The 72089-nt window shown below is 46.8% G+C and overlaps 1 pseudogene; it reads right to left on the bottom strand.

Moving 5' to 3' along the window:
- Positions 1–13365: 13365 nt before the first annotated feature.
- LOC132086134 (chondroadherin-like protein) lies at positions 13366–32247 on the bottom strand (annotated as a pseudogene).
- Positions 32248–72089: the final 39842 nt, after the last annotated feature.

Genomic DNA, 72089 nt, shown 5'->3' with positions numbered 1-72089 from the left:
CATCTTCTGATCACTCAGGATAGCAGCAATCATCCCTCTGGCCACGTCTATTCATAAGTTAACTGATTATTGTTCTCCTGCCACCTTCAGGAATATTGGAATTCCAAGTAGACATCTGCCTTTGGGTTGCTTGTGGTCAGATGTGGGGAACCCAGAACATCTCTCTGGCTGTCCAGAATGGCCAAGACCCCTGCCAGGGGGCTCAGAAGCCCTGGCACAGAGCCCAAAACACCTGTGTTTTTGATTATGACCCGTGAAGCAAATTACCAACCTTATATGAAGACCAGCAGGCCACAACAGTTTAGGTAGAATAATAGTGAAGTTATTATGGGGTGAAAAAGTAGATTTTGGGGTTTCTAAAATTGAGGTTCAGGAGGAAGCCTGGAGGGATCTGGGCGTATCCAGCCTTTCTCCTTCTTCTTCTTGGCCTCCATATTCTGCTGTGATGTTGGCACTTTACAGATTGGTTTAGAGTAGAAGCTCACTGTCTAACGTAGGTGATAGGTATTGGAAAGTAATCGTAAACATTGTAAACGTAGTTTTTAGTATAAAGACATAAAACTGCCCTGGGGGCAGGCAGTGTGCCTGGAACTGTCCTGCTGGAGAGACCTCAGCAGGGCAGGAGAAAGAATTTTTTATACATAAGATGCAATAAACAACCCTGAGACCAAGAACTGAAGAGCTCCAACTCATTCTTCAAGCGCTCAGGCTAGGAAAAGAGACTTTTAACATCTCTCAGGGTTGCAGCCACCCAAAAGATCCCGAGAATCAGAGACTTGTTTGGATTTCACAATCTTATAAAATATATTCTCTCTATAAGCATGAATTCTTTCACAACATATGTTGCACAACTCTCACAGAATCTAATGAAGATTCACTTTCTCAGCTGCCCCTGGAGCCTGCTGCCTCCCCCACACTGCTGCCTTCCTCGGTAGCACTTTCCCACAGAGAGGCATTTCTCCACAGTGGCTTCTCCACATTCCAGACTCTGCAGGGTCCTAGAGCTCCTTTTCTGCCTGCTCCCCCAGCCTCCGTCCCTCCTGACACCACCTCTGTGCTGCCTGCCCTTCCCATGGTACCTCCTTCACCACCCTCTCCCTTGGCACAAGCTCCTCCCTTGCCTGCGGCACTTTCTCCAGCCCATACTTGCAGTTTCTGGCCCCTTGGATTCGCATGCCCCTATGGCCACTGAAATTCAGTCTTCGGCAGCAGCCCCCACGGCCACTTTTAGCCCTCTGGGCATTAAGACCCCCCAGCTAGCCTTCCGCCTTTGGAAGGCTCCTGGAATGCTGCAGCTACCCCACCCCATCTCGGGCCTCCAGGTGGAATTGCCCCAGCCCAGCGCATCACAGGAGCTGCCGGACAGCTCCGGACAGCTCCGTCGTCGATATGACAACCCTCAGGAAGAAGTTACTTTGCATACCTATTCAGACACGGCACCCTTTGATGCCCAGTCAGTACAGCTATACCCCATAAAGGATAAGACCTGGCTGCCCTCATATCTAACTGCCTATCTGGTGATTTATGAGCAAGGTAGACCCTCAACCTATAAAGATGTAGAGTACTCTGTTGTGAGAGAGATGCTCAAGTTAGCACAGGAAACTGGTGCATCTTCTGAAAAACTTACTGTTACCGGGCTAGCAAGGGTCTTTCAGGGGTGAAGAGAGAGGTGAGAATCTTGACTCCATGATCATAAGGCTTGATTTATTATTTTATGATATATATAATACATTAAGACTATACTAAAAGGAATAGAGAGAAAGTTCAGAAGCTTGCTATGCTAAGAATAGTAAAGGAATGAATCAACAAAGGAGCTCTCCCTGATTCTATCAGAGAGAGCTTGGTCTTTGATTGGCCCTTAATTGTGAACATGCAACATGGGCCAATCACACATGCACCTGTTGCGTTCCACAGCAGCAGATAACCATTGTTTACATTCTTTCTCTGGGGCCTCAGCTTCCCAGAAGAGGGAAAAATCCTAAAGAAAGGATTTTTCACAAAAGATGTCTGTGACAACTTACTGCTTACATACAGACAATAAGTTCTGCCTATGTCCTCCCCCCCCATGTTTTTTGCACCCCCTGGGGCTGAGGGGTACCCACACTGAACCCTCCTGGTTCTGAGGTATTGCCCCCCCCTGGAAGTAGTCTCTGTATCACAAGGAAACAGTCCATGGCTATACAAAAAAAGAGTCCAGCAAAAAATGCCACTCCATCTTCTCCATTCTTCCAACATCTCTCTCTCTGCCCAGACCTTCATCACTCTTCTAGGAAGGGCTAATGTTCTCTAAAGTTTTCATTTTCCACAAAGGGGTTAAAAGCTCCCACAAGCGGCTGGACACATCGCTGCCTCCTTCCCCGCCTCTTCCTCCTTCTCAGCCATGCTGCCTGCTGCCGCACATGTTTATCAAGTTTCAAGGTAACTCCCAGGCATGGCTCTCTCTCTCTCTCTCTCTGTCTCTGTCTCCCGGCAGGGGGAGGGGAATACCTCTCAGTAGTTCTTTGATGCTTCCACCCTTGGGCCCCTCAGGGTCAGGCCCACCTCTCCCAGGCCGCATGGCTTTCCTCTCCCCCCGCCCAGCCTGCAGCTGGGCCGGGGGAGGAATCAAACTCTCTCCCGCCAGAAATCCAAAGAGAACCTTCCAGGGGGGAGCCCTGCTTTTAACCCTGTGTTCTCAGAGGCGGATCCAAATGTCCCAATGACCACATCAGGTGCCAATATTAAAATCTGAGCACCCATTGGTTTGACTACAACCTCCCAGAAAACCTGTTTCCTGTTAAACCACTACAATGGGCAATATTTTACTTGCAGCTAAAGATCATTCTGTTTTGTGTTCTATACAGGTAGCTATTGTTCAAGCAGTTTGAATAGCTGGCTTAGTTGTTGCACCTGAGAAAGTGCAGCAGGAGGCCCCGTGGCATTACCTAGCATGGAAAATTACTCAGCAGACTGCCCTCAGCCTGTAAAGCTTTGAGTTAAGGATAACCTGACCTTAAATTATTTGCAGAAATTGTTAGGTTCTTTAAACTGGTTATGTCCCATTCTAGGTTTATCCACATAGCTTTTTCACCCCCTGTTTGTTTTACTCAGAGGTGAGCCTTACCTCAACTCTTCCTGACAGCTAACTCCAGAGGCTAGGAAGGCCCTAGATCATTGTGCTCAGGCACTAGAAAATCATCAGGGCTGGAGATAGGACCCAGATGAACCTGTTTCTCTTGCTATAGTGGCTAGCAGGTTTCAACCTTTTGCTGTCTTGTTTCAGTGGTTTCCAAATGACAGTGATCCCTTGCATGTTCTGGAGTGGCTATTTTTACCTCATACGGCAATAAAGACTGTATAGACTATTAATGACATGTTTGCGCAGCTCATCATGAAAGGTCGCGAGCAGCTGCAGATGCTCAGTGGCCAGGATCCACATATAATCTGTGCACCTGCGAACAAAGAAAACTTGTCATGGTTGTTGTCAGAGGATACTAACTTTCAGGTTAAACTTGAAGAGTTTTCGGGACAGTTGTCTATCCACTACCCTTCACATCGCCTGTATATGGAAGTGGGTAGCCTCCCCTTGTGACAGTGTTCACAGGGGTTTTCGAATGAGGGAAGAGACAAGAATGTTGACTCCATATTTCAGAAGGCTTGATTGATTATTTTATGATATATGTTACATTAAAACTATACTAAAAGAATGGAAAAAAAAGTTCCATCAGAAGGCTAGGCTAAGAACAGAAAAGAATGAATAACAAAGGTTTGTGGCTCGGACAGAGAGCCGAGCTAGCTGGGCTGTGATTGGCCCTTAATTATAAACATCCAAGATAGGCCAATCAAAGATGCCCCTGTTGTATTCCACAGCAGCAAATAACCATTGTTTACATTTTGTTCCTGAGGCCTCTCAGCTTCCCAGGAGGAAAAAATCCTAAGGAAAGGATTTTCATGAAAAGATGCCTGCAACATCCCCTTGTATGCGAAATGCCACTGCAGTATGACCTCCATCAATGGAATTACTGTTTTTACGGATGCATCCAGCAGAATCAGCAAAGCTCCAGTAGTATGGTGTGAGGGTGATTCTACCCAGTGGCATAAGAGGATTCTGACAGTACAAAATGCTTCAGTACAAATCTTAGAGTTAGCCGCTATCCGTTATGCTTTTCAGTTGTTTTCAGATGAACCACTCAACATTTTAACTGATTCTGCACATGCTGCTAATGTAGTTTTTAATTAGAATCTTTGTATTTGCGATATGTTGATAACCAAGCTTTTTTTACAGAGCTCCATACGCTATGGCTTTTGATTAACAACTGACTGCGTGACTTTTATGTGCTACACATTTGTTCTCATACAGGTTTACCTGGACCTATCATGGAAGGTAATACTTGTGCAGATCTCACTGTCATGCCAAATGTTGTGCTTAATAAGTTTGCTCAGGCTAAGCTGTCTCATGATTTTTCATCAGAATGCACGCTCTTTACGAAAGCAATTTCAATTAACCGCCTTGTGACATTCTGCTTTCGTGTTCCTCTTGCCATGGAATTGCTCCTGCTCCTTTGGCAGAGGATGTCAATCCTCAAGGCCTGACTGCCAATTCTGTCTGGCAAACTGATATTACTCATGTTCAAGAATTTGGTAGGTTAAAATATGTTCATGTAACTGTTGACACTTTCTGACGTTTTCTAATGGCAACCACCCAAACAGGAGAAAAGGCTTGTGATGTTACTCAGTACTGGCTCACATGTTTTGCTACTTTGGGCCTTCCAGACACTATAAAGACACAATGGCCCAGCTTCTGCTTCTGAGTGGACTCAACAGTTCTTACAGCAATGGGGTATCTCCCACAACACAGGTATCCTTCACTCTCCCACTGGTCAGGCAGTCATTGAATGTGCCCACAGATCATTAAAAATTATGCTTCAAAAACAAAAGATGGGGGAGTTGGAGTGCCCATATAATAGGTTAGCAAAGCTCTGTATGTTCTCAGTTTCCTGAATTGGGATGAAGCTGGCGAAACAGCATGTGAAAGGCAATATTCTTTTGATACAAAGGCTTGTCCCAGGCCTCTGGTGATGGTAAAGAACCCAGTAACAGGGCAGTGGGCAGGAACTTTAGACTTGTTAACATAGGGAAGGGGTTATGCTTTTGTCTCCACAGGTCAACAAGTGAAATGGGTTCCTTCGCGGTGTGTGCGACCATTTGTTGCATCATCCTGACTGACGAAGGTACTGCGAGTGTCTTACCCCCTACACTGGATGGCGCAAATGTATGGATCACCCTTGAAAATGCACCAATACTGTGTGCATGTCTATGGCAATCCCTAGTGATCCCTTTCGCACGTGCCTGGTAGTAGGGGTACCCACTGGTAAGAAGCGTTTTCGTAAGCTGTACAATGAAAGCGTGCAGCAAAACTTCACAGCCCCAGGTATATTGCAGCCTAGGTGGTGGTGCCAGGACACCTGGCAGAAGACCGCAGGATGGGATGAGACACAGTACAAAGATCTGAGAAGGATGCATGACTTTCCAGCTTTGCTCTTGCAGCCACAAGAACTAGATATGCTAGGGACTTTGTGTGCCTTGCTATGCTTGTACATTGATGATACATTTGACGTTCATATGAACAGTGTTAACTTTGATGTCTCTCTTAAAGGAATGTTCAGCAATGCTTCCTTGTGATGTAATTGGACCTTGGAAAGTCGACTGACATTCAGCATCAGTGCTATTACTCTCCCCCTCGGACTTGTTCTTAATATGTGGGGAATGCATCTGGAAAGGTATACCAGGCTGTGGGAACTCAGCACATCCCTCTGGATGTCCAGAGTTGCCGAGAACCCCGTTGGGGGGCTCGGAGACCCTGGCATGCTGCCTGGAACACATGGTGGCTTGATTTTGATCCTTCCAATGAATTGACAGCTTGGTATGGGGATGAGAAAGCCACACAAGTTTGAATGGTGTAATAATAAAGCATTCACAGGGTGAAAATGTGGATTTTAGGATTTTTGGTACAGGGGTTATGGGGACAAGATGGAGGAATCAGGGCATGTCTACTCCTTCTTCTTTCTTCTTCTTGTTCTCCATTTTCTGATGTGATGTTGGCACTTGGGGATTGGTTTAGAGTAGAAATGCACTGTCTAACATAGGTGATAGGTATTGGGAATTAAAAGTAAATATGATATAAGTAGTTTGTAGTATAAAAAGACGACATTGCCTCGGGGGCAGTGAGAGTGCTTGTGGCTGCCCTGCTGAGCAGACCTCAGCTGGGCAGAGAGAAAATTTTATAGATAAGAAATAATAAACAACCTGAAGACTGAAAAGTGAAGAGTCCAGACTCATTCTTCTGAGCGCGGGCTGCCGCAGAACCATCCCACGCATCTCGGGGTAGAGACCAGACAGCCGACCCGAGACCAGGCAAAGCTGTTGGCGGACCTTGCACCATCAGCAAGGTTAGTTAACCTTGTTTCACCCAAATTGGACTGCTCTAATAGTTGCAGCACAGTGTTGAGTTAGGAATAGTACATGGGTTCTTAGCAAGAAGTGCAATCCAACAGTAACTTTCTGAAGCACTGAAGAGTGCATCTCTGCCAGCTTAATATCCGCAATTGATAATGCTCATGCTTTGGCTTCTTTAAACAAGTTCGGCTGCTGACATGCAAAGGAAGCTAACACCACTAGTGACGCTCTTTCAGCAATGCTAATTGACATTAAATCAGTGTGACATGCAACACTGCACAACAAGGCAGCCATTGATTTCTTGCTGCTGGCTCAAGGCCGTGGGTGCGAAGATTTTGACCATGTTCTGCATGAACTTAAGTCACCATTCAGAGTCCATTCATAAGAGTATCAGTAATCTTAAGCAGCTCACTAAACAGATGCTGCAACACAATGAGGGTGATTGGTGGGGGGTGTCTTCATGGCTCGACAACCTCCGCTTCAGGGCATGGCTTAAGCACTTGGTAAAGAACGGCATAGTTATCCTTGGTATGTTCTGAATGATTGTGATATGTATCCCATGTAATTTATCTTGTGTGCAAGAATGATCAATAATAGTCTTAAAAAGATAATGGCTTTATCACTCAGACACTTTTAACTGTGCAACAGCTAAACAAAGAAGGGGGAATTGTTACCGATAGGTAAGGCTTTATAAAGGGAAGGCCTTATAACATGGCTCCCACCTGTTACTTAGGCTAAGTAGAAGGGAACTGTGGGAGAGTGACTGAGCTACAATAGGGGTAGAGAGACGTGAGAGATGTGCTGTGTGACTGCTGTATGTCTACATCGTGGTGTATGGGGGTTGGTTGACTTGGGCTTGTTGTGCCTTAAAACTATGTAAAGAACACTCCTTTGCACCTCCTTGGGGTCCCTGTGTCACTCATTACCACAACAGCTACCTAGAACAGAGGCTAGACAAGATTAAGAGAATAAAAGTGCGTATTTATTAAAGGCCTTCAATAGGTACACCTTGGGCAATCAGAAGCCCTAAGAGGCTACACCCAAGATGGACGATGGTGACAAGTTTTTCAGACAATTATAAGTTTGGTCCATTTACATATCAGGGGTTAATCCTCCAATTACAGCTTCAGGTAATGAAGTCATATTTCCCCAGTTTGCTCCCAAACAATTCACTTTTGTTTGTACTTTCTGGGGCCTGAAGCTCTAGGGTGTCCTTGGATCTCAGGCCTAGAAGGATTGTTTTGTCTGACCAAAATGTGAAGAGAGTTAACTAACACTCTATATGGAGTTCAGAGTTATACACTAATGCAGTACAGGATCTGAAAAATATAAAAGCTAAAATCTTAAGTCATCACTGTACAAAAGAAACAACTAGTCTGAGATTTTATGATGTTGGTTTATGGAAAAATTTTCCTCACTTAGATGAATGTCATGGTTTAGACCACTCAGCAAGTAATCACCATATAGTCACTCACTCGCTCCATGGGTGCACAGGTGATTGAGCACTGAAACAGATTGCTCAGAGAAGTTCTGTAGTGTCTTGTCACAGCTGCAGCTGGTCTGTAGCTGCAAAGATAAATTTGGCCATATCAGGCACCCAAACGCGACCAGCCTAGAAATAAACAAGTCCCTGGGTATGGTAAGGAGAGGTTGGATTCAAACCTAAACAGGGAACCCCCAGCCAATCCCATTCAATCCTGATTGCAGACATATCACTGACCAGAGAGCTGGGCGGTGCTGAAACCTCGGCCAATCATTTTTCCAAGCCCGGGAATTTTGAATCCCCAATAAAAGAGCATTCCAAACAATAAACCATGCTGTTTGTCACTGACCCTCAATGAGTCTTGTTGTATGTCTGTCTCCAGCCAACAACATAACGTAACATGTGGTGACCCCAAACTGGTTGACGCAGCCATTTCCTTGTGTACAGCAGGGGAGAGAGACAAACAGAACTTGACCAGAAGTGGAAAGCTGAAAAACCAAAAGGCGAACAGAGCCTGACCATGATATAAAATTTCAATAGTCAATCCAAATTTTATTTCTATATCTTTTATTTTTAAGAACGCAAGCAAGCAGTGCTATGTGGCCAGGGAGTCACTGCTCCACTCACAGCACACACCACTTACAAATTTGGTAAAGTATATATTCTGTTTTTAAGCCTACAAATTATTTTTCAATGTGCTTGGTTAATCCAAATCAGCAAATATCAATAAGTTGGAATCAGCAATTTTATAATCTTTCCAGGTGGTCATTGGCATCCTGTCCTTCTTGTGGTTGTCTGGAGGGAGGCCCCTTCACCAGTGTCTACTACATGATTTGGTTAAGTGTATCAAGCTTTTTATTATACATAAGCATGTAGTCGTGTTGCAATCCCCTTAGCTTTACCCCAACTTCCTCTATTTTATTCTAAGCATCAGTCGTCTTGCTACCTCATCTCTTTACCATACTTCCCCTATTTTGATGGTTTCTTTGGCTATAGAAAGTTTCAAAACCCTTCTTTGTATCTATCCCAAGGAATGTAACCATTTTTGACACAGCAGATACAAGCATTTGCTGATTCCATTGTCAATTGATGCAAATCACAAAAACATTTTTCACAATCCCTCCTCTTTTTCTTTAGGTTATTGATTCATGTATTTGCTTCAAACTGAGCTAATACCTTTTCAGTCGCAGTTCTATTTGGTTCTGCTTTGGCCTTGACTATCATAAGGGAGTTAGTTTTTTCTACTGTGGTTGTTATTTTAGGGTTAATGGGCGTTGCTGAAATCTGCATTCCCTGGATCACTGAATGTATTAGCCTCATAAAGCATGGAATCATACATGGTATAAACAATAGGCCTAATGCAGAACAAAGCAACATGAACCCCAACTTCTTCCACCAGGCTCCTTCAAACAAATTATTCCACCAATTGTCAGTTAATATGGAATTCCATTTCTGCACTGGAACATGTGCAACTCCTTTAATTTCATCTGCCAAATTTGTAATAGACTCTCCATTATCATCAATCTCTAAACAGCACTCAGATGTATTAAATTTTCCACAAAACCCCCCTTCTTCATCTAATAAATAATCTAGGGCTAGCCTATTCTTATATACTGCTGCTCTGGTATGGTTTAGTTGTCTAGCTACAAGCTTCAATGCATCTGATGTTTGATTAGAAGTAATTTCTACAATGACCTGTAATCTAATAATTTGGCTAAGCATATAAATAAGGGTTCTGTAATTCCAGCTGCCATCCTGAGCCCAGGACGCAGGATCATAGTAATCTATGATCCGTTGGGAAGTCCATTCTTCATTATTCCAGATCTGTTTTCCTCCTATTTCAGTTCATTTTCTTCTGTGCAGAGTTTCATAAAGAGGTTGTCCTAAATATTCACCTTTGCTCTTTGGTAGAAAAAAGAATGCAGGTTGTATAATTACAATTGTACAGGTACCTCTCCATTTCTTTGATAGTTCATTATATGCCCTTTTACCACATATCCAAAATAATCCATCTGGAGCTTTCCAATTTTCAGCCGTCTGCTCCAGATTTTCCCAATATCCCTTAAGATCTTTCACCTCCTCAAAAGGATTAGCATATGTTGCACTTTTCTAGCAAACAGTTCCATCAGTGCAATTGATAGACCAATAACCTGTTGATGGTTTTGGCCACCAGGTTGTGAAGATGGAGTTGGTGGTATATATCATCTTGCAGGTGGTATGTCCTGTGTATGTAGTAAAATTGTTTCCTTCCCTAGAAATACAAATTTGGCCTACTACTTTATGACTCAATATCCACCCTTCAGGTCGAATTTCATTAGATCTATGTGTCCTGTTCCATAATATCAACTGATCAGGTCCTACCCCTTCACCTCTCCATGGCCATTTCTCAGTCATTTGGGATCCCCCACAAATCCAACAGCTAGTCACATTTAATTCCTTAACTACTTTTTGCATCAGATCGAAAACCAAATTTTTTTTCCTAACACAGGCACGTCCCAATCACTAAGTCCTTTCTTAATTTTTTCATACAGGTCACTTCCTGCTCTTGCTCTTTTTTTGGTTTGAATTTTCCCTAAATTCTTTGTGATGTTTTTCACTAATTCTTCCTTGAATTTATCTTGTACTCCCCCTTTATCTGAGTATCCCCACATTCCGCCTTTGGTAAAACAGAGGAATGCTTCTCCCCAGGAACATAATTGATAGTTTCGAGGTGCCCATCCTCCCATTCCTAAATTTGTTGCCACCCAGTAACTTTTTTCTCCTATTGTACATGTTTCAAGTTTTCCTGGCTCATAACATCCTGCATTAATATGAGTGTGTGCTGCAAACACTCGAGTCATGGTCCGGCCGTACTTCACATTTTGGTAGCACTTCAAGCAGGGATTGGTCAGCCCATTCTGTGGAAGACTCAACAGTATCATAAGGCCCCACAGTTTTATTATCCCTCTGCCTCCTGTGCCGACCGGGCTGCCCCCGGCAGCGAGGGGTACCATCTTCTCAGCAGCAAGGATATTCTTCAGGGGGTCCAAATGAGCTTTCCCGGATTTTGTGCCATTTCTTTAATACTTCCCAATTCTTTGCTTTGACTAGCTCGGATCTGCAAGGGACTCGATTACATTTGCGACACTTAATCTTTTTAATATTTGCCTCACTTGATAGTCCCCCTCTTAATCCGTATTTCCACAACATCCACCACTCATAGGAATCTAGTTCTAATGTTCCTTCCTCTACTCTCTTTTTTAAAATATATTTAGTAAAAATCTGTTCAATGTGTTTACACTCTGGACACAACCCACTTGGAGGATAACCCCTGCGACAATAATAATACCACTTCTCCTTACAATAGTTGCATTCAGTGATTACAAAGGGATAGCAATTACAATCCTTTTCAATACAGGTTATCTCCTGGCATCTGATTTTCATGTTCCTTTTACTCGGGAGAGGTGTGTCCACCCTTTCTCTGCTGTCCAGATTGCTGTATCTGAGGTCAAGAGCACAAAGGAAGGTCTATCCCTATGGGGAGTCAAGCTACTTTCCAACTACGGATCAATACTTGATCACCTGGTTGTATTTTATGAATTGCAAATCCTAGGGGAGGAGTTTGGTTCATTATTTCTTTCTTAGGAAGTCCCTGAATATTTTTTTCCCCAAAGTCATGACATACCCTTGGATCGACATATCATCTACTATAGGATTTCCCACTGGCATCTCTTGAGAATATGGCATCCCATATAGCATCTTATATGGGGAGATCCCATGCTTTGAGTTCAGCATTGTTTGAATATTTAACAACACCAATGGTAAGGACTTTATCCAAGATAGTTTTGTTTCAATCATTACTTTTACTAGCTGATGCTTTAGGGTCTGGTTCATTCTTTCTACTCTCCTTGAACTCTGAGAGTGCCAAGGGGTATCATATTCCCAAGAGATCCCTAGAGCTTTCATTACTTCTTTTAACACTTTGAGGGAAAGTGGGAACCCTGATCCGAATCAATCTCTCTAATCTTCCCAAATCGCGGAATTATTTATTCTGAAATAATCTTCGTAACAAAATGTGCTGTCGCTTGTGCCACAGGGTAGGCCTCTACCCAATTAGTTAATTGGTCTATTATTACTAACAAATACTTACATCTTCCCACTTTCAGTAGTTCGGTAAAATCCACTTGTATCTTTTCAAAAGCCTGTACGCAGTTTTTCTCCCTCCCTGTGGGGTCTGTCTAGATGTCTTCTTGTTAATTTTCTGGCAAATAATGCATCTTTGTGTCTCGTTTTGCTATATTAAATATTCTTATATGCCCAAAAAACTTTAAAAAGTGGTCACTTAGTGCTCATGTTCCCCAATGAGTTCATTGATGTAACTGATGAATTATTCTTTTAGCAAAACTTTTAGATACCATTTCTCTACCATCTGGTAAAAGCCACTTATCCCCTTCTAGCTTAGTCCCTAGTTTCTTCATCTCTTGTATTTCCTTTGAGGTATAGCATTTTTGATACTTTGTCTCATCCTCGCTTTTACTCAAATTATTTAAAAACACCGGTAAGCGTACTGCTGCCTTTTGTGCTTCTGCATCAGCCAAATTATTTCTCCGAGTCCAATAGAGGACATCCGTTCCCTCTGATGTCCTCTTACATGGACAACAGCTATTGCTGATGGACCCCTCAAAGATTCTAATACTCTTACAATCAATTAATGATGAACAAGTCCTCTCCCTTGGGTATTTGCAAGTCCCCTTTCTTCCTTCCAAAGATAGAGGGTATTGTCGTACTCTTATGGGAACGACTGGATTACTTATTTATATCTTAATGGATTCAATCTCCAGCTTTCCTATTTTCCCTTTATGGTGACACACCTTCAGATTAATTTTGTCTTCATCTTCTGACATTAAAGTATAAAGCTGTACCCGTAGTTCTCCTTGTTTCACTTCTAAATTTACTCCTAAAGCTATAATCAAATCTCTTCCTAGCAAGTTATTGTCTGCTTCTGGTATCAATAACAAATAATTCAAACAAATCTTATTTTCTGATTAAATTTCAACATTTTCAAGTATGGGTACTTTAAATGGTTCACCTTTTGCTCTCACAACTAGAGCAGTTTCTTTACTAATTTTACATCCTTTGGGGAGGTGCTGCATAGTTGATCTTTCTGCTCCAGTGTCTACTTAAAAGGTAACTTCTTCCCCTTGGGAACCTATTTTTAGTTTTATCAAGGGCTCTTTCGATGTTCTGGTCCCCAAGATGTACAGCCCCTGACAATTAGCTGCATCTGAACATTGAGGTCCATCTTGCCTCCCTCTTTTCCTCCTTCCCCTTTTCCTCATTACCATCATCCCAACTGCACATTTCTCAGATGATAATCAGGGGTTTTGGGACAAAACCACTTTTTTTCTTTTTTTTTTTTTTATTGGGAATGTCTCTGGGGATCCCCATTACACCAGGGTGAGGTGGCTCTAGAGCAGCTGCTCTCTCTCCTGGCAACCTTTCTCCTCCTCCTCCACCTTCTCCTCCTCTTCCTCCTCGTCCTTCTTGTTACCTTCATCCCCAAGGTGCAGAGCATATTCCCAAGAGAAAAGCCGGTGATTCTGAGGCAAAAAACTGCTTTTCTGAGAGGGAACCTCCACAGTGGTCCCAGTCCTGTCAGGGCAGCCTCCCTCCCTGCCCCCTCTCTCCTTGTCCTCCTCCTCCTCCTCTTCCCCCCTTCCCTCCCCAATTCAGGGCACACCTGAGCTTTGCCCAGAAGAGGGGCTGTGCGGGGGTCTCGGAGGGTGTGCACCCCAGCAGCACATGGCGCATGTGGTGGAAGGCCAAGAGGATGTCCTCGAGGAAGATGAGGGCAAGGACATCATGCAGCTCATTGAAGAGGAAATAGCTGGCCATCTGGATCTCCAGTGAGTACCACTTGCTGCGTAGGTACCCACAGCTCACCACACACACAGTGTACTGTCTGTTGTACACAGCATCCACAATGTTGTCCACTGTGGGGCGGTCGGGGCGAACGTCATGGTGGTTCAGGCAGAGCCACAGGGATCCAGCTCAGGCGCCAACTCCTCCATCACCCACCGCTCATCCCTGGAGTTGTAGGACATGAAGGTGTCATAGGTGTAGGGCTGCTGCTCCCACCAGCAGTGCCCATGTGCCCACGCATGCAGCAGGAACAGCTGGTAGCACAACTGCCAGCACCCACAGTGATGCAGCAGAGACAGCACCAGCAGTAGCAGCACAGACAGTGCTGTCCCTGCAAACAGGTACCACCCCATGTCCAGGTAGCATACATATGTGTCAAAGCAGTGCAGGTATGCGGAGGCCCCATCCATCTCACCACATGTGTAGTTATACAGGTAGACGATCTGCACAGGCCCATGCACCAGTCAGGAAGGTAGCCAGGCATCGACACAGCTGCAACTCAGTGAGCACTTGCACAGGTCCAGATAGAGGCAGGGCGGGGAGGCCCATTGTCAGAGTCACATCCAGTGTACGCAGATTGTTCTTGGCCAGGCGCAGCTCCTTCAGTCGTGTCAGGTTGCCAAAGACCTCAGGGTCAAGGCTGCACAGTCCTGCACTCTCCAAGTTCAGGCTGCACCATTCGCTCAGGTTCTTGAAGATGCTGGCAGGCAGGTGGCCCATCCCGCCGTTGCTGTCAGCCAGAGTCAAGTACTGCAGCTGCGCCAGGTCATAAAAGGCATCTGCAGGGATGGCCGAGAGCGAGTTCTGTGACAGGTAGAGGGAGCACAAGGCACTGAGGCCCTGGAAAAAGCATTGTGGGACCATATGCATCCCATAAGGCTGCTGCACCTGCAGCTTCAGGTCATAGAGATTATGCAGGTAGCTAAAAGGCGGCAGTTGCCGTAGGTGTTGGCTCAGGTAGCATAGTGCATTGGCACGCAGGTCCAGCAAACCCAGTGTCACCTGCACCAACTGGAATGCTGCTGCCTTCACCTCCAACAGCTGGTTGCGGTACAGGTAAAGCCAGCAATGCTGCGGGAGGCTCTGTAATGCTATGGTTGCCAAGTGCTGCAGGTTGTTCCCACCCAGGTCAAGCCCCTTGAAGGCGCCATGGAAGAGCACAGCCACACAGTTGTTTCACAGGTTGAGGTCTTCCAGCTGGTGCAGTGTTGTATTGCACTGAGTAGTTTATTCAGCTATTATTTTGCACTGAGTGGTTGGTTTTGTATCACATGGTTTGCTCCATACACCATACCCCCCCCTCCCCTTCCAAGTCCTGTGGTGTTGGTTCCCCGGCCCCCGGTTGATTCCTCCCTCCCTCCCATCAGTTGTATCCCATTGACTGTAGTTTCTTTCCTCCACTCCCCCTTCCCCCGGCTTTAAAATCTCCCGCCATGAGACGGACGGTCTCTTTCCCCTCCTGGACTCTATATTCTCTCCTGGAGTTGTTCTACATTAAAGCTGTGGGATTTTGGTCCTGAGAAAAAATACCGCCTCTCGTCTTTTGCTTTTGTCCTTGTCGATTTCTCTGGAGTCCAGAGCTAGACAAACGGATCCCCCCACGAGGTGTGAAACTGACAGCTGGCACCTGCATGTGGGGTCTTCCGCAAGGTCAGAGACCTCATGCAGCAGCTGGATATCCATGTGTGGATTTTACAAGTCTTTTGGACCACCAGCTTCCTTGGGGTTCACCGCCACCTTTTGTACCGCGGCACTCACAAGGGGGGACTGGCAAGCCCACCCTGAGCCCAAGGACGGGTCGGTTCCGGACAAAGGACTTCCTTGCAGACGTTCCAGCCAACCGAGGTCCCCAGAAGGGGTAAGTTATCCCCGCAACTGTTAGTGGGGACTATCAGATTTGCGGGGTGACCTCTCAACAAAGGGAAGAATGATGAGCAGGACTCCATATCAGAAGACTAATTAATTACTTTATTATACTATATTATCCTATACTATATTACACTATATTACACTACATCTAAACTGAAATTGAACAAGAAGTCAACTGAACTAAATCTTGTGACTGTCTCCTGACTGACCATCAGGACCAAGCTTGCAGAGATTGGTCAAGAAGACTAAACACTCACACCAGAATCCAATTAGCAAATCTCTTCAGGTAAAGAATCTTCCATAATGCATTCCACTTATGCACAAACACAGGAACAGCAAATGAGGTAAGAATTGTTTTGATCATTCTTTTCTCTGCTTCTGCAGGAAAAAACCTGAGAGAGAGAGAATTGTCTCTCTGTTCAGAGAATGTGAATCCCACAGGGGACCCCAGAGTAAACCACGGTTGTGATGGAGGTTCCGGAGCGAGGGGAGGGTGCAGCCACGTGTTCGAGGGTTTTGTGTGTGCAAGCAGGCAGCGACGCAGTGGGGTGGCACCCGTGGCACAGTCTCTGAGAGCGGCTTCCACAGTGCAGCGGGTGGCAGTGGGTCTCGGTGCCACAGGGGAGCACGGGTGGGGGGGAAAATGCGGCTCGTGCCTTTTGTCACAAGCAGCTCACGGGTGCAGGCGGAAGCAAACAGCGGGGGTGTGTGCGGCGCCAATGTGCAGGCTTGCCTGCTTGGACAGCCACGTGCTGAGGCAGTGCCTATGTAGCCACCAGCAGACATTTAAAAAGCCACGCGTTTTTGCTTGCATGCAGTTTTTGCCTCTTAGCTCAGGATTGGGGGGAAGGAAAAACTGCAGATGCTTCCCTAGATTGGCTGTGAACATTGTAGCACTTTCAGTTTTTGTTTGTGCTTTGTTGAAAAGGAAGGTAGATTAAATGTTGGGGAAGATGAAACAGGAAAGCCTTACAAATATGATTGTCTGGCAAAAGATTTTGAGAATATAGAAACTATAAGCGAGATTGAAATGAAAGTAAGCTTTGAGATCCCTTAGTTGCTGAACAACGGGAAAACAACGGTGTGGCTGGCTGAAGGTAATCCCCTTTTGATGGAACAAGACCCTCTGCTTGCAGGCAGGTCCCAGGGTCCGAGCAGACCCTGCCAGCTTGGCAGAAGGGGTCCAAAGAGTAGCTTTTAGGGTTTAAAATGTAGCACAGTATGGTAATGTAGTGATTCTTATAGGCGGTATGGAAATGCTGTAGGATTTGTATGTTGTACTAGGTTGGTTAGTGAGAATCAGAATATTCAACACAGAAGATGATTTATTGTATTGTAACAGGAACTTCACTCTCTTAGCTCTTGCCTCTTAGCTCTTACTTTCCTATGCTTTTACCCCTTTTACTCTCTTATGCTTTTACGCTCTTACCCTCTCATCCACTCTACCCCTCTCTTCTCTTGGGCCTGCTCCAAGCTGCGGCTGGCAGCTCCCAGCAGGGCTCTGCACCCACACCCTTTGCAACAAACCGCAAGTTCCATGACCTGGCTTCAGAGATCTCTCATCTCCGTCCGTCCTGACCATGCTACCCCCTGTCGCTCCAACAATTAAAATAGTGCAGACTGCCTTTTAACATCAGAATGGGCTCTCAGCTTTGTGCGCAACAGAGGGGCATTTATACCCAAGTTCAAATTACCTTAGGTAGTGGAAACATTAAAGTTTCTAAAGGACGGTTAAAAAGGTTTGTTCGCTGGTTGTCTTTCCATTTCCCTCAGTTTACCCAGCAGAATGTAAATTCTGTTTCTGCCTGGGACAAAATTGGAGAATTACTAACATCCGAAGTAGAACAGGGAGACAAAACAGTATCCAAATTTCTCTGAGTGTTCCTTTAAATTTGAAAAGAATTAATTAAGAGGAAAGTGAAGGGACAGTCACAGCAAGCCTCCCCTCCTACAGTTCCCCCTACCCCTCCTTCCAGACCCTCTGCCCCTGAGTTGAGAGGGATGCATGAGGCACCCCAAGAAACACAGATTTCCTGGCAAAGCCATTGTTTCCCTGGCCTCCCGCCTCCTGCTCAGGACTCTGGCTCTGTCAGTTGCGTGCAGACTGACAGATCACCTTCCCAACATCCCTTTAACCCAGTTGCTACTCCCCAATTTTCGCATTCTGTGAGTTTCAAAGATGGCCCCCTCATCCCCAAAATGGCAGCAGCCACATGGCTGGGATCCAAGATGGTACTGACCATGTGGTTGGGATCCAGGATAGTGGCAGTCATGTGGCAGGCCCTCCATCTTACCTTTCTTCTTCTGACAATCCCTTTTGCCCACCTATCCCCTCCTCCAACCCTTTCCGGTCCCACAACCCCTTCCTTCCCTCAGACACCCCTTCCCCTCCCTCCATGTTCCTGCCTTGCATGATGTCATCCTTCAACCCCATCTCTGCATGTTGCAATCTTGGTTCCCACAGTTGCACCATCTCCCCAGACAGCTCCACCCCCCTTCCTGTTCCTGTTTCCCACGCCCCCCTGCCCAGTTCCCACGAGGGTGGGGCTGAGGGGGGATAGGTCCCCTTCCCGATTCCCATAGGGGGAGTGCCCCCCTGCCGGGTCCCATGGGAATGGAGTCAAAGGGGGAAGCCCTGGGGATCAAAACTGAGGGGAGGAAGCCATACTCTCAGCCACTCCTGTCTCATATACTGGTAAGGAGAATGGAATTAGAGGCTATCAGCCTTTATCCTACCAAAGCAAAAAATAATTATGCAAGGCCTCAAAAGATTTTGACTGAGACAGTGAGTTCTTTAAAGGCATAATGAAAGATACTTTAACATCCCTTGAATTCGTTCCGGCTGACCTCTGAGATCTCTTCTGGTGTCTCCTTACCCCCTCAGAGTTTGATCTATGGGAAAGCACCTGGAAGACATCCCTGAGGGGACTCCTGGAGGAGCTTAAGCAAAGCACCCAGGGTGTAAAAGATATAGAAGGGAATGATATCACCCATGAGCATCTATGTGGCGAGGGGCAATGGGCTAACCCCAAGGACCAAGCTCGGATGTTATCCAAATTCATTCTAGATAAAATCTGGGGAGCTGCTGAAAAGGTTTTTAACCAATTACCAATAGTTGAAGCTAGGGGTAGTTATATTAATATTATACAGTATGACTCAGAAAATTTCTTGCAGTTTGTTGACCGTCTTCATGGACAAATAGAAAGACAAGTAGAAGACCCCATGGCACAGGCAGAATTAATTATGGAGATGGCTCAGAAATATGCCAATGAAGTTTGCCACAGGGTGATAGTAAGACTGCCTATTGACCCTTCACCTATGCTGGCACAGATGATAGAAGCATGTGCCAAGAAAGCAGAGCTGTTCAGTGCACAAGAGACAAAGCCAAGATCAGCAAACCCAAAGACTGTAGTAGCTGTATCACCAGGATTGAGGAGGCAACAGATGTCACCAGAACAGCTTCAACATATCATCTGCTTCCAGTGTAAGAAGCCAGGACACTTTGCAAGAGACTGTCCTCAAAGCCAGCAGCACAAGAAATCAGTAAAATGGTACAACCATTAAAAAAACTAGGATCGGGGCGCGAGCCCACCTGGCGCCACAATATAAATGTAGCAGGCTCCATAGTGGGCAAAACTTCTCTTGAAACAGAAAAGGGGGAAAAAAGGGAGGCAAGGTGCGGGACAGCAAAAGAAATGTTTGCCTAACAAAATCTGGTGGCCTCACAAGCATTTCAAGCTTATGACTACCAAAGCTTTTCGTTTCAGCTCTACCAATTGGACAGTCATTGGAGTGGACCTGCTGGAGGACTCATGAGACTTGACGATAGATCACACAGGACTGGACAGTGAGTACTTTGTTACTGGGGACACTGCACACACACCCGTGGAGATTGAGGTGGCTCCCATGACCATCAAGGGAGACATACCTAACCTCATTCTCCTGGCACCCTGCTCTAAGCCACTCTTCTATTTGGCCAAGGGGCAAATAATCACCCAGGCCATTCTTGTTCCAGTGGAAATCTCAGTAGATGACAAAGCAACCAGGTGTCTACTGGGCAGAAGTGGTTGGCAAGGACAAACCCATTATGGGATGCTACCTAACCCATGGAGCAGACCATCTCCACATGGAAGGGTTGCTTGACATGGGGGCAGATGGGACAATCATACCCAAAAGGATGCGGCCATCACACTGGGACTTGCAATCCCTGACTGGTAAAATCCAAGGTATAGGAGGAGTCACATTGGCAAAAATCTCAAAAAGCATTGTATAAATTGAGGGGCCAGACCGACAATTGGCCAGTGTCTGTCCGTTTGTCACCAACTACAAAGCTCCCCTGTGGGGGAAAGACACCATGTCCCAGTGGGGGGTCAAATTAGTTATCCCTAAGACACCACAGGATTTTTAAAGGCTGCCACTGTGAAGCACCTTACCCACAAGTTAACATGGCTGGATGATAATCCAGTCTGGATAAATCAGTGGCCACTCAGCAAGGAAAAGCTGAAGGCACTCAAGGATCTCATAGTAGAGCAATTGGCCAAAGGCCACATAGAAGAGACCAGCCCTTGGAATTCCCTGGTCTTTGTAATAAAAAAGCCAGAGAAGGATAAGTGGCAGCTCCTCCATGATCTCGAAGAAATAAACAAAGTAATTGAGGACATGGGGTCACTCCAACCAGGGATGTCTTCCCCAATGATGCTTCCCTAAAATTGGCAATTGGTTGTCCTGCACATCAAGGACTGTTTCTTCCAAATTCCCCTATACCCAGAAGATGCTCCACGGTTTGCCTTCTCCCTTCCTACCATCAATCGAGAAGCCCCAATGAAGTGCTACCACTGGAAAGTATTGTCTCAATGCATGAAATGCAGTCCTTCCATCGGCCAGTGGTATGTGGCTTCATTGCTTTCCCCGTGTGCGCCTGTAAGAGCCTAAATGAGAGATGCGGGACTCCAGGCAGCTCTCCAAAATGCAGTTTATTCCATCCAAGAGGTTACAGCAGTCCAGGGTCATGGGCGACAGAGCCTGTGCCTACAGCTCTCAGCTCCAGCTGCAGGCAGGCCTGGAGACCCTTGTCCTAGGGTGACGTTATGATGCTTGTATCCCCATTCATGTGTTCTGTTTATGCTGGATATTATGTTCTGTGCCTTCAAGACTGGGTCTGAAGAGTGAAAGTTTTGTGTGGGTTTCTTATCAGCCGCTCGCCCATGGCTGGCGGGACAAAGAGACAGGGCAGTACATTGTGCTGCTTTTGCTTTTTGCTTTTGCTTTTTGCTTCTGCTTTTTGCTTTGCTCTCGCTCTTGCTTCTGCTTTGCTTCTGCTTGCTCTTGCTTCTGCTCATTAGCTAGTTTAGCTAAACAGTCCAAATTTCTTCCTGGGCTGTTTCTCCTTTCCTTTTTTTTGGACCTACTCGAACCTGCTCTGGACCAGAACCTGGGAACACCAGGAGCTTGCACCCTGTGGCCTGCAGCAGCTGCCCCAGTGCCGGAGGGATTGATAACAAAGTGACCACCCCCAAGAGAGACTTTCTGAATTTGTAATCTTTTTCAGAGCGGTGAAAGAGTGGTGTCATCTGGTATTGTTAATTTTGTGTGCTGGGGGGTGCTCTGCCTGTTAAATAAACAGGTTCTTTCCACTTCTTTCCGAGGAATTCTTCCCGAACCGGTTGGGGGGAGGGGCCATGTGGGTTTGCTTTCTGGAGGGGCCCCCCTTTGGAGATTCTTTCCCAAATTTGCCCTAAACCAGGACACCCTTTGGTTTTGGTTACATTGCATTATATACTTTTCTTTGCTTAGCATCTTAATACAGTAGAACCAATCTATACCTTTACTTTTATCTATAGCCTATCATAACTATTATAATTACCATATTCATGTTACTATTCTCCAATCACTAAAAGTTAGTACATTACAGTTTAAGCTAGAAGTTGTTTTTCAGTTTTCTTGCAGCGGAAAATTCTGAGGCCTTTTTTCTACTAGCAACTTTGCTGACCTGCTTGCCTGTGCTTTCTGCTTGGTAAAAACATCTTCCTGTTTGAGGTGGGTTTATCCTTCGCTCGAAGCCATAAACTCCCTTCTAACTAACATACCCTTTGCCTCCTTGGTTAGGAGGTAAGACTGGCTCAGCAATTATTTTCTTCTATATCAAAACTTGCTTCCAACTCTATCCCTTCATCAGACTCCACATTTTAAAATCTTTCTGCTAAGCCTACATATCTGTGAGACTTTCTTGTCAAACTTTCATCCTTCCCAACACGCGTCCATAAAAGGGAAGCCATCATCTTCCACTACATGGATGATGTGCTTTTATGCGCCCCCGATGGCACTATATTGCAGCAAACACTTGACCTAGTGGTTAAAGTTTTAACCTCTGCTGGATTCCAACTGCAGGAAGACAAAGTTCAAAGGGTACCCCCTTGGAAGTACCTGGGCTTGGAGATCACTGTGCAGATGGTTGTTCCGCAGAAACTGGAAATTGATAGTGATGCCAAAACCCTAGCAGATCTCCATTCCCTGTTTGTGTCTTTGAACTGGGTCAGGCCCTGGCTAGGTCTCACCAACTAGGACCTAGATGCCCCCATCAATTTATTGAAAGGGGAAAAAGAGCTAGTTTCTCCCAGGGAACTGACTCCAGAGGCAAAAGACGCAATCCAAAAAAAATAAGGCTTTGGCCGAGAGGCAGGCTCATCATATTCAGCCCGAGCTGCCTTTCAAATTCATTGTTTTAGGAAAGTTACCACACTTACATGGTTTGATATTCCAATGGATTGAAGGGCAGAAGGATTCACTCTTAATCATAGAGTGGGTCTTTCTTTCCCACCAGCAATCCAAAACCATCACACAGCCACAGGAGCTGATAGCTCAGCTGATCTGGAAGGCCAGGGTAAGAATGCGTTAGCTGGCCAGTTGTGACTTTCAGTGTATTCACCTCCCAGGCAAACTTTCTGAGGAGGGAAAGAACTCTCCTGAGAGGTTGACCAAAGAGATGTTTGAGCACCTGCTCCAGAACAATGCCAACCTCCAACTGTAGTGCTGTTCGCAGGGGTCCCAGGACCAGGAAAGAGACAAGAATGTTGACTCCATGTTTCAGAAGGCTATTTTATTATTTTATTATATATATTATAAGTAAATTATATATTAAAACTATACTAAAAGAGTAGAAGAAAGGATTTCATCAGAAGTCTTGAAAGAAGTGGAATGGAATGATAACAAAATCTTGTGACTGATCAGACTGTCTGAGACAACTGGACTGTGATTGGTCATTAATTAGAGACAACCACATGAGACCAATCAAAGATGCAGCTGTTGCATTCCCCAGCAGCAGATAATTATAGTATACATTTTGTTTCTGAGGCCACTCAGCTTCTCAGGAGGAAAAAATCCTAAGGAAAGGATTTTTCATAAAACGTGTCTATGACATGTCACCCTTTTTATTTAAATTAAATTAAAAAGAAATGTGTTTGTAATTCTTCTACTGGGCTCATGCAAAAGAGAGAACAAACACTTGAGAGGTTTATCTGTTGCCAATCAAAAACCTCAATCAAGTGCTGATGTGTGTAAATTTTTCTCTTTTCTTTTTGCTGATTTATGTTTGGCCGGTGATAGCTCAGGGCTGCCATTTGCTCGGTTTCTCGGCTGTTTAGGCTTGTAAGTTTTCTGTGAGCTGTTTAGGCTGTTTAGGTCCAGGGATGGCCTTGAAGAGCCCGGCGCTTCAAAGGACGAGGAGAGACTTCTGATCTTGTCTCGGTCTTGGTGTTTATTAATTGTTTATCTGAAAGATTTTCTTTCAGCCCGACAGAGGTCTGCACAGCAAGTCAGCCATGGGCACACTCCGAGCCCCCAGGGCGGTCACTTATCTTTATACCCTAAGTTACGTGTACAATATTTATCATTTCTCCCCAATACCTTCTACCCTTATTAACCGGTGCACTTTTAGTAATAACCAATCCCCAAGTGCCACCATCACCACAGAAGATGGAGGCCAAGAAGAAGAAGAAGAAGAACAGGACACGCCCCAATTCCTCCATCTTACTTCTTTAGACCCCCCTGTACCAAAATCCTAAACCCTGTGTTTTACACTTTAACTAACTTATCCCTTCACCATTCACCCAGTGAAACCTTCCCAGTCCTCATACAGGTGTCGTCTCCTGTGTCGGATCAAAGTCCAGCCACCAGACACTTCTGGCAACATTCCAGGACTCCCGAGCCCCCCAAGGGTGGTCTCGGCCTCTCTGCACCTCCATCCTGAGGTGCTGAGATCCCACAGGTGTGAAATGATCAGGGAAATTCTTCACCTGTAGAACATAAAATTCTATCATACCACTAAAACAATCTTACAATATAAGAAAATACAAAAACAATGCAAAGAAAATTCAATTCCAAGCATCTGAGTTTCAGGAAAAGTCGATGGACTGAAGATGTTCCTCTTTGACATCTCTGAAAGTCCCTTTTGGTCCTGAAACAGGCTTGCAGAATCCTGAAACAAAGAACTGCTAAAGAAAATCATCTACAGTTATCAAAAATCCATTGACAGTTATCAAACAAGTTTGAGAAAATTTCTGGAATGTCTTGACCACAGCCCTTTAATGAACCAGTTGGGCTGAGGCTAATTTTTGGCTTTTCAATGCTTTTGAGCTGCTAGCTCTTTCAACTCTTTTTATTTAAGTTTTGGTTTGCTTTTTTTTTTTTTCTTTTTTTTTTTTTCAAAAGAGCAGCAGCAGAGAGAAGCTTCTGGGGCCCTGCAGGGGCCCTGACCCTCGTGGATGGACCTATCCCAGACGTGGCCCACAGAATGGTGGCCCAGGACCTGATGGGTGAAGCAAAGCCCCCAAAACCACCAGCCTGCCGGGCGGAGGGCCTGGCCCCGGGAACCGTACTGAACGGCCCAGACATGGCCCGCAAAGAGGGCTCTATGTTCTCATAATCTGCCACCCTGCTGCCAATGCCTGGGCAGCACGTGTGACTGAACGATTCCTTCCCCGTGAACCACCGGTGCATATTGGCAGTTGGGGAAGATAAGCTTTCCCAGGGATCATCACCCTGGATCTGGGGGGGCTTTGTCCCCACAACAAGCAAGCGATACTCGCTGTCCACTGTTTCTCTTGCCTCTGCAATGCAAATGCAAAAAGTGTTCCTTCTTTCTGCCCCTCGGTACCATCCCCCACCCTCTCAGGGCTGGGGACCAGAGGCAGAACTCCTGGGAGCCACCTCCCCCACGCCGCTGGGGTGCACAAGGGACAGCAGACATTCCAACTTCCAGCGAGAAACCCCCGACCAAACGTGAATTGGCCCGCAAAAATTGCTGTGTCCCACAAAAATGCTAAGTTTGAAAGTGTTCACTCTTGTGGCACCAGCAGTAAGCAGTAGAGCTGGGCCGCTTCTGCTGCGGGGCAGCCTGATTGCAGGGTCTGACACAGATGCTGCGGCAGAGGACGGGGTCCCCAAAGGCGGCAGAACCGCTGAAGGGGCTGGTGGGGGCGGTGCCGCTTCCTGGTCGCTGTTCTCAGCTTCAACATCCTTCACCAGCGTGGCAGGTGAAGGCGGGGCTGCCATGGTCGGAGCCCTCAGGGGCTGTGCTGGAGGGGCGACTGCGGGAAGGGCCGCGGGGATGGGCAGCATCCGCGGAGCTGGCGGGGGCGGCGCCACTGCCACTGGAGCAACGGGTGGCTCTCTCAGACCTGCGAGGAGCAGCGGGGCAGTCGGGGCGTGCAGCGGGGCCTCGGGGTTGGCCCCCGGGGCATCCTCAGGCTGGCAGACAGATGTGGAGACATGCTCTCTCTCCGAGACAGGCTGCTGTTGATCACCGCTGCTGTCGAGTGTGTTGCCTACCAACACGGAGACAGGCTCCTGTTGGTCACTGCTGCAGTCGATTGCGTGGCCTAGCAACACCAGCAAAGCTGTGGGAGGCGGTGCTTCCGTGATCGGAATGCCAACAAACTCTGCTGGAGGCAGCGGGGCATACCCGGCTGTGGGCAGGGCCAGCCCGGGCTACGATGGGACCGGGGGCGGGGCCACAGGGACTGGAGCCTCCCGCAGGGCTGGCTGTGGGAGGGGCCCGTGGTGCCAGCCAGGGCAGGGGCCGTGGCTCTGGTTTGGGCAGCGGAGTCAACTCACATCCCCCCTGAGGACAGTGGGAGGAGGGGGGGGGGAGGAAAGCGGGTCCGTTTGAGCATGCTCCAAAGAAGCATAAAAAAACTTGTCCTCGGTTGTGGGCAAAGCCTTGCCCCTCCGGCGTGATGCGATGGGGCTGGGAACCAGCAGCAAGTGTCCCTCGACAGGTGTCCCTCCTGCTAGGTATGTCAGGAAGGGAGCACGACCCCTGCATTCGGCAATCCACTCAAATGAAAATTCTTTCCATTTCAAAACTTTGAAGAGAGTTTTGAATGCTGTATAATTTTGAGGAAATCCAAAACCCTGGTAAAGAGCCTCCCCAAAACTGAATTCCATGCATTCCCCTATGTATCAATCAAGGGAATACACCACATCTGTAAAAAACCCATGGAATTTTGTCCATCTGAAAAACTCATACTAATGGCTTGTCTCCATATGAACTCTGTCTTCATGACCCCATTGCATCCAGAGGGCAATAATTTTCTCCTCTGAGGGAGAGAATGGAACCTCTGCCTCTGTAGGCACCCTCTGCCAAATCCCAGCCCACATTGTGTGAAGGGCAGTATGTTCAGGAAGGGAAGAGTTAACAGTACTTTGCAACAGTGTCCTCTAGGCTTCAGCAGGCTGCTCTGTGCTGCAAAGATTTCTGGACATTCTGTCTGGGAGACTTTTCAAAGGTTCTCTCTGTGGTCAGCCCTGGCTGTGAACTCTGTCCAACTTCAGGGTCTTTGGTTCTTCAGCTCCAGGCTAGAAGCTACTTCTGTGGTCACTTGTGTAGTGACCATCAATGCCACACACTCAGGATTCCCCCAGTGTGGCAATGTCTCTCTGGGAGTCGCCAAATGAGGAATTCTTCGTCACTCAGGGTCACCAATTGTGGTGGTGTTTGCAGGGGTCCCAGGAACAGGGAAGAGATGAGAATGTTGACTCCATGTTTTAGAAGGCTGGTTTATTATTTTACGATATATATTATATTAAAAGTAAATGATATATTAAAACTATACTAAAAGAGTAGAAGAAAGGATTTCATCAGAAGCCTTGAAAGGAAAGAAGTGGAATGGAATGATAACAAAAGCTTGTGACTGATCAGACTGTCTGAGACAGCTGGACTGTGATCGGCCATTAATTCGAAACAACTGCATGAGACCAATCAAAGATGCAACTATTGCATTCCACAGCAGCAGATAATTATTGTTTACATTTTGTTTCTGAGGCCACTCAGCTTCTCAGGAGAAAAAATTCCTAAAGAAAGGATTTTTCATAAAATGTGTCTGTGACACTCCAACTATCTCTGGACAGCTACAGTAGACAAATATCAGTCCATGCTCTGTCACACAGATTGTTTAATGAGGAATTCCACCTCATTCCTCCTGAAAAAGGGAGTTGTAGGCCGCTCAAGGCGCTTACAGTGTTCACTGACCCGTCCAGGGTGTCCCACACATCAGTGATGACTTAAAGAAATCTCCAGACTCAGCACTGGGAAACTGATGTTGAGTTTGTGGAGGGGTTGCCCCAGGTCACCGAACTGGCTGCAGTCGTGAAAGCCTTTGAGAAGTTCTCAGAGCCAATTAATTTGGTCACTGACTCAGCCTACATGGCAGGAGTAGTGTCCAGGGCGGAGCAGGCAGTCCTCCAAGACATCGAGAACAAGCATCTCTTCAGGTTACTCTCAAAACGAATTAATTTAGTTTGGCAGCGGGAGCATCCATTCTATGTAATACATGTGAGGTCACATACTGATTTGCCAGGTGAAATCGCAGAAGGTAATCGTAAAGCAGATTCCCTTGCCACCCCAGCAGAAATGGCACGTCTTCTGGACATCTTCCAACAGGCAAAGCTAAGTCACCAGCAATACCATCAGAATGTGCCGGGTCTAATCCATCAGTTCCAACTAACACAGAGTCAGGCTCAAGCCACTGTGGCCACCTGTCCCAGTTGCCAGCTCCAGGCCATGCCATGGCTGTGTATATGGGTTAATCTTTGAGGCCTTGGGAGCTGCAAAGTGTAGCAAACAGACATTATACACATTCTCAGTTTTGGTCGCCTAAATATGTGCATGTCAGCATTGACACATATTCAGGTGCGGTTTATGCCTCTGCCCACGCAGGGGAAAGGGCTGTGCATACCAAACAACACCTGGTGCAAGCCTTTTCAGTGCTGGGGATCCCTAAGGAAATCAAAACTGACAACGGCCCAGCGTATGCATCCAAGGAGTTCCTAGAGTTTGTCCAGCAGTGGGGAGTGGAGCATAGGACAGGCATTCCCCACTTCCCCACAGGTCAAGCTGTAATTGAGCATGCCCACCAGATGCTCAAACAAATCCTGGCTAGGCAGAGCAGCTCAACAGTGTGGATGTCACCACAACAAAAGCTCTGCAAAGTCATGTTTACAATTAATTTTCTGAATTGTTAGTTTGAAAACATGAGTCCTCCAGTGGTGCATCACTTTCACAGCAATAACCAGTTTACGTTGTCGCAGCATCCACCAGTTCTCATTAAGGACCCAGAAACTTGGGAAACCTGTTGCAGAAAGAGCCATTTGTTGGGTGCAAGGAAAACTTGGGACGCTCAATGTGAGATCAGCAAGCTCCATTTATTGAAGAGAGCATCAGACACTTATACAGCAAGTAATAAGCTCATGAATATTCTGTAATTTACACCGTCCGTCCATTGGCCACACCACAACATCAGCTTTTCCCCATTCCTTAGGGGTTACATCTCTCTTTTCTCATGTCTCTTTCACTATTTGTTATCATACTACAGCTAGGCCCAAGGACACGCTATCTTGCAGATGCAGGACTTGGAATTAGCCACGGCCTTGTACTTTTCCAATTCTTAGCTACTCTCCCAACAGAAACCAAAGGTCCTTTTGAGCTCGTTTCCTGGGGGCATGGCTATGCGTGCGTATCCACCCCTGCAGGACTGCATTGGATACTCCAAAAGTGGGTAAAACCTTTCGTCCCCAAAAATGCAGCACCAGCAGAAGGGGATGAAAAAGAAGCGGCTGTCACTTTGAAAAGAAGATGCCGCTGGAAAAAGGAGAGAAAACCTTCCTAAAAAATCTGGTTATATTCCAGCAGACCCCTGACTTTTAATATGCTTTAAAATGTTTGGCTTTCCTTTTAGAAAAGAAACCTACCTCCCACTCAACCTTGCAATGAGCCCTGTCCAAGTTGTCATCCTGTTCATGCTGAGCAGTCTGACAGGCACATGGATAGTCCCTCAGCCACATCAAAACATCTGGGTGACCCTGGCACGGAGGCTCCAACAAGAAAATATATGCCTATCCACTGCAGCAGCGAGAGACCCTATGTCTACCTGCCCGGTAGGGATTGCATTGCAAGCTGGAGATTATCCAGCCAGTTTTGACACACCTATGCCTGACCCAGCAGGCTGCCCTATGCAGCCCAGTTGCTGCAGCTGGTTGCCAGACATATCCAGGGCACCCAGCACCGGACACTTGGCCAGAGTCCCATTGGGCATTGCTGTGAGCCCCATGCACTGCAGCCGCAGTTTCTGCAGCCACTGTCCTGTGTTGCCTTCTGGATCAAGGCAGGCGACCTGGTTCTGAGGAACAGCACGGCGACCCACTCTCTCCAGGGTCGCTCGGGCCAATGACACACGCAGACATCAATATGATGGACGGTCAAAAGGCGTTTATTACTTCTTCTCGTGGGGTCTAAGGGGTCTCTACGTCAAAAGGGGGTTTGTCCTCCTTATCTATGGTTAGTAAGGAATGGAAAAGTACTGGGTAAGGAATGGAAAGTTACTGGCACTACTGTTAGTGGGGCCACATTCCTACTGTTAGTGGGGCCACATTCCTAGGGTAATCTCTTATCTTAGAGGAACAAAGGGTCCTGCCTTTCCGTGACATCGCGAGATCTTCCGCAGAGCCTTTCCCTATCTACCACAGTCCTGTCAGCTGCTGGCACAGGTATTCCAAGCCACTTGTGCCCACCTGTAGCCCTGACATGTCCACCTGGTGTGGGGATACTCCAGCCACATGCAGTAGCTGCACCACGTCCAGCGGGTTCCCAGCCAGGTGCAGGTATGTCTGGTTGTTCAGGCACAGGCAAGCGAGCAGTGCAGGGTCTGAGATGTTGTTGTAGGACAGGTTGAGCACATGCACCCCTGGGGGCATCACCCCAGGGGTGGTCCCTGAAAGAGCTCCTAGGGAGTTGTTGCGGAGGTGCAGGACCCTCAGCATTGGTGGCAGCCCTGGGCCCAGTGTCGACAGCATGTTGCCACACAGGTTGAGCAGGTCTAGGTGTGTCAGATTCCCCACAGCCATGGCCACGGGTTCCAGTGCACTGAGCCGGCCACCCCACAGCTGGAGCGTGCTGAGTGCAGCAGCTGGAAAGCCTTGGGGGCCACCTTCTGTAGCAGATTGTGGTCTAGCCACAGTGTGCTCAGATTGCCCAGCCTGGTGAACACACCTGTGGCCAGCACTGACATGTTGTTGTGGGCCAGGTCTAGGTGTGCCAGTGTTGACAGCCCCCAGAAAAACCTCGGGGCCAGGAGTTCCAGCTGGTTGTGGTTCAGATCAAGGGTGTAGAGCCATGGCAGGTGGGCAAAGGCATCAGTGGGTGAGGAAGCGAAGGGAGACGACCACATCCTAATTGATCAGCATCGAACTCCGATTTATTGATCCAGCTTACACACTTTTATAGTAGTGTTAATTAAGCTCATACATATTGCAAAACCTGAGCTCATCATTGGTTACAGATTACACACCAACCCCTCCTTTGTTGCCAATACCTGTGGTTTTCTTATTGAGGATAATACTTGTTTTTCTCATCCTGTTGTTGACTTGTTATTTACCATTCTCAAGGCCTCCATGTTTTCCACCATGCCTTTCTCATCACTTTACTCAAGGACATGGTGTTTACTGTTTTTCGGGAAAAAGCCTGAGAACTTGCTGCTTACAGCTGCCTTTTACTTTTTAACCAGCTGTATGTAATCATAGCCTTTTCTATAAGCCATGTCTGAATAAAATTCTGCAACAAGTGGGCACCTGGTGCAAGATGTTGACAGAGATGTTGAGGGATTTGGCAGTGGAGGAGAGGTCATCCACTGCAGCCCCCACGGCACTCAGGAAGCGGTGGATGCAGCAGAACAGTCCAGGGTCCCATTGTTATAGATAGATAATGAGATGATTGGCTGTTGCAATTAAGGGATGAATATTGTGTGAATATTAAGAGAAGCTTTAGTGATGTATAGTTATGTTATTGTAGTTTAAATGTCCTCTGTTCTCTCCATAGTTCCCTTTTCCTCCCCCTCTGTATTGTTGCCATCAGACAGCCTGGGTTGTGTAGGACAGGGAGAGAGAAGGCGTGCACATGTGCCCCTTCCATGGAGCAGTTTGGAATGGAAAAGTGTCGATTTCATGTTTCTCTTTGCTGATTTATGACCGGAGATAGCTCATGGACGCCACTTGCTCGGTTTTTCGGCTGTTTAGGTGGCCTGGAAAGGCCCAGGGATGGCCTTGAAGAGCCCGGCACTTCAAAGGACGAGGAGAGACTTCTGATCTTGTCTCAGTCTCGGTGTTTATTAATTGTTTATCTAAAAGATTTTCTTTCAGCCCGACAGAGGTCTGCACAGCAAGTCAGCCATGGGCACACTACGCAAGCCCCGGGGGCGGTCACTTATCTTTATACCCGAAGTTACGTGTACAATATTTATCATTTTTCCCCAATACCTTCTACCCTTATTAACCGGTGCACTTCTAGTAATAACCAATCCCAAAGTGCCACCATCACCACAGAAGATGGAGGCCAAGAAGAAGAAGAAGAAGAGGACACGCCCCAATTCCTCCATCTTACTTCTTTAGACCCCCCTGTACCAAAATCCTAAACCCTGTGTTTTACACTCTAATTAACTTATCCCTTCACCATTCACCCCAGTGAAATCTTCCCAGTCCTCATACAGGTGTCGTCTCCTGTGTAGGATCAAAGCCCTGCCACCAGACACTTCTGGCAACATTCCAGGACTCCCGAGCCCCCCAAGGGTGGTCTCGGCCTCTCTGCACCTCCATCCTGAGGTGTTGAGATCCCACAGAAAAGCTTGTTGCTAAGGGGGTGAGGCATGGCAACACCTAACCTCCAATCAAGCTACAAGAAAGCAGTCTCCACCAATAAATGGCAAAGAAGAGCTGACTAACAGACTTTGGGAGGGGCCGGGGTTGGCTGATGCAACCCCCAGGAGTATAAAAGACTGAGCAGCCATCTTGAAGATGAACTGGCCACGTGGTACCCACAAGAGCAGTTCCCAGCACTGCAAATTTTTCCTTATGTAGTCCTTTTGTTGTATTTTTGTAAAGATTTAATAAACCTTTTAAATTTTCAAAGTGAGCTGTTCTCTCTCACATCATGGTGCCTGGATGCAGTTGCGGAAACCATAGGGAGAGACCCCTGCAGGTGCCATCACCTGTGTCACCAGCAGTGGGGTGCACATCCTGACTCACCCTGGGGAGATCCTGGATGCAGTGGGGGAGAGAGTAGGATGATGCATGTCCTTGGTACCACAGAGAGTCCCCTCGAGGCAGAGGGACCACACTTGGGGCTCAGGGATCCCTACCACTCTAGGGATCCCACTCACAACCCCGGGACCCCACCACCATCCCAAAGACCCCACTCAGGGCCCAGGGACCTCTCTTCCACACTCCTGAGACCCCCACCAGAACACCAGGATCCCCACTCAAGGTCCAAGGACTCCTCGTCCACACCCCAGGGACACACACACTTCAGGGATTCCCTTCAGGGCCCAGAGATGCCCCCATCCACAGCTCAGACAGACACACCCCAGGGACCCCCATAATGACCCAGGGACCTCCCCCAGGGCCAAAGAACCTCCACACACCCCAAGGACCCCTTTCCCCCCAGTCCTCAGGGATTTTGGGGACCCCCTGCTCCCCATCAAGTTCCCACCATGCCACTGCCTCTGCTTTGGGTGATTTTGGGGTTAGAAACAGGAAGTTTGGGGTATCACTTTTTGTCACCACTGCCTCACCCTGTGACGTGGGTGGGGGAGGTCCCTGCCTGGACAGATTTAGGGGTCCCCATGAGGCTGGCAGGGGTAGGAGGCCACACAGCTGGGTCATTCCCCCCAGTGCAGACTCCCGGAGTCTGGGGGGTCCCTGGGACACCCAAGCTTCTGCTGCCCCCCTCCCCGTGCCCCATCCCCCTGCTGCCACGTTCTGCTCTTTGTTCCTCTTCCCCTTCCTCAGACTGAACCACCTGGTTTTGGTTCCTTTGGGGGATATACGGGGCTATATTGGGTTATACTCTCTTATACTGGGCTATACTGGACTATATTGGTCTATACTGGGCTATGCTGGGTTGTACTGAGTTATACTGAACTATATAGGGTGGTACTGGGCTGTACTGGGCTATGCTGGTCTGTGCTGGGTTGTACTGCGTTGTAACGGGACAGAAGTGCTGCCCCGGTGTGGAGCAGGGGGCGTGGCCTGCTGTGGGGGCGTGGCCTATACAAGGCCGTGGCCCACACCAGGGGCGTGGTCGGTTGGGGTGAGGCCATTGCAGCATGGGGGCTGGGAGCAGGGCCCTGCAAGAGAGGGCGGGGCCAGTGCTCAGGGCGGGCCCTGTTGGGAGCGTGGGGGGGCTGGAGAGTGGGGGTCCATCAGGATGGGGGGACATAATTAGGTATGGGGGATTATAAGTGGGCTCAGGGGATTTGGAAGGTGTCGCAGACATTTCTCCACAGAAATCCTTTCTTTCAGATTTCTGCGTCTTCGGGAGGCCAGAGGCCCCTGAAGAGAAGGTAAACAATTATTATCAGCTGCTGGGGAATGCAACAGGAACACCTTGATTGGCTCATTTTCTATGTTTATAATTAAGAGCCAATCACCAGTGCAAGCTAGGGGACTGAGTCCTTGAACACAACTTTGTTGGGGATTCTTTTCTATCTATTCTTAGCTAGCCTAGCTGCTCTGCAAAACCTCTTCTCTATATTCTTTTTAGTATAACTATAATGTATTATATCATATATTAATAAATCAAGCCTTCTGATTCAAGATACAAGATTCACCATCTCTCTCTCACCAGCTGCACCCACTCAGGTGCGGTAATAGGGAGGGACTGCAGGGACTGGGGTGCATGGGGGAATTATAGGGGTGGGGGGGGGGGGCTGCAGGAACTTTGCTGTGCAGCCACCGCAGCTTCCGCTCCGTGAATGAGCGCTGGTGGTGCGTAGCCCTCAGCAAATGCGGGGTGAGTACCCCCCATCTGTCCCCCAGGAGGCCCCCGGTCCCCCCAGGGCAATGGGCTGGAGCTGGAGTACGAGATGGTGCTGACCAACGGGGATTCCTTCTGGATGTGGCACCCCTCGGCTGATGAGTTCAGTGCGGCCATGGCCGGGTGGAAAGGCAGTGCGAGGGAGACTGGTGTGCATCAAAATTGGGGGGTATATTGGGGGTTATGGGGATCTAACGAAGCTTATTGGGGTCTGGAGGGTCTGGAGGGGCTGAAGGGATTGGCGCACATCAGGGTCTGGGGCTGTGCAGGGAGTTATGGTGGTCTGGGGGGCTGCAGGAATTGGAGTGCATTGAGATGGGGATGTATATGAGGGTCTGGAGGACTGTTTAGGGGTTTGGGGGGTTGGAAGGATTGGGGTGCATCAGTATGGGGGATATATTGGAGGTTACTGAGGTTTGAGGAAGCTGAAGGGGTTGGGGTACATGGGCAATGATGGTGGGGCTGCAATGCTGGGGGCATCTGTGGCTACCCTCGTGAGTATTGGCTTCATGGGGTGAACCTCTTCTCACCCTGCCCTCCACCTTCCCCACGCATCCTGGAGACAGACATCACCTTCCTCCTTGTCTTCATCATTATCCTCATGTTATTAATCAGTGAGTGAGTGGGGAGAAATCTGAGTTTCGAGGTGGCCTTGGAGGAGGCAGTGCTTTGAGACATCCTATGCTCACCTCCCCAGTTCTCCCAGACTTGGTGTAGGGATGGCAGCTGCTCCACACCACCTGCAAGATGCTCATGGTGGCTGTCAGCATGGAGTGGGAAGGGGGAGCTTGTGAGGCTATGGGCAGGTTTGTGGGGGCCAGCGGCAGCTGCGGGGACTGGAGAGCATTGGGGTCTGGGGAAGTTATATTGGGATTTGGGGGATCTTTAGAGGCTGGGAGGTGTCAAGGTCCAAGGGGCATATTGAGATTTGATGGGGCTGAGGGTTCTGGGTGGGTTTGGGGGTGCTTTCACAGCAAAGTACCAGGGGTATGGGGGAGCACAGGGGCACTTTGAAGTCATGGGAGGTAATGAGGGGCATGGGGGGGGTACAGGAGGTATGGGGGTGCACAGACCCTCGTGTGGGGGGGTGTGATGAAGGGGGAAGCCCAGCCCTCCCCATACCCCGATGCCAGACGCTCCCCCCACCCCATCAGCTTCCTCATTTTCCTCTTCATGCTCATCCTGCTGGGCAAGTGCTTTTCCATCACAGCTACCATGGAGGGTATGGGGAGGTGGCTGGGGGGCACAGCGACAGCTGTGGGTAACTATGGGGCAGTCAGGGGTCCCTATAGAGTGTTTGGGAGGGTCTGTGGGGTAGTTTTGGGGGTGTCTATGGGGCACCCACAGGGTTGGTTCTTTCAGGGCCCACATCAGACTGGGGAACTCCATCCAGCTCTCCATGTACATGACTCTGTACAGCATCGCCCACATGATCCTGCTTGCCTACAAGGCCCAGGTGAGAATCCTACACCCACCTGTATTCATGCAGTTTAGAGAGGGTTTGTGGGTATTTGGGGGGTGTTTTGGGATGCAGGGGAAGTTCTTTGACAACAGGGAGGTACCTTTTTGAGGGGGTCCGTTCTTTGACTACCATGACGTGCTTTATAATTGTGAAGTTCAGGTGAGACGAATGTGCCTGGCTCTATTTGGGGAATATGGGAGGCATTTGAAGGGGTATGGGGTATTTGGATGGTGTTTGGCTTTGTGGGGTTTATCTTTGAGGGGAGAGGCAGTTTTTTGACCCCAGACGGGTGATGTACCCCTACAATTCACCTGCTGGGCACAGGGTCATTGTGCTACAGTTCAGGACCTTTGGCTGGTTCTGCAATGCCATTGCCATCACTGTCACCATTGTCCTTGAGTACCACTACTTCTACCTGCCCTTCCTGGGGGCTTATGCCCTCTGGTGAGTCCTGGGGGCTACCTGGAGGACACCTGAGGTCTCTCACACAAGAGTCTTTCAAGGGGGTCTCATGAGGGTCTCACAGGGGTGTCACAAGGGTCACTCTTATAGAAGTCTCACAGTGGTCTCACAGGCAGAAAACTCTTCAATGAAAAACGCCACTCAGTTTCCACTGGGCAAGTCCTCAGGCAGAATTGAAGGGCTGATGTTACTTCTGACCCTCTGGAAGGGACCTCCAGGTCATATTTACAAAAAGTGAGCAACGAGTACCATGATCAGAGCCAGAGGGGCCCTGGCTCCAGCCAGGTGTGGGAAAAGGACAGTGGGGTCTGTTGGACTGTGTGGATCCATGGCCTGGCACAGCAGAGCCACAGGATCACAAGGCTTTAGTTGACACAGGTGCACAATGTACCCTGATGCTGAGACAGAGTGGAAATTTTCCATAGTAGAAATCCATTTTGGATTTAGGTAAAATATACATCTTTGAATTAAGTCTGTAACTTGCAAACATAGCTGTTTGGTCTGACTGCATGTTTGAGCAAAAAAACCTATGCTCGAAGAAACTGCTTCAGCTGAAGGACAGAGATAAGACAGGGGCCCCATGAACTAAGGCAGGAGCATATTCATGTGGACCAAGTCGTACAAACTTTCGCCACATCACAGACGTGCATGGTACTAAGTCTGGGTTCCTAGTTGTTACATCATCTGAGAAGATAATCTCTGCCACTGCCATTTCTCTCAGGTGTTGGGACCCTTGCTCTATGGTCTTCCACTGAGTTTGCTGCATATAAAGATGGTCTGCACACAGGTATCTTTCTGCTACACTTCTTAGGACCCATTCCCAGAGACTGTGAGAGTTAGCCCCCCTGATCATTCCTTGGTCTATGACAGGATCCTGTGACAGGGATCCCAAATGCCTCGCTTCAGTGCCATCCAGAATTGTAGCCTCGCCTGCAGCGTCCCAGAGACGGACCAGCCAACTAATTATGGATTCATCAGACCTTCGAGTGTAATCCTTCCGTAGGCCACGAAGGTCCTTCAGGGAAAAGGACTCAATATTTGCATCTGATCTTGCACCTGCTGCTTTGACTCCTGATTTTATGTCAGGAGGCACTGAGGTTCCTTCCCCTTCATCATCATCATCATCATCATCGTCCACTGGTCGATTGGTCTTGTCCGTGCATTTCCCACTTCTAGTGCTGGTAGCAACAGCCATGGGTTTAGATGCTGGCTTCGAGCCTGGAGTGTTAGCTGCAGCCTGAGTCACCGGGACAGTTGCTGATTTATCTCCCTGCCCCCCTGCCTCTGTCTGCTGCCCAACAGTATCTAACAGTGTGCGAAAAGCATACGCCAGGGCCCAGCTCACTGCAATGACCTTCCTCTCCTTAGGCTCATCCTGGTACTTCTCTTTCAGATATTTCCCCACCTCAGCTGGGTTCTGAATTTGTTCATGGGGAAAATCCCAGACTATAGGGTCAGAGAATTCCTTCAGGATTTGGCCCATATCCTCCCATTTCCCACACCACTTAGGATTTTCCACACCGGGGTCTACTCCTGAGTCAGGGGTCTCATCAGCCCGTCTAGAAATCTCAGCCCTCATTCTAGAGAAGCAGCAGGCTGTATAGAGGAAGGTTACCAGATTGAATACCAGGAAGATGGTTTCTTTAACATTGAGGGGAAACTGAACATCCTTCACTAGTGATGCAACTGATTCATAGGAGAAGGAGGAAAGCAGGGGCTGAAAAACCTCATTCCCTCCTGCTCCTCCTGCAACAAACTGGATGCATAACCATAGCCATGAACCATTCATACCTGGAGCTGACCCTAGCATGTTTATAAACTTCTTGCACATTATTGCCACCAAGCCCAGCAGGATAGCTACTCTGGTCACTGCCCCTCTGATGTAAAAACTACGTATTAGGGGCAATACTAAAGCTATTTCTGGATGAGAAAATAAACCTAGGGACCAGAGAGGTATTAAAATCTCAAAAAACCCTAGAGACCAGAAATGCATGCAAACCTTCACCCCAATAGACATTATGAATTCAAAAAGCATGGTTATTAGCTGATTTAAATGAACACAGAGGAATAGCAACCAAAATGCAGTCAAAACAGGGTTTTTCCACTCTCTCTCGATCCCCACGTTTGGACACCAATGTTTTGTCCTGGTTTAGGGCAAATTTGTTAAAGAATCTGCAAAGCAGGGCCCCTCCAGAAAGCAAACCCACACGGCCCCTCCCCCCCCAACTGGTTCGGGAAGAATTCCTCGGAGAGAAGTGGAAAGAACCTGTTTATTTAACAGGCACAGCACCCCCCAGCACACAAAATGAACAATACCAGATGACACCGCTCTGAGAAAGATGACAAAATCGGAAAGTTTCTTTCGGGGGTGGTTGCTCTGTTCTCAGTCCCTCTGGCGCTGGGGCAGCTGCTGCAGCCAAACGGTGCAAACCCTCGCTGTTCCCAGGTCCCAGTCCGGAGCAGGTTCGAGATGGTCACAGAAACAGGAGAGGAGAAACAGTCCAGGAAGGAATTTGGACTGTTTAGCTAGAACTAGCTAATAAGCAGACGCCAAAGCAGTGCAGAAGCGAGAGCAGAAAATGGAGCAAGCAAAGCAGCAAGCTGAAAGCAAGAAGTGAAAAAACAGCCATATGTACTGCTCGTCTCTGTGTCCCTGATAAGAGAAACCCAAACAAAACTTCCACTCTTCAGAGCCGGTCTTAAAGGCACAGAACAGATGAATGGGGATACAAGCATCATAACGTCACCCCAGGACACATGCCTTGGTGATTTTGGGGAAAAGAAGCATCTCACCACCCGTTCTGCCATTGTACTGGCAGAGGGGTGCAGGCCTGTGGGAATGCAGAGCCTGCCTCGTGGGTTTGGCCTGGGCTGTTGGGCTCAGGTTCCTGGGCCAGGGCGACTTCCCGGCCTCCTGATGGATTTGGGGGTTTTGCTTTCCCCTACCGGTCCTGGCCCGCGTTTTGTGGGCCAGCTTTGGGGTTCCTGGTCCGTCCATGGGCCAGGGCCCCCCAGGGCCTTTCTCTGGCTCTGCTCTGCTGCTCTTTTCAATCACAAAAAAAAAAAAAAAAAAAAAAAAAAATTAAAATTAAATAAAAAAGAATTGAAATAGCTGGCAGCAGCTCTGAAGCATTGAAGGGCCAAAAACTTGGCTTCAGCCCAAAAGTGTTCAATAAAGGGCTGTGGCAAGACATTCCAGAAGTTGTTTGAAATTGTTTGAAATTGTTTGATGACTGTCAATGGATTTTTTGATAACTATTGATGGACTTTTCTGCAGCAAGCCTGTTTCAGGACCAAAAAAGACTTTCAGATATGTCAAAAAGGAACATCTTCAGTCCATGGACTGTTCCTGAAACTCAGCTGCTTGGACTTGGACTTTCTTTGCATTGTTTTTTGCATTTTCTTATATTGTAAGATTGTTTTAGTGATTTGATAGAATTGTATGTTCTACAGGTGAAGAAATTCCCTGTTCATTCCACACCAGGACTTGAGCGAGAATTTGATTGGCAACAGATAACCTGTCAAGTGTTTGTCCTTTCCTCTGCATGTGCCCAGCAGAGAAAATTACAAACACTTTTCTTTTTAATTAAACTAAATTAAAAAGCTGACATGTCACAGACATCTTTTCATTAAAATCCTTTCTTTAGGATTTTTCCCCTTTCTGAGAAGCTGTGGCCTCAGCAACAAAATGTAAACAATGGTTATCTGCTGCTGTGGAATGCAACAGGTGCACCTGTGATTGGTCTTCTGTGGATATTTGGATTTACTGACCACTCACGGCAGAGCTGTTCTTGCTTTCTGCCTGGACACAGAACTTTGTTATTCATTCCTTTTCTATTCTTAGCTTAGCTAGCTTCTGAGAACTTTTCTCTCTATTCCTTTTAGTATAGTCATAATGTAATATATATCATAAAATAATAAATCAAGCCTTCTGAACATGAGGTCAACATTCTCATCTCTCTCTTCACCCTGAAAAACCCTTGCAAGCCCTGTAACAGGACTGAATAAGGAAAAAGGACAGTGCCACTGGGAGTTCATGACCCGGCAGCCACATGCTTGTCTACAAAATGGCTGATCTGCCTTTTATGCCCCTGCGGGGGTTGCATCATGCAGCCTTGGCCCCACCTAAAGTCTGTCAGTCAACTCTTCTTTGCCATTCATTGATGGAGGCTTCTTTCCTGCAACTTGATTGGAGGTCAGGTGTTGTCATGCCGCACCCCCCAGCAACAAATTTTTCCCATTCCCAACTGCCCCATGCAAGGGGCACATGTACACGCCTTCTTTCTACATGTCCTGGACAACCCATGCTGTCTGGTGGCAACAATACGGGGAGAGAGGAGGGAAAGGGGACTATGGGGAGAACAGAGGACATCTAAATAACAAGCCACGATAACATAACTGTACATCAGTAAAGGTTCTCTTAACATACACACAATATTCATCCCTTAATTGCAAGAGCAAATCATCCCATTACTCATCTATAACACCACCCCTGGTGTGCTTGCCTCTGCTATTTCCAGCCCACTGCTCCTAGGCTACTGCTTCAGTCCAGCTCGCCATCCAGAGTGGCACTGAGACTGGCTGCTCCCTGTGAGTTTTGCAAGGGGAGCCATCTCCCCTCTACCCCATCACCCAAGCCGCCATTGCCAGTGGAGAGGCTGCTGCACTCACCATACTGCGTCCCCTGCAGTGCGAAAGAATCATCGCACCTGCCCTGCCTGGCTGGGACCCAACAGTGCTCTCTGCCAGCTGTGGTCATAACTACACCAAAGGGGAAGTTGCTTGATGGCCGAGAGAAGGCTGTTATTCTGTTTCTGGTTTTGTTTGTTGTTGATGCTGTTGTTTGTTTGCTTTGTTATATAGATATTCTAGCAAAGAACTGCTATTCCTTTTCCCATATCTTTGCCTGAAAGCCCCGTATTTCAAAGTTATAATAATTTGGAGAGAAGGGGGTCATATTTTCCATTCCAGAAAGGTTCCTACCTTCCTGGGCATACACCTGTCTCTTAAACCAGGACAGAAGGGGAATGTGGTCTTAAAGTTAGTGATAGATTTTGGCAGATCACAGAATGTAACCTCTACAACAGCTTGTTAACCAACACGCACCTCTGTAGAAAATTCAGTTCTGTGGGGAGCTTTAGTCAGCAATTTGACAAAAATTTTTGAACACATGTGGGAAGGAAATGGCATCCATGCCAATTGGACAGACATGGAAGGAGAATATTCCTTACCATGGACACATAAGAACAATACTGTTGAGAATTTCAATATCTCAAAACCAGACCTGGAAATAACCTCAGGAAATATTTCTCAGCTGACAGATTGGGGATGTCAAATACCAGAAATATGGAATAGCCCTCAAAGAGGACAATGGGACTATATCCAGCCATGTTGAGGCACTGGTTATTGATGTTTGTTTTACGTTGGGCCCTTCTGGGGGCTCCCTGGGTGGGGGAAACCCTCCTGTAGCAGTTCTGTGCCAGGAAAAAGGAGACGCACAGGACTTTTTTGGTCTTCAGATTCTTGTTTATTGTTATCTAAAGTTTTGCACGCTGTCCACACCAGGCTCAGCGTGCTGGAAAAGCACTGCAAAATGGCCATGAAATGTACAGTTTAACGGTCTTTTAAAGTTGTCTCATCCAATTAACTCTTAAAACGTACATTATTTCTACTTATCTGCCAATAACTCATCCCTTGACTGTCCACATAACCTCTGCACTGTGCTTTCCTTGACCAATCACCTTGTGGCACCAACACTGCAGAAAACTGAGTAGATGAAGAAGAAGAAAAAGACAGGGACTACACCCAAATTCCTCCATCTTGCTTCCTATCTACACCATACTAAAAATCCCAAAACCTAAATTTCTCACCCAAGTGACATACTATACTACTCTCTATTATCTATTTCACACTTTGGTAGATTCTAGTCTATCTCAAAGTCTTGGAAGTCCTCTCCATGGGCAAAGGTTGAAGGCAGTGTTTCTCTGGGGATCAGAATCCCCCAGAGCAGACAGAGAAATATTCCCTGTGCCCTGGATTCCCACACAGCCAGTTCATTGGTATCTAGATTGGGAAAGGAGTCAAGGTGTCCCAGAATGATGCTTTAAAGATCTAGAAATAAAGCAATGCACTTTCAAGACAATATAATAGGTAGTATAAAAGCTGGTCTTTATTGGAGGCCTCCAGGGGCAGATATGGAAAGATCCTAAACCCACATAGGATGAATACAGTTTGATAAGTTTAACAAATTAGCACAATTGACAATTCCCAATTAGAAGCACAAGTGATGACATAATTCCCCCTTCTGGTTCAGCCCTTTTCTGAAGCCCCCTTCTGGTACTACCTGTACTTTGTTTATGAGAAAGTGTCTTGGGAGGGTAGCTTGTTCTTGGCTCCCAGGAAGAACCAAGATAGGATAGGAGCCTTGGACTCCCAGGGCTCAGAGCCTTTGGAATGTGTTTTGTCTTTCTACCTATCAGGGGAGGAAAAGTGCTGGTGCTATCTAGGAACTATATAACTGTACAACAATAGTCTACAGAGTTATAAATATATATGAAGAAAATATAAAAGCAAAAATCACTCTGGTGTCAAGAAGACCCCTAATTTGTCAGTATAAAATATCCTGATTTAATAAGGTCAAGGCAAAAAGATTCAAGGACAAAGGAAAAATGAAATTGTGCTCAAATATACACTTGTACTAGTAGGAATCCTGAGGTACAGCGGCTCATGACCATGGCCCAGGCTCTAAGGTTGGGATGTGTTAGTAGAAATTATTCTACCTTTCTTAATGACACTTAGTCTCACCTAATAAACAATGAGACTTGGAGAAGGATAGACTGTCAACAGGACACAGTAAAATCATTAGGACCCACAGTATGGATAGGAAGTAAAGGAATTTAGATCACATATTTTCCCTTAGGAGAATCAAGAGTGCAATGGACACTGAGAGTACTAATGTTTTGTCTCTTGTGGAAGGAGTTACCACTGGGAACCTATGGGGAAAGTTAAGCATGATGAAACTTGGAAACACCCCAGTACAGGAACCGTAGTAGGATGGATTTTAGAATCCATCTTTACTACACAAATATCTACCTTCAGAAAGAGGCAAGCCATATGCAATTTAACTCTGCAAATGAAAACTTTAGCAAATGCAGCTTGGGATTCACTGAAATAAATGAACAATTGCAAGCCATGACTAAAATGATCTTACAAAACAGATTTGCTTTAGATTTATTGGTGTTACATGAACATGGAGTATGTGCATACTTGAATTTTAACAAGACTTGTGTGCACATTCTGAATGTGACTGCTAAATTGGATGATCAGATAGGATAAAATTGGTTGCTGCATCTAGCAGAGAATTAAGAGGAGGATTAGAAAGTAACTGGTTAAAATATGTAAAGGATTTGGATTTTCTCTGACTGGTTGGTTGGCCTCACCTTTGCAAAGTATAATTGTGATCATAATAATAATTGCGATTATGACACATGCTTTAAGCTGCATAAAATCATTATTGCTAATGCAATACAAGGAACTTCTGTGATGTTAGTAAAAGGCAAAGTAAGGCTTATTGTTATAGATGAGTAATGAGATGGTTGGCATTCACAGTTAAGGGGTGAACATTTGTCCTGGGGTGACGTGATAATGCTTGTATCCCCATTCATCTGTTCTGTGCCTTTAAGACTGGCTCTGAAGAGTGGAAGTTTGTTTGGGTTTCTCTTATCAGGAACACTGAGACAGCAGTACATAGGGCTGTTTTTCACTTCTTGCTTTCAGCTTGCTGCTTTGCTTGCTTGCTCTTCTGCTCTTGCTTCTCCTCCCGCTTTTGCATCTGCTTATTAGCTAGTTCTAGCTAAACAGTCCAAATTCCTACCCGGACTGTTTCTCCTCTCCTGTTCCTGTGACTATCTCGAACCTGCTCCGGACTGGGACCCGGGAACACCGAAGGTTCGGCTGCAGCAGCTGCCCAGCGCCGGAGGGACTGAGAACAGAGCAACCACCCCCGAAAGAGACTTTCTGATTTTGTCATCTTTCTCAGAGCAGTGTCATCGGGTATTGCTCATTTTGTGTGCTGGGGGGTGCTGGGCCAGTCAAATAAACAGGTTCTTTCCACTTCTCTCCGAGGAATTCTTCCCGAACCAGTTGGGGGGGGAGGGGCCGTGTGGGTTTGCTTTCTGGAGGGGCCCTGCTTTGCAGATTCTTTAACAAATTTGCCCTAAACCAGGACAAAACATTGGTGTCCAAACGTGGGGATCGAGAGAGAGTGGAAAAACCCTGTTTTGACTGCATTTTGGTTGCTATTCCTCTGTGTTCATTTAAATCAGCTAATAACCATGCTTTTTGAATTCATAATGTCTATTGGGGTGAAGGTTTGCATGCATTTCTGGTCTCTAGGGTTTTTTGAGATTTTAATACCTCTCTGGTCCCTAGGTTTATTTTCTCATCCAGAAATAGCTTTAGTATTGCCCCTAATACGTAGTTTTTACATCAGAGGGGCAGTGACCAGAGTAGCTATCCTGCTGGGCTTGGTGGCAATAATGTGCAAGAAGTTTATAAACATGCTAGGGTCAGCTCCAGGTATGAATGGTTCATGGCTATGGTTATGCATCCAGTTTGTTGCAGGAGGAGCAGGAGGGAATGAGGTTTTTCAGCCCCTGCTTTCCTCCTTCTCCTATGAATCAGTTGCATCACTAGTGAAGGATGTTCAGTTTCCCCTCAATGTTAAAGAAACCATCTTCCTGGTATTCAATCTGGTAACCTTCCTCTATACAGCCTGCTGCTTCTCTAGAATGAGGGCTGAGATTTCTAGACGGGCTGATGAGACCCCTGACTCAGGAGTAGACCCCGGTGTGGAAAATCCTAAGTGGTGTGGGAAATGGGAGGATATGGGCCAAATCCTGAAGGAATTCTCTGACCCTATAGTCTGGGATTTTCCCCATGAACAAATTCAGAACCCAGCTGAGGTGGGGAAATATCTGAAAGTACCAGGATGAGCCTAAGGAGAGGAAGGTCATTGCAGTGAGCTGGGCCCTGGCGTATGCTTATCGCACACTGTTAGATACTGTTGGGCAGCAGACAGAGGCAGGGGGGCAGGGAGATACATCAGCAACTGTCCCGGTGACTCAGGCTGCAGCTAACACTCCAGGCTCGAAGCCAGCATCTAAACCCATGGCTGTTGCTACCAGCACTAGAAGTGGGAAATGCATGGAGAAGACCAATCGACCAGGGGATGATGATGATGATGATGATGATGAAGGAGAAGGAACCTCAATGCCTCCTGACATAAAATCAGGAGTCAAAGCAGCAGGTGCAAGATCAGATGAGTCCTTTTCCCTGAAGGACCTTCGTGGCCTACGGAAGGACTACACTCGAAGGTCTGATGAATCCATAATTAGTTGGCTGGTCCGTCTCTGGGATGCTGCAGGCGAGGCTACAATTCTGGATGGCACTGAAGCGAGGCATTTGGGATCCCTGTCACAGGATCCTGTCATCGACCAAGGAATGATGAGGGGGGCTAACCCTCACAGCCTCTGGGAACGGGTCCTAAGAAGCGTAGCAGAAAGATACCTGTGTGCAGACGATCTCTATATGCAGCAAACTCAGCGGAAGACCCTAGAGCAAGGGATCCAACGCCTGAGAGAAATGGCAGTGGCAGAGATTATCTTCTCAGATGATGTAACAACTAGGAACCCAGACTTAGTACCATGCACGTCTGTGATGTGGTGAAAACTCGTACGACTTGGGCCACATGAATATGCTTCTGCCTTAGCCATCATGAAGAGGGATGAGAGGGATGAGACTGTGCTTGACATGGCAAGGAAGCTCCGAGCATATGCAGATGCTGTACATGGCCCGACATATGCCAGAATTGCCGTGGTAGAAACACGTCTGCAGAACTTGGAGGATAAGATAGAGGAGAATCATAAGAAGCTTAGAGAGGAGATTAAAGAAGACCTTCTCCAAATTTCAGCCGTACAGATCCGAGGTTCTGGTCTCCAAGGCAGACGTTTCCCGGATGGTGAGAGAAGGTACACCCCACGAGCTGAGCTGTGGTTCTACCTGCGTGATTGTGGGGAAAACATGAGAAGGTGGGATAGGAAACCTACTGCTGTTCTGGCACGACGGGTGCGTGAACTGAAGGAAGCCACCAGGAGGAAAGCAGCTCCAGTTGCCTGTAGCCGACCAGCCAGGTATGATGATGATGACATGTCTGACCCCCTCGAAGGAACATCCAAAACATATGCCCAGGGAAAGAAGGATAACCAGACTTAGAGGGGCCCTGCCTCTAGCCAGGTAGAGGCTAGGGAAAACCGTGTTTTCTGGTCTGTGTGGATTCGTTGGCCTGGCACATCGGAACCACAAGAGTGCAAGGCTTTGGTCGATACTGGTGCGCAATGCACATTAATCCCATCGAGACATGTGGGGACAGAGTCCGTTTCTATTGCTGGTATGACAGGGGGAACCGAGGATTTCACTTTGGTGGAAGCTGATGTGAGCCTAACGGGAAATGAGTGGAAGAAGCATCCTATTGTGACTGGCCCAGAGGCCCCATGTATTTTGGGCATGGACTACCTTCGAAGTGGGTACTTCAAAGACCCAAAAGGACTCAGATGGGCATTTGGAATAGCTGCTGTAGAGACAGAGGGCATCAAGCAGTTGAACACCTTGCCTGGGTTTTCTGAGAATCCATCTGCAGTAGGATGCCTGAAGGGAGAAGAGCAACGAGTGCCAATTGCCACTTCCATAGTGCATCGATGGCAGTATAGGACCACTCGAGATGCTGTGATCCCCATCCATAAGATGATCCAAGAGCTGGAGAGCCAAGGGGTGGTCAGCAAGACCCACTCACCCTTCAACAGCCCCATTTGGACTGTGCGAAAATCTGAAGGAGAATGGAGATTGACAGTGGACTATCGTGCATTGAATGAAGTGACTCCACCACTGAGTGCTGCCATGCCAGATATGGTGGAGCTCCAGTACGAGATTAAGTCCAAGGCAGCAAAGTGGTACACCACTATAGACATTGCCAATGCATTTTTCTCCATTCCTCTGGCAGCAGAATGCAGGCCTCAGTTTGCCTTCACATGGAGGGGAGTTCAGTACACCTGGAACTGACTGCCCCAGGGGTGGAAGCACAGCCCCACCATCCGCCATGGACTGATCCAGACTGCACTGGAAAAGGGTGAGGCTCCAGAACACCTGCAATATATTGATGACATCATTGTGTGGGGGAACACAGCTGCAGAAGTGTTTGAGAAAGGGGAGAAAATTATCCAGATCCTCCTGGGAGCTGGTTTCGCCATTAAAAAGAGCAAAGTAAAGGGACCAGCTCGTGAGATTCAATTCCTGGGAGTGAAGTGGCAAGATGGACGGCGTCAGATTCCTACAGATGTCATCAACAAGATCGTAGCAATGTCTCCACCCACCAATAAGAAAGAGACACAAGCTTTCTTGGGTGCAATAGGTTTTTGGAGAATGCATATTCCTGAGTACAGTCAGACCGTGAGCCCTCTTTACCTGGTCACCCGCAAGAAGAACAATTTCCAGTGGGGCCCTGAGCAGCAACAAGCCTTCGTCCAGATCAAGCAGGAGATTGCCCATGCAGTAGCCCTTGGCCCGGTCAGGACAGGACCAGAGGTAAAGAACGTGCTCTACTCTGCAGCCGGGAACCATGGCTTGTCCTGGAGCCTTTGGCAGAAGGTGCCTGAGGAGACTCGGGGTCGACCACTGGGATTTTGGAGTCGAAGCTACAGAGGGTCTGAAGCCAACTACACTCCAACAGAGAAAGAAATCCTGGCTGCCTATGAAGGAGTCCAGGCTGCCTCGGAGGTAATAGGCACTGAAGCACAACTCCTCCTGGCACCCCGACTACCAGTGCTGGGGTGGATGTTCAAAGGCAAGGTTCCTTCCACTCACCATGCCACCAGAGCCACATGGAGCAAGTGGATTGCTCTCATCACTCAGCGCGCCCGTATAGGTAAACTGAATCGCCCTGGGATTTTGGAGGTCATTACAAATTGGCCCGAAGGTGAGAATTTTGGTGTCACAGATGAAGAGGAACAAGAACCAGTGACACGTGCTGAAGAGGCTCCTCCCTATAACCAACTGCCCCCAGAGGAAACACGCTACGCTCTTTTCACTGACGGTTCCTGTCGCATCGTAGGGATGAACCAGAAGTGGAAAGCAGCCGTATGGAGCCCCACACGACAGGTTGCACAAGCTACCGAAGGAGAAGGTGGATCAAGCCAACTTGCAGAACTCAAAGCTGTTCAACTGGCCCTGGACATTGCTGAGAGAGAGAAGTGGCCAAAGCTCTACCTCTACACTGATTCATGGATGGTAGCCAATGCTCTGTGGGGATGGCTGGAGAGGTGGAAAAAGGCTAACTGGCAACGTAGAGGAAAACCAATTTGGGCTACTGATGAGTGGAAAGGCATTGCTACCAGGGTAGGGAGGCTACCTGTGAAAGTCCGCCATGTAGATGCCCGTGTACCCAAGAGTAGGGCCAATGAGGAGCACCAGAACAATGAGCAGGCAGACCAAGCTGCAAAGATAGGGGTGTCCAAAATAGACCTAGATTGGGAACATAAGGGAGAGTTATTCCTAGCTAGATGGGCCCATGATGCCTCAGGGCACCAGGGTAGAGATGCCACCTATAAATGGGCATGAGACCGAGGGGTGGATTTAACCATGGGCAGTATTTCTCAGGTTATCCATGACTGTGAGACGTGTGCTGCCATCAAGCAGGCCAAGCGAGTGAAGCCTCTGTGGTACGGTGGGCGGTGGTCCAAGTACAGGTATGGGGAGGCCTGGCAGATTGACTACATCACACTGACCCAGACACGCCAGGGCAAGCGCTACGTGCTGACCATGGTGGAAGCCGCCACTGGATGGTTGGAAACCTACCCTGTGTCTCATGCTACAGCCCGGAACACCATCCTGGGCCTTGAAAAGCAAGTTCTGTGGAGACATGGCACCCCTGAGAGGATTGAGTCAGACAACGGGACTCATTTCAAGAACAGCCTTATCAACACCTGGGCTAGGGAACATGGCATTGAGTGGGTGTACCATATCCCCTACCATGCACCAGCTGCAGGAAAGGTGGAGAGGTACAATGGACTACTAAAAACCCAGTTGAAAGCTTTGGGTGGGGGATCTTTCAAGAATTGGGAGCAGCATTTAGCAAAGGCCACCTGGTTAGTTAACACCCGAGGTTCCACCAACCGAGCAGGTCCTGCCCAGTCTGAGTCCCTGAATGTAATAGAAGGAGACAAAGTCCCAGTGGTACATATCAGAGGTTTGTTAGGGAAGACTGTGTGGATCAATTCTGCCTCGAGTACAGACAAACCCATTCGTGGGGTTGTCTTTGCTCAGGGACCAGGTTGCACGTGGTGGATAATGCAAAGAGATGGAACAACACGATGTGTACCTCAGGGAGATCTGATTGTGGGATAAGAATGATATGCAATATCACTGTTCATTGGATGTTACTGCCATTGTCTGTACATTAAACCATACAGACATGAGATAGAAGGAAATGTGTGAGAGTTGAAGGTCTGGGCAAGTGGAAGATGGAGAAGGAAATGTGTAAGTGTCAAAGGTCTGAGCAAGTGATCGATGGAGCTTTAAGTGACTAAAGTGAAAAGGGGGAATCCTGCAGCTCTGTAATGTAGGGCCTGGATTCAGTGGTCCAGTGTGGCGATGTGATGAAGACATGATGGGTATTGCTTGTAATTTTGGGAAAACAGATGGAAATTTTGTATGAATAATGCATGATGTGTTGTAGTATGTTGATGATATGGGGATAAGGGGTGGAATGCCCTGGGGTGACGTGATAATGCATGTATCCCCATTCATCTGTTCTGTGCCTTTAAGACCGGCTCTGAAGAGTGGAAGTTTGTTTGGGTTTCTCTTATCAGGAACACTGAGACAGCAGTACATAGGGCTGTTTTTCACTTCTTGCTTTCAGCTTGCTGCTTTGCTTGCTTGCTCTTCTGCTCTTGCTTCTCCTCCCGCTTTTGCATCTGCTTATTAGCTAGTTCTAGCTAAACAGTCCAAATTCCTTCCTGGACTGTTTCTCCTCTCCTGTTCGTGTGACCATCTGGAACCTGCTCCAGACTGGGACCCAGGAACACCGAAGGTTCGGCTGCAGCAGCTGCCCAGCGCCGGAGGGACTGAGAACAGAGCAACCACCCCCGAAAGAGACTTTCTGATTTTGTCATGTTTCTCAGAGCGGTGTCATCGGGTATTGTTCATTTTGTGTGCTGGGGGGTGCTGGGCCAGTCAAATAAACAGGTTCTTTCCACCTCTCTCCAAGGAATTTTTTCCCGAACCGGTTAGGGGGGAGGGGCCGTGTGGGTTTTGCTTTCTGGAGGGGCCCTGCTTTGCAGATTCTTTAACAAATTTGCCCTAAACCAGGACAACATTTTATGTATGTTAAGAGAAATTTTGTAGATGTATAGTTATGTTACTGTAATATGTCCTCCCCTTTGCATTGTTATCATGGGATGGCCTTGGTAGTCGGGACATTAGGGGAGGGTTGGCTTGTTACTATAGTAATACCTGACCTCCAATCAAGATGTAAGACAGTGATCTCCACCACTAGATGGCAAGGAAGGAGTTGACTGACAAGACTTTAGGAGAGGCTAGAGGTATAAAAGGTGGAGCATCCATTTTGAAGATGAGCACATGGCTGATAATTACAGGGTCTCCCAGCGCTGTAATTTTTCCTTATTTAGTCCTTTTGTTGTATTTTTTTGTTAAGGTTTAATAAACCTTTGAAATTTTATAAGTGAGCAGTCGTTTCTCACACTTATGAAGGCTTGCAAAGAAAACAAGCTTCACAAGCCTCAAAGGGGAGGATGTTGCCCATGGAACTGCAAAGCGGCCATTGTGTGAGGAGAACTGGAAGGCAACTGTGGTGGTGTTCGCAGGGGTCTCAAAATGAGGGAAGAGATGAGAATGTTGACTCTATGTTTCAGAAGGCTTGATTTATTATTTTATGATATATATTATATTAAAACTATACTAAAAGAATAGAAGAAAGGATTTCATCAGAAGGCTAGCAAGGAAAGCAGAGAATGGAATGATAACAAAATCCTGTGACTGATCGAGACAGTCTGGACAGCTGGACTTTGGCCATTAATTAAAAACAACCACATGAGACCAATCAAAGATCCACCTGTTGCATTCCACAGCAGCAGATAATTATTGTTTACATTTTGTTCCTGAGGCCTTTCAGCTTCTCAGGAGAAAAATCCTAGCAAAGGGATTTTTCAAAAAATATCATAGCTACAGGCAACCAGCCTCAGTTTCTGCCAACTTCAGCAGTTCACAGTCAGTCAACTATAACTTTGGGGTCCTCGACTACTAGGGACCACCAAAGAGACCCCCAGGACAGAAGAATGCATGAGTAAAGGGGAGGGAAAATATGTTAATAATTTTGGTGAAATAATTATCGTATGTATGTTTATTCTGGGACAATCAATTGTGAGAAAGGATACTCACTTTTTAAAAATGTAAAAGGTTTATTATAACCTTATCAAAAATACAACAGAAGACTGAATAGAGAAAATATTACGGTGCCAGGAGCAAAGGATTTTTCCCACCATGTGCTTGTCCACACAATGGAGGTTTAGCCTTTTAACCCTTTAGCTCCTCCCAAAGTTTTGTCCATCGACTCCTTCTTCGCTGTCCAGTGGTGAAGTTTACTTCCTTAAATCTTGATTGGAGGTCAGATATTGCCATAGTAACAAGCCCACCCTCCCAAATGCCCCAAACCCAGGCTACCCCCTGATAACAATGCAATGAGGGGGGGGGGGGTAAAACATAACTCTAAGTCTATAAAACTTCTCCTAACATATATGCATCATATTTGCCTTTTAATTGTGAAAGTCAACCATCACATTACTCATCTACCACACAATGAATTTGTATGTAAAATACAGTATATAAACAGAAACTTTCCTGTACTTAGTTTGCATGTTATTTAGGAGGAGCTATACCCTCATGCATCTGGCTGAATGAAGAATGCCTGCTTCTTAATGCTACATTGGTGTTAAAGGGGTTTTTTATTTTTACTAAAGTTTTGGCAACATTCTGTTGAGGCATCACTGGAGAATAAATTACCAGAAAATAATAAGCAATATGCCTTGTTTACTAATGTGACCTGCCATAGTGTAGGAAAGCATTGGAGATGGGAGGTAGCTCTATAGAGTAGCCTACAACAAATCGCAGAAACTGCTGAAGAGGAAGGTGAGACAGAGTGGAAATTTTCCAGAGTAGAAATCCATTTTGGATTTAGGTAAAATGTACATCTTTGAATTAAGTCTGTAGCTTGCAAACATAGCTGTTTGGTCTGACTGCCTGTTCTCGCAAAAAAACCTATGCTCGAAGAAGCTGCTTCAGCCGAAGAACAGCGATAAGAGGGGAGCCCCTTGAACTTTGAAACAGATGGAGAAGCTGCAGGAGACAGGACAGGGTGACCCAGGAGTTCTTTCAGTACTTTCTGATAAAAAACTAGCTGCAAGGGTAACTAGCTGCAAGTGTAACTTGAAATCAGTAAAATGAATATGTATGAACCTAATGTGAAATTCTATGGATATGGATTAGTAAGGAAGACGAAATGGATGCCCAGGTTTAGAGCAAATTTGGGGAAGAATCCCCCAAAGGAGCTCCGGTGGGAAAAGCAGATCCAATCGGCCCCTCCCCCCAACTGGTCCGGGAGGAAAAAACACCTCCGTGGAGAAAGGTGGAAAAAACCTGTTTATTAAACAATAAAGCCAAAACAATATCAAACAATGAGACCCCTTGCCACTCCAAAAGAGATGACAAACTGAGAAAACCCCGTCCCCGGGTTGCAGCTCACTCAGTCTCTGATCAGTCCCTCCGGTGCTGGAATTGTCGCAGGCCAGGCCCGGCCCGGTGGGCCAGAGATATGAGCTACCGGTGCACCCCTGGGTGTTCAGTCCAGAGCAGGTTTCAAGAGGTCCAAAGAAAAGAAAAAAACACAGTCCAGGGAACTTCTTTGCCTCAGCTATCTAACACTAACTAAAAAGCAAAAGAAGAGCTCTGTCCCACTGTCTGTCCGCAGACAACAACAGTCCAGGAGGAGGAATGTGGGGGAGTGAGAGCAGTGTCTGGAGGAAAAAAACCTGCACTTCTCTCCCCCCTTCACTCTCTGCAGTAAGTCTTAAAGGTGCAAAACTTACTATTCAGCATGAACAGAACAAGACGATTGGGGATAAAAGCATCATACAGCCAACCCAGGACATTCCACCCCTTATCCCCATATCGTCTGCTTACTACTAAAACTAATATAAATTCTAACTCTACAAACACATACATTATACATCCATTATACAGCTATACACAGACAATGGTAATAACATTCAGCAAACAGTGATATTTACACAGGTTTTATCCAACAATCAGATCTCCCTGAGGTACACATCGTGTTCTTCCATCTTTTTGCATTATCCACCATGTGCAACCTGGTCCCTGAGCAAAAACAGCCTCAAAAATGGGTTTGTCTGTACTCGAGGCAGGATTAATCCAAACTGTCTTCCCTAACAAACCTCTGACATGTACCACTGGGACTTTGTCTTCATCTACTCTCTGCAAAGGCTCAGATTGGGCAGGGCCCATTCGGTTAGTAGAGCCTCAGGTGTTAACTAACCAGGTGGCTTTTGACAGATGCTGGTCCCAGTTTTTGAAAGTTCCCCCACTTAATGCTTTCAATGTGGTTTTTAACAGTCCATTGCACCTCTCCACTTTGCCTGCAGCTGGTGCATGGTAGGGGATATGGTACACCCACTCAATGCCATGTTCCCTAGCCCAGGTGTTGATAAGGCTGTTCTTGAAATGAGTCCTGTTGTCTGACTCAATCCTCTCAGGGGTACCATGTCTCCACAGAACTTGCTTTTCAAGGCCTAGAATGGTGTTCCGGGCTGTAGCATGAGACACAGGGTGGGTTTCCAACCATCCAGTGGTGGCTTCCACCATGGTCAGCACATAGCACTTGCCCTGGGGTGTCTGGGGCAATGTGATGTAGTCAATCTGCCAGGCCTCCCCATACTTGTACTTGGACCACTGCCCACCATACCAGAGGGGCTTCACTCGCTTGGCCTGCTTGATGGCAGCACACGTCTCACAGTCATGGATAACCTGAGAAATACCATCCATGGTTAAATCCACCCCTCGGTCTCATGCCCACTTATAGGTGGCATCTCTGCCCTGGTGGCCTGAGGCATCATGGGCCCATCGAGCTAGGAATAACTCTCCCTTATGTTCCCAATCTAGGTCTATCTTTGACACCTCTATCTTTGCAGCTTGGTCTACTTGCTCATTGTTTTGGTGCTCCTCATTAGCTCGACTCTTGGGGATATGGGCATCCACATGGCGGACCTTCACAGGCAGTTTCCCTACCCTGGTAGCAATGTCTTTCCACTCTTCAGCAGGTCAAATTGGTTTTCCTCTACACTGCCAGTTGGCCTCTTTCCACCTCTCCAGCCGTCCCCACAGAGCATTGGCTACCATCCATGAATCAGTGTAGAGGTAGAGCTTTGGCCACTTCTCTCTCTCAGCAATGTCCAGGGCCATTTGAACAGCTTTGAGTTCCGCAAATTGACTTGATCCACCTTCTCCTTCCGTGGCCTCTGCGACCTGTTGTGTGGGGCCCTATACGGCTGCTTTCCACTTCCGGTTCATTCCCACAGTGCGGCAAGAACCATCAGTAAAGAGAGCGTATCGTGTATCTTCTGCTGGCAGTTGGTTGTATGGTGGAGCTTCTTCAGCCCGTGTCACTTGTTGTTCCCCTTCATCAGCGAGACCAAAGTTTTCACCCTCTGGCCAGTTTGTAATTATTTCCAGAATCCCAAGGCGATTCAGTTTTCCAATATGGGTGCGCTGTGTGATAACAGCAATCCATTTGCTCCATGTAGCACTGGTGGCATGGTGCGTAGAGGGAACTTTCGCTTTGAACATCCACCCCAATACTGGTAGTCGGGGTGCCAGGAGGAGTTGTGCTTCAGTGCCTATTACCTCTGAGGCAGCCTGGACTCCTTCATAGGCAGCCAAGATTTCTTTCTCTGTTGGAGTATAGTTGGCTTCAGACCCTGTGTAGCTTCCACTCCAAAATCCTAGTGGTCGGCCTCAAGTCTCCCCAGGCACCTTCTGCCAAAGGCTCCAGGACAAGCCATGGTTCCCGGCTGCAGAGTAGAGCACGTTCTTCACTTGTGGTCCTGTCCTGACTGGGCCAAGGGCTACTGCATGAGCAATCTCCTGCTTGATCTGTGCAAAGGCTTGTTGCTGCTCAGGGCTCCAGTGGAAAGTGTTCTTCGTACAGGTGACCAGGTAGAGAGGGCTCACGATCTGACTGTATTCGGGAATATGCATCCTCCAAAAACCTATGGCGCCTCGGAAAGCTTGTGTTTCTTTCTTGCTGGATGGTGGCGACATTGCTGTGATCTGGTTGATGACATCAGTGGGAATCTGACGCCGTCCATCTTGCCACTTCACTCCCAGAAACTGGATCTCTTGAGCAGGTCCCTTGACTTTGCTCTTCTTGATGGCGAAGCCAGCTTGTCGGAGAATCTGGATAATTTTCTCCCCTTTCTCGAACAACTCTGATGTTGTCTTCCCCCACACAATGATGTCATTAATATATTGCAGGTGTTCTGGAGCCTCACCCTTTTCCAGTGCAGCCTGGATCAGTCCACGGCAGATGGTGGGGCTGTGCTTCCACCCCTGGGGCAGTCAGTTCCAGGTGTACTGCACGCCTCTCCAGGTGAAAGCAAACTGAGATCTGCATTCTGCTGCCAGAGGAATGCAGAAAAATGCATTGGCAATGTCTATAGTGGTGTACCACCTTGCTGCCTTGGACTCCAGCTCGTACTGGAGTTCCAGCATGTCTGGCACATCAGCGCTCAGTGGTGGAGTCACTTCATTCAATGCACGATAGTCCACTGTCAATCTCCATTCTCCTTCAGATTTACGCACAGGCCAAATGGGGCTGTTGAAGGGTGAGTGGGTCTTGCTGACCACCCCTTGGCTCTCCAGCTCTTGGATCATCTTATGGATGGGGATCACAGCATCACGATTCATTCGGTACTGCCACCGGTGCACTGTTAAGGTGGCAATTGGCACTCGTTGCTCTTCTCCCTTCAGGCATCCTACTGCAGATGGGTTTTCTAACAGTCCAGGCAAGCTGTTCAACTGCTTGATACCCTCTGTCTCTACAGTGGCTATTCCAAATGCCCATCTGAGTCCCTTTGGGTCTTTGAAATACCCACTTCGAAGGTAGTCTATGCCCAAAATACACGGGGCCTCTGGGCCGGTCACGATAGGATGTTTCTTCCACTCATTCCCAGTCAGGCTCACATCAGCTTCCACCAAAGTGAAATCCGGGGATCCCCCCTGTCACACCGGCAATGGAGACAGACTCTGTCCCCACATGTCTCGATGGGATTAATGTACATTGTGCATCAGTATCAACCAAAGCTTTATACTCTTGTGGCTCCGATGTGCCAGGCCAACGAATCCACACAGACCAGAAAACCCAATTTTCCCTGGCCTCTTCCTGGCTAGAGGCAGGGCCCCTCTAAGCCTGGTTATCCTTCTTTCCCTGGGCATATATCTTGGATGTTCCTTCAAGGGGATCGGACATGTCATCATCATCATACCTGGCAGTTCAGCTACAGGCAACCGGTGCTGCTTTCCTTCTGGTAGCTTCCTTCAATTCATGCACCCGTCGTGCCAGAACAGCAGTAGGTTTTCCATCCCACCTCCCCATGTTTTCTCCACAATCACGTAGGTAGAACCACAGCTCATTTCATGGGGTGTACCTTCTCTCACCATCTGGGAGATGTCTGCCTTGGATTCCAGAACCTCTGATCTGTACTGCCAAGATTTGGAGAAGGTCTTCTTTAATCTCCTCTCTAAGCTTCTTATGATTCTCCTCTATCTTATCCTCTAATTTCTGCAGACATGTTTCCACCGCTGCGATTCTGGCATGTGTCGGGCCATGCACAGCATCTACATATGCTCAGAGCTTCCTTGCCATATCCAGCACAGTCTCTTCCCTCTCATCCCTCTTCATTATGGCTAAGGCAGAAGCATATTCATGTGGCCCAAGTCGTACGAGTTTTCGTCACATCACAGACATGCATGGTACTAAGTCTGGGTTCTTAGTTGTCACGTCATCTGAAAAGATAATCTCTGCCACTGCCATTTCTCTCAGGCGTTGGATCCCTTGTTCTATGGTCTTCCACTGAGTTTGTTGCATATAAAGATCATCTGCACACAGGTATCTCTGTGCAACACTGTCCAAGACCCGTGACCAGAGGCTGCGTGGGTTAGCCCCCCTGATTATTCCTTGGTCGATGACAGGATCATGTGACAGGGATTCCAAATGCCTTGCTTCAGTGCCATCCAGAATTGTAGCCTCACCTGCAGCATCCCAGAGACAAACTAACCAACTAATTATGGATTCATCAGGTCGTCGGGTGTAATCCTTCCGTAAGCCACGAAGGTGCTTCAGGGAAAAGGACTCAATATTTGCATCTGATCTGACACCTGCTGCTTGGACTCCTGATTTTATGTCAGGAGGCATCGAGGTTCCTTCTCCTGTATCATGATCATCATCATCATCATCCACTGGTCGATTAGTTTTTTCCATGCATTTCCCACTTCTAGTACCGGTAGCAACAGCCATGGGTTTAGATGCTGGCTTAGGCTCACTATCTGGTTGGGCTGCTGGCTTCAAGCCTGGGCTGTTGGCTGCAGCTTGAGTGACTGGGATAGCTGATTTATCTCCCTGCCCCCCTGCCTCTGTCTGCTGCCCTACACTATCGAACAAAGTGCGATAAGCATAGGCCAGGGCCCAGCTTATTGCAATTAGCCTTTTCTCCTTAGAATCATCATGGCACTTCTCTTTTAGGTATTTCCCCACCTCAGCTGGGTTCTGAATTTTTTCCCGTGGAAAATCCCAGTCTACAGGGTCAGAAAATTCCTTCAGGGTTTGGCCTATATTTTCCCATTTTCCACACCACTCAGCATTTTTCATGCCTGCATCTGCTTCTGGGTCAGGGGTCTTACCAGCTCCTCTGGATATCTCAGCTCCCATTCTAGAGAAGCTGCAGACCATATAGAGGAAGCTTACCAGATTAAATACCAGAAAGATGGTCTCTTTAACATTCAGGGGAAACTGAACATTCTCAAAAAGTGACATAACAGATCCAAAGGAGAAGAAGGAAAGGAAAGGCTGGAAAGCCTTATTCTCGGCCCCTCCTCTAACAGACTGAGTGTAATTACTAATAAATTCCCAAAACGTACTACTGGAATTGGGATGCAGGGTAGGATGAAGAAACCATAAACCATACGTATCGTAAACAGAGGCCAGTATCTTTGTAAACGCTTTATAAATCATTATCACCAAGGCCAGCACAACAGCTATTCCCATCCATACCCCTCTACCGTAAAAATTTCACGTTATGGACAATAATCCTAGTGACCAGAAAGGTATTGAAACCTCAAACAGGTCTAGAGCCCAGAGCCACAAAAAGGCTTTCACCCCCAGAGACATTGTGGATTCAAGCAGCATGGCTACTGACTGCTTTAAAACAACAACAAACACACAATTAATAGAGCTTTTTTCCACCTTTTCCAGCCATGCGTTGGGTGCCAATTTATGTATTTGTCCAGGTTTAGAGCAAATTTGGGGAAGAATCCCCCAAAGGAGCTCCGGTGGGAAAAGCAGATCCAATCGGCCCCTCCCCCCAACTGGTCCGGGAGGAAAAAACACCTCCTTGGAGAAAGGTGGAAAAAAACTGTTTATTAAACAATAAAACCGGAACAATATCAAACAATGAGACCCCTTGCCACTCTAAAAGAGATGACAAACTGAGAAAACCCTATCCCCATGTTGCAGCTCACTCAGTCTCTCATCCGTCCCTCCAGTGCTGGAATTGTCGCAGGCCGGGCTCGGCCTGGTGGGCCAGAGAAGTGAGCTGTCGGTGCTCCCCTGGGTGTTTCGTCCAGAGCAGGTTTCAAGAGGTCCAAAGAAAAGAAAAAAACACAGTCCAGGTGTTATAGGTTAGTTGCGGTGGGGAATTAATCACCAACTAATAAGTCCAAATAAAATGAAATTTATTAATTGATACAGCAATAGGCAAAGTCAGCGCCCTGGGCGCGCAGGGCAACAGGAGAGTCTCCGCTCTAACACTGCCGCACTCTTCTGATATTTCATGGAGTTCTTATACAGTCCTGTTTCCGGGTTGATGTGTAGTACTCTGCGTATTCTTCTTTCGTGTCTAGGTGGTCATAGTCCACCCCCCGGAGGTCTGAAGATGAAGACTGGTATTTTCCTTTGTCTGATTCCTGGAATTTTAGGCTCAATCTGCTGAGTTCCTGGAATCTTAGGTTTACTGAGTGGATAAGCTGATACTGTGCTATCAATCATAGCAAACCCCCCACCCATATTAACAGTTTACTAAACAGATGAACAAATGTGTGTGAAACCTATTGTCTTTGGTTTCACCTTCCTTATCCTTTTAAGTCTGGAAATTTACTTAAGCAAACAACTAGAGGTGGTGCAACAGTCTTACTGGAATAGCTTTGTCAGCTTAGATGAACAAACTTAAAGTTTTAACCCATTACACCAGGGAACTTCTTTGCCTCAGCTAGCTAACACTAACTAAAAAGCAAAAGAAGAGCTCTGTCCCGCTGTCTGTCCACAGACAACAACAGTCCAGGAGGAGGAATGTGGGGGAGTAAGAGCAGTGTCTGGAGGAAAAAAAAACTGCACTTCTCTCCCCCCTTCACACTCTGCAATAAGTCTTAAAGGTGCAAAACTTACTATTCAGCATGAACAGAACAAGACGATTGGGGATAAAAGCATCATACAGCCAACCCAGGACAAAGGATCTGGAGTTCTTAGGGGTGCGCATGTCCTCTAGGGGACAATGATCCCCACATGTGTCCAGTGCTCTAATAAACATACTGGCTTTACAACTTTTACAAAGTTGCGGAGTTTTTTTTTCCTTTCCACAAATCAAAAGTGAATTGAGTCCATTTGCAGAGGTGAAAGCCATCCAGCTGGCTTTAGACACTGATGACCAAGAGAAATGGGCAACACTTTGTCTCTATACTGACTCATGGATGGTCGTAAATGCCCTGTGGGGGTGGCTGCAGCAATCAAAGCAGCATAACTGGCAGTGCAGAGGCAAGGCCACCAGTCTACTGCACTGTGGCAAGATATTGCTGCTCAGGTGGAGAACCTGGTTGTGAAGGTACCTGACACAGATGTTCATGTACTCAAGTTCTGGGCCACTGGAAAACAACAGAATAACCAGCTGGTGGATGTCTTTGTTTAAGACAATTATGCAGGGTGGAGAATCCAAAATGAGCTACTTCCCCTTTATTTTTAACCATTCCCTTTTCACCAATAAGGAGAGATGAATACGAGAAGATTTAAGTGAAAAAATAACAGTGTATAAAAAGCAAAACAGCAACAACCAAGATAACAGTATGTTCTGGGTTAGGTTTCTCAGGGAATTTCTTCACATTTGTTGTCTTGTAGATGCTGGGGGCAGCTTTCTAGGTGAATACACAGAGATTAAGAGACAAAAGGAGCAGTCAAGTACCTTAACACACTGCTGAAATGGTTTCAGGGGAGGAGGGAGGAACAGGGGTTTGGCAGTTCTTAGCTGGGAGTAGGCAGTTTTTGTCCTGCTTGGAGGGGAGAGGGTTGTGGTTTTGGGTGCTGGACGTCTGCTCAGGGGCTCGATGTTGCTGCAGAATTGTCCTTGCTGCCCACTGGTAAGCCTGCTGCTTGCTGGAGCTGCTGGTTGACTGGGACTTTTCAGCACCCGCCATTGCTGGGAGACCCTCACCATCTGTGTGGATGTTTTGGGAAAATCAGGCCCCCTACCTCCTCCCTCTCTCCAGAGAGAAGGTCCTAGCTGCTGATTGAGTGGAACCTCGGCGGCCACCATTGTCAGGATATCTGCACCGTACAGAACTTCCCAGGTAAACAAAACTCTGCACCTTCTCTCTCTTTCCAAGGCTGCCATTAACCCCTGGTGAGACTTAGGGCTCTCATCAGAGTGTCCTCTGAAGTGTCTCTGCCTCGCCTGAGCCAACAGTGCCCCCTGAAGCCACAGGGGAGTCACTACAGTCCCTTTGCCTTGCCAGGTGGCACCAGTGTCTCCTAATGGTTGTGGTCGTAACTACAACAAAGGGGAAATTGCTTAACAGGTGGGAAAAGTCTGTTATTGGAGTTGTTGTTGGTCTGTCTATTCTAGCAAAGAACTGCTATTCCTTTTCCCATAAATTTTCCTGGAAGTCCTGTGTCTCGGTTTGAAAGACAGCTGTCTGCTAAGGAAGGCGGGGTCTCCCTTGGAATGGAAAATTACTCCCTTCCCTCGGAATTACTATAATTTTGAAATTAAGGAGGCTTTCAGGCAAAGATAGGAGGAAAGGAAAAACAGTTCTGTACTAGTGTGTGTATGTATAACAAGACAAATAACAACAATGGTAATAACAACAACCAAAACCAGAAATACCGTGGCAGCCTTCTCGACTGCAGGCAATTTCCCCTTTAGTGTAGTTACCGTAACAGCTGGCAGGGGCACTGGCAGGCTCCCAGCCAGGCAGGGCAGATGTGATGACTCCCCCTCGGCTGCAGGGGGCCCTGTGGCACGAGTTTGGGCCATCCTTTCCCCACAAGAACAATGGCGGATGGGCTTGGCAGAAGGAATGGATACGGGGCTTCCTTTACAAACCCTCAGGGGCAGGTGATCCCGGTGCCCCCTCTGGATAGCAAAAGGAGCTGTAGCAGGTGTCCTGGTTCAGGGCAAATTTGGGAGAGAACCCCCAAAGGGGCTTCTCTAGGAAAGCAGATTCAATCGGCCCCTCTCCCCAACCGGTCCAGGAGAAAATATCTCCTTGGAGAAAAGTGGAAAAAACCTGTTAATTAAACAATAAAACACCTTGCCGCTACAAAAGAGATGACAAACTGAGAAAGTCCCCTCCCCAGGTTGCAGTTCAGCTCACTCAGTCTCTTATCAGTCCCTCCAGTGATGGAAATGTCGCAGGCCAGGCCCAGCCCAGTGGGCCCCAGGTGCAAGCTGCTGGTGCTCCTCTGGGTCTTCAGTGCAGAGCAGGTTTGAACAGGTCCAAAGAAAAAGGAAAAAAAACACAGTCCAGGGAACTTCTTTGCCTCACCTAGCTAAAACTAACTAAAAGCAAAGGAGAGTTCTGTCCCGCTGTCTGTCTATCAGCAGTCAACACAGTTCAGGAGCAGGAATGTGGAGGAGTGTGTACAGTGTCTGAAAACAAACTGCGCACTTCTCTCCCCCCTTCACTCTCTGGAACAAGTGTTAAAGGTGCAAAACTTATTATTCAGCATAAACAGAACAAGACAACTGGGGATAAAAGCACTATATAGTCAACCCAGGACAATGTGCAAGCACACCTATCTGTCCTGACAACTTTCTTCTGACATCTATCCTTACATGTCTTGAATTTTGGACACAAAATTCATCTTCCACCCTTGGGCTTTAGGAGCAGAATGACAGTCCTTTTGCATACAAAGGAAAGTAGGCAACCCAAGTGTCTTAGGTGCAGATTAGAGACGGCCCATGCAAGATCCAGGCTGGACAGAGCAGTCTGTCCGGGCCGCTTTTGTGTACCAGCAATCTTTGAATGGACCTGTCACTTGCCTTGCTTCGGCAACCCAACAGTTTCCTTGCCTTGCCCTGCTGATTCTCCATTGCTTTGCATTCCCTTGCATGCCCATGCCCCACATTTGACCTGCCTACAGTTTTCCTACAGAGCTTGGCCTTGCCTAGCCCTTCCTATTACAATTACTTCCTATGCCCAGCCTTGCCTCTAACTTCTGGGACTTCTCTCATCTACCACTCCATTGGCTTCCCCTCACGGTTTCAGCCTTGCTGACCTCTCCTTGACTCACCTACAATTGCCTACACTTGCTTTGCATTGCCTTACCTGCATGGAAGGCAAGGCAAAGAGTGGTAGGCAGGGCAAAGCAAAGCCAGGAAGTTATTTGTAGGGCTAGGCAAGGCAGACATAGGCAAGCAAGCAAAGCTAGGGTAGTGTAGGCTAGGAAAACTAGGCATGATACTGGAGGCAAGGCAAAGCCAAGTGACTTGGAAGGCCTTTCCTTGCTTGAGAAGTGGCAATATGGTGGCAATGTTGGTAGGGCAGCTGATAAGGTATCGTGGGGAGGTATAGTCCAGCAAGACATTTCTGTCCTGGCCCCTTCTGTGTGGGAGCCATTGTTGGACAGAGTCAGTACCGGACGTGGTATGCAACTTTTGCTTGGTAAGTTCCTGAAGGAGAACAGCAATGCTTTCTCATAGGAAGAAAAGAACTTAGCCCCAGTGTTGGAGGTGCAGATAAGAAGCTGTGTCGTGCAGCTTAAGGGCGGCAGCAACTTTCTGTCCTGGGATATTTGGTTTGGAAGCACTGACTCAATTTGTACATGGAGTCGCTATTCATCTTTGGAAGGCAGTCTCCTTCCTGAAAGAATCCATTTGGCATGTGTTTTCCACTTCCTCGAGGCATCCTTCTTGAAATTCTACCAGCACACTTCTTTTGGACAAGGTAAAGAGCTGTGCTGGGTCTTGGTGTGCAGCCTAGCTAGTGCCCCGTGCAGGTAATGCCCAATAGCAGTGTTCTGACACCTTTGTATAGGATCAGGCCCTGGGGGTTTTGGATTTTGGAGGAGGGGATGCCATTTCTTCTGAGATGGGCTTCCAGTTCCTCCTGTCTTTGGCAAAGTTTGGATGGGCACTTTGGGTGGTCTCAGTGAATTGAAAAGCTTTTCCCAATAGGCAGTTCTCTGGGTTAGAGTTGTTGAACTGTCAGTGGGAATGCAGAGGCCAGGCCTCTGCAGGACAGGTTTTTGTCCCTTGTAGCTTTTGGAACTGTGTAAGCAGCCCCCGGTGCCATCCCATTTGGATCCTGACTCTGAGAAATTGAAGGCTTATGGTGGTACCTAGAGCTGAGAAGGAAAGTGGCGATAGCAGAGTGTGTGTTTCTAGTTTGATGGGTGCAATTGAAATCGCAGGCAGCAAAGAGCTTTCTCCACTGACAGTTTTGCGAGCTCTGTTGAGAACTCGGCTGATGTTTTCAAGCTTGTTACCAGACTGTACAAGAGAGAAAGTTTGTTAGGGCAAAAGAGCTGGTGTTGGCCTTTGAGTGTGGGGCAAAGAAGAGTATCCACTTGGAAGGAGAAGACTGGTGAAATCTTTTTGTCCCGACACAGTTGATTGGAGAGCAGGGACGTTTCTGACTTGGCTGTGTTCTGGGGGTGGTTTCGAGCTGGGCTCGGTGCATGTCCTTGTTTTGTGAGTTGACAATGCTGTGGTGTGGTTATTTAGATGAGTGCTGACAGTGCCCAGGAAAAAGACAAGCACTTTTCTAGCCCAGTCCCATTCGTGCAGAAGCAGTGTGGGGGCAAGAGCTCCACTGTGGATCGTGGCTCTTGGGCACTGACAGAATGGGATGCTGCATGTAGCAGAGAAGGAAGAGGAATCATTTCATTGTCGGCTGCACAGTTTATGAGCTTCAAAATAAAAGGCAATTGCAGCACGGCCTCTTCATTTTAGAACTTTTTCTGTGCCATCAACTGCTCAACATGTAACTCGCACCCACTGAACTGCATCCAGCTCCCTGGAGATATGCACTTTCCATCAAGATCTATGTACCATCTTGCACTCTAACTCTTGAAGATCCCAAACCGCCTCAAAATATCCAGCGGCTGCTCTCAAAGAATTGTCCTACAACAAAAAGGCGGTGCTGACCATAACAGTCCCTTTGCAGTCTGTCAACCAAACGAAACATACTAGCGATTCACATGTTCCTTCTCAACGATATATATACATGCATCAGCACATTCTCTCAAAGTAGCAGAGACTATTGTTACAGCCAAGTGGTTTCAGCTGCACTTCTGACTGACAGATGTGCCAGGACAGAAGGCATTTGCCAACCTACCCTCTTTCCTGTGCAAACTGACATTGGCAGCGCAAATATTTTCACATTCTTTCATTGTGGCTTTGTCCAAGCAGCTAGAGGTCACACAGGTGGAAGTGTCAAGACAGAAGATGTTCTCAAAGTACCTCCTTTTTTTTCCTAAACAGCTTTTAAACTGCACACAATGCTCTGTATCTTCTTTCCCAGATAGACCTGCTGGCACTTTTTCACTCTCACATCTTTGTTGCAAAGGTCCAGCAGCTCTAGAAATAAAAGCGAGCCTTGGGCTGCCCCTTCTGCCTGCCCCACGTAAGCCACATCAAACTCACCAGTGCACTCTGTCCTTCCCTTCTCCACTGCAACTACCATTGCGTTCTCTGGATCTCAGAACCTAAAGGTAGGCACAGTTGTTTCCACAGAAGGGTTGGAAGAGGCATAGGCAGCAACACATGTAGCTCTCACTGAACTTTAATCCTTACCACTGTCACCGTGAGTTTGGTTGGTAGGCCAGTAACAGCCATGCTCCTTTTACAGCTGGTATGCTGCAGCCACCAGCCCAGTGCTCTTGGACTCTTGTAACCAGTCCTGCTTTTACTCTCCTGGAGGGGAATAGGCATCTATTTCTCACACAGATCATTGTGGCAGCAGCCAAGGGCTCTAGCGCACTGCATCTGCTAAAAGACGCCCGGGTCAGGCACTTACATTCTCAGCACTACGTAGCCCTGTATTCTGTGTCTCTTGTCATCTGTATCATACCAGAAAGCATTTCACAGAGAGAAAATGTGCCAGGACAACAAGCTTGGCTGGAGCGTACCCCTAAAACTGGTGGAAATTTGTATTTGCACCACATTCAAGGGTCAGTCTGTGGAGAGTTTAGTTCAAGCATGGCTTAAAGAAAAAGGCCACGAAGCCATGCAACTGCGAGAAAAGTAACAGGTAGCTGTGAAGCAGTTTCAAAGCAGTTTCCAGCCTGACTTCTATAAACAATTAGTCTCTCTCAGGCATCATTGTATAAACAATAAGGTTCTCAGGCAGTCTTCCCATAACAAAGGTAACATCCTCTCTGGGAGAAGATGGCACCCTGGGAACAGTTATGGAAGTTTTGGGAACCGTTCGTATCACAGTGAGAACACTGGTTTTGTTTTATGTAAACAATCAATGGTATTGTAAAACAAAAGGAGTGGTTAGAGTTTTCTCTGTTAGCCTATCATAAAGCTGTATTTTGGAATATGCATGAAGTTCGTTAACACTATTACTTAAACTGACTGATCGATCAATAAATGGAGTTCGATGCACAATGGTCGTTCTCCCCCTCACTTCAACAAATTGGTGACACCCGGACGTGATAGCGGACACCACGACGATCGCGGCCACCACCAAAGGATAAGTGAGGACTGGTTCAGGCTCCGAAGCAGCGGGAGCGGCAATAAGCGCGAAATTAAAGCAGAGGAAAAAAGAAAACCGCCGATACGCGCCGTGCCCTGGCGACCATATTAGATGGGTCCAGCTGATACGTGCGGCAGAAGTCTGGGAAAACGCTGCTAGGTGAAAGTGCGCACTTAAAAAGAGGTATGGAAAGACAAGCCGCATATGAACTTTTTATTATGTTTTTGCAAAAAAGGCAAATTAAGGGAATAGACTTACGGAAGGAATTGCAAGGTCTTTTGGCTTATGGTCTGGAACGGGGAATCTTTGTGAATCCCCACACAGTTTACGAGTTAACGGAATTGCGTGAATTCGGTGATTTATTGTCAGAGGCTGCTTTAGAGAGTGGTAAAATTGCCAAGAAGCTAAGCAGGCCATGGCAAGTGATGTCTGATGCACTATTTTACTATCTCTCTGAGTGCAAGACAGCGGCCGCAGCTCGTGGCGCTTCAGAGTCTGTGCTACTCCGAACTCGGCACGGGCGCTCTGCCATGGGGAGCAGCCGCGGTGAGCGACCGCCTAAAATGCTGCGCTGCAGCGGCGGGGAGAGCGGAGCCGCCGCCGCGGGAGCCGAGGCGCGCCGCCCCGGGAGAGAGCGAAGCCACCGCAGGGGGAGAGCGAAGCCGCCGCGGGGGGAGCCACAAGTGCAGCGGTGCCTGCAGCGGAGTCAGCCTGCTGGCGAGTAAACAAAGAGCCCAGCGCAGGGGGGGGTTTTCGCCCGCTCCGACACACGCACCGCGGGACTGGAGCGCTTTTTGCAGCGGGAGCATTTCTCCCTCCCCCTACAGCCGGCAAAAGCTTAAGACCTAACAGCCTAATGGATGTAACTTTTGTCAACAAAAGGAAAAGATCCCTGTTGAAATTAAGAAACAAGTGATGGTAAACAAGGAAAGTTAAAGGCACTTTAGTTCTTCCTGGCAGAGACTGAAACAGGAATCAGCGTACTGTATGCATGGGTCAAATTTCGGCCGGTTTGGCTCGGCATTGGTTATGCTGTCTTGAAATCACCTGTATTGGCAGAGACTTTAACATCAGAAGCCCAGATGGCTCAATCAGTGGAACATCAGACTCTAGAATTATATTTTGAAAAGTTTAAAAATGTTAAGAAATGTTAGACTGATTGTATGAGTGAGATGTTGTGAGTGTGCTTTTTGATATAGAAATGCTATAGCAAACACGTGAACAAAGTTATTTTAGCTTAATATTTTAGAATCAGGCCTGTAAGTAAGTTATAGTAAATGCTATATTTTATGTCTATAGTAAGTTTTATCTGTTATTAAGTAGTTTAAGTTAAATTAAATGCTAAATACTATTAAGGTTAAGTTTGTTAAGTTTATTTTCTGTTAAGTTCGAGGTCTGTTAAGGTTAAATCATATTAGGTTTAAGATAAGTTAGATTCTGTTAAGTTTGATCTTACATTATTTACAAATAAGTCTAAAATCAGTTAGATTTTGTTATAGTTTTGTTAGAATTAAGAGATTTTACATGTAAGTTCTGTTGATTTAAAATTCTATTAAGTTTAAGTAAAGATAAGTTTAAGTAATGTTAAGTTCTATTAAGTTTAAATATTTTAAGTATTTTAAGTATAAGTGCTATTAAGTTTAAGTGATGTTAGATAGATTTATGCTTTTACGATAGGTGTTTGTTTTATGACTTGTGTTCAAAGTGTTGTTGTGAACATCAGAGAAACCTTGCTAGCTGAAAATACTATTTAGTTATTAGAGTTGCCTATTCTTATGTTGCAAAGAGTGTAGCACAGTTAGCCCATAGAATTTTGAAGCCAGTTAAGTTCTATTAATTTGAAAATAAGTCTGCTAAGTTAAGTATTTTAAGTGCTTCAAGTGCATACTACTTTCTCACCACTCCAAATCAACAAAGGACTGAGAATCGCCCAGCTGATGCCATTTCAGCCAAATGACTAAAGGATTACAGACTATAAAACTGATTTTGAACATTTTTGAGAAACCCAGGGAAGAGGTGGATGTGAAAATCCCAAGGACAGAAAGGATCGTTTTCAGACTTGCCATTCACCTCCTCTCCAGGTTCACATAAATGAAAACAGCTAACAGCTTTCTTTTCTTAGTCCAATTACCACCTACCGTGCAATGCCTGATAAGGCCGGACATTGTGGCTCAGCTGAGGGTGGTTTTAACCCTTTGGGATAAAACGCTGTTGCCGGACGACCAGGGAACTGATTGACATTATTGAATCATTATCATCTTTCCATATAAAAGGACCGGCAAAAGAGAACTGCCTTGAATGTCACAGCCCACATTGTGCTGCTTGGGTTGCACTGTGTTGTGGAGGTTGTGATGAGACCTTTTGGGTGGATCAGTTGTCACTTTTTCGTTTATGGTGTGATACCTGTAATCATAGACTTAACTGGGAACATAATTGGGAGTGGGCACTACGAAATGAAACAGGACTAAACACTGCCTCAGCTTTAGATCTTTATGAATCACATGAGCAGAAAATCTTGGCTTATTATCGGTGGGAGGTACAGTGTATTTTGAAAAGGGTTAAAGGTTAAAAACTGATAAGAAAAAAAAGGTCAAAGTAAAAACAGAAAAATGAGGTTTACTTTTGTTATATTGCTAGGTGTAGTGGTAGCTGAAGAATTAAGGGTAATACAGTTTAATCAACCTAGAGATAATGTATGAATAACACTTGCTAGACAGATTAATCAGTCGTCGCTTTGTCTCAGAATTGCCAGTATCGTCTCCTCAAGAATTCTGCAGTCTTATTAATAATCGTGCTTTATGTATGCACAATATGGTAAATATTAAATTGCCTGCACAGAAAGGGTATACTGCCAGTCAGAGTGATGGCTACCAACAATGTCTGTTAATTCAATCACTTAATACTCCTTTGCATTCTCCACCTGAGGAGTTGGAGCTTTTTGGAAGTGCAAATGCTAGCATGACCAGCACTTCCAACAGTGGATGGTTTAGCTTTGATTATTCTAATCCTCAAAAGATGAATCCATAAAAACAAACATGGGCTACTCTGGATTCAGCTCTAAAGCCAAACATAGTGTCTAAACAACTCTACAGCCATTGTAAAGGCTCTAGCATCATGACACCTAAGAAATTACCTACAGGAATATTTCTAATTTGTGGAGATAGAGCCTAGAATAGAATACCAGCCCAACCTCAGGGTGGACCTTGTTATTTAGGCAAGTTATCACTATTCCACCCTAATATATTTGTGTTAATGCAATTAAGTCATAAGACAAGCAGGCAAGGGCGCAGCTTACATGACTTGGACTGTAGTCCAGTGGGGGATCCATGGTTCTGGAGTAGATTTAAACAAGTGATTGTTCCAGGTCTCCTACCATGGGGTGCTGCAAGCAAAGCAATGACTCTAGCAAAACAAATAGGGTGTTGGGCTAAGGGTGAACTGAATGAAACTTCACAGATATTAGATATGTTAACTTCAGATGTACAAAGTGTTAATCACACTGTTCTACAAAATAGAGCTGCTATAGATTTCTTATTATTAGCACAAGGCCATGGGTGTGAAGAGTTTGAAGGAATGTGTTGCATGAATTTATCTGATCATTCTGTATCTATTCATGCTAAGATAAAAGAGCTACGGCTAGGGCTTAATAAGCTTAAGGAAGAAGAAGGATTAGGTATTGATGAGTGGCTTAAAAGTTTCGGATTGGGACCCTGGCTAAGAAACCTTATAACATATGCTATAGGGATATTAGGGGTACTCTTATTGCTTTTACTCATATTACCTTGTTTCTGTGGCTGTATCCAAAAGATGGTTAGTAGGATGATAGAGAAGACTTGGCAAACTAACCTCCTTTCTCTTAAAGAAAAAAACGGGGGAAGTGTGGAGAGTTTAGTTCAAGCATGGCTTAAAGAAAAAGGCCACGAAGCCATGCAACTGAGAGAAAAGTAACAGGTAGCTGTGAAGCAGTTTCAAAGCAGTTTCCAGCCTGACTTCTATAAACAATTAGTCTCTCTCAGGCATCCTTGTATAAACAATAAGGTTCTCAGGCAGTCTTCCCATAACAAAGGTAACATCCTCTCTGGGAGAAGATGGCACCCTGGGAACAGTTACGGAAGTTTTGGGAACCGTTCGTATCACAGTGAGAACACTGGTTTTGTTTTATGTAAACAATCAACGGTATTGTAAAACAAAAGGAGTGGTTAGAATTTTCTCTGTTAGCCTATCATAAAGCTGTATTTTGGAATATGCATGAAGTTCGTTAACACTATTACTTAAACTGACTGATCGATCAATAAATGGAGTTCGATGCAAAATGGTCGTTCTCCCCCTCACTTCAACATCAGTCCTCTTTCCTATACAACCTGCAAACCACTATCAGATCGCAGTGCTCTCTGCCTGCTCCTTCTTACTTTGAATTACCATGACAATAAGGGCTCTGTGCTGAGGTCTCAGAAGAAGAGGGAAGCATATGTGTTTGTTAAGTGGAATGTCTGTTAGGCACTTCCATCTTCAAAGCCGCGTGTTCCATGCCAAACAGACAACAAAGAAACAAAAGATGAATGTGACTCTGCATTCAAATCCTGCAATGTTCCCAGAAGTGAATTTGTCTCTTCTATAGGACTGACATGTATGAAGTGGCGTGGTTGTTTCCTTCCATTAGAAGGGAAACTCATCTAGCCAGGCTTCATCACCCCCTGCATCTTTTGGGGTAGTTCTCAGAAGAAAATAGATAGCAACTTTTCCACTCCACATGATTAATGTTTCATTCTCTTCCTAATGTACTTCAGGGAACAAGCTATCAATTCCCTACTGTTTCTATGAAAAGGCATGAAGCTATTAATTAAATTACCATAGATATAATAAGGAATCAAAATCTTTTATGCCTGAAAGCATGCCCTTATGTTATGAAAAGTATGGATTGTCAAGGGTGGAAGAAGATCTGTATGAAAAGGGAGAAAACCCAGAAGCATGCAGGGATTTTCAGGTATGAAAGGGAAAACGACATTAAATTGTTGACGGAAAGAAATTGAAAGAGGGAGGAGGGAGGAGGGAGGAGGCACATGCTGCCTTTGAGGCAGCTGACACAAGGACCGTCGGCCTCATGAGCAAACGAGAAAACAAAATGAAACTTCACAGCAATCTCATCAACAACTTAGTGGACAAATGTGCAAACCCATTTGTTTATTTATTATGTGTATAATATATATAGAGATGTTCTTCATTCTGACAGAATTTTCAGGTAGCAAGGTAGTGTATGGCACCTGGAACCAATGGTGTATTGGAAATGGCCAACATGCAGAACAAGCTCCATCCTGAACGCTACCACAGCAGAATCATGGGATCATAGAATGGCCGGGGTTGAAAAAGACCTTAAAGGCCATATAGTTCCAACCCTCTGACATGGGCAGGGACACCTTTTACTTGCCCAGGTTGCTCAGAGCCCCATCCAGCCTGGCCTTGAACACCAGGTTGGGGTGCCCATAACTTCTCTGGGCAAGCTGTGCCAGTGCCTCACCACCCTCACAGGGAAAAATTTCTTCCTAGTATCTAATTTCAACCTGCCTTCTTTCACTTTGAAGCCATTGCCCATTGTCCTGTCTCCATAGTTCCTAATGAAGAGTCCTTCTCCTGCTTCCCTTCAGATACCGGAAGGTGTTGTGAGGTCTCCATGCAACCTTCTCTTCACCAGGCTAAACAGCCCTAATTCTCTCAGCCTGTGGGTTTTGCTCTAGTCCTGA

Source organism: Ammospiza nelsoni, chromosome W (genome assembly GCF_027579445.1).
Source record: "Ammospiza nelsoni isolate bAmmNel1 chromosome W, bAmmNel1.pri, whole genome shotgun sequence".
In the NCBI taxonomy this organism is placed as follows: domain Eukaryota; kingdom Metazoa; phylum Chordata; class Aves; order Passeriformes; family Passerellidae; genus Ammospiza; species Ammospiza nelsoni.
Note: the sequence above shows the minus strand (reverse complement) of the source record. Positions and strands in the feature narration are given on the sequence as shown.